General features: G+C 26.2%; 2 protein-coding genes and 1 long non-coding RNA gene across 3 annotated transcripts; 1 reads left to right on the top strand and 2 right to left on the bottom strand.

Annotated features, from left to right (window-relative positions):
• Window positions 1-15,907: 15,907 nt before the first annotated feature.
• On the top strand, window positions 15,908-36,446 carry LOC135926675 (ribonuclease P protein subunit p30-like). Its single transcript, XM_065462604.1, has 6 exons — window positions 15,908-16,024; window positions 23,772-23,905; window positions 24,106-24,308; window positions 35,342-35,487; window positions 35,702-35,926; window positions 36,199-36,446. Exons 1-6 carry the CDS (start codon window positions 15,946-15,948, stop codon window positions 36,444-36,446), a joined length of 1,035 nt encoding a protein of 344 aa, XP_065318676.1. The 5' UTR covers window positions 15,908-15,945.
• Window positions 36,447-39,622: 3,176 nt separating this feature from the next.
• LOC135926298 (uncharacterized) lies at window positions 39,623-47,117 on the bottom strand. The gene is made up of 3 exons (XR_010571833.1): window positions 47,064-47,117; window positions 46,936-47,005; window positions 39,623-39,676 (listed from the first exon to the last, which is right to left on the bottom strand). It is a non-coding gene; the product is annotated as an uncharacterized LOC135926298 (long non-coding RNA).
• A 15,665-nt stretch (window positions 47,118-62,782) lies between these two features.
• Window positions 62,783-70,119, bottom strand: LOC135926674 (integrator complex subunit 5-like protein). The gene is made up of 2 exons (XM_065462603.1): window positions 70,007-70,119; window positions 62,783-64,807 (listed from the first exon to the last, which is right to left on the bottom strand). Exon 2 carries the CDS (start codon window positions 64,772-64,774, stop codon window positions 62,783-62,785), a length of 1,992 nt encoding a protein of 663 aa, XP_065318675.1. The 5' UTR covers window positions 64,775-64,807; window positions 70,007-70,119.
• Window positions 70,120-72,089: the final 1,970 nt, after the last annotated feature.

The raw sequence follows: 72,089 nt of genomic DNA, 5'->3' as shown, positions 1-72,089 counted from the left end.
TTATCTCAAGTAGATGGTTTAAGACCTGGTATGACAACCATACCTTGAACCCTCGGCAAATCACTCATATGGGACAACACGTGTGTTTCATCATTCCCTTCAAACATAAATTTCAATTTAATAACACAGGCTGAAATTAAAAAGATAAACAAATACAAAAATTTTAAAAACTTTTTATTCACTCCAGTTGTGACATCTACTAACGGGCATTTTTCGCCTTCAACATTTTTGTTTTTAAAAAATCTTGCTAATAAAATACGACTTTTCACAAATGAACTAAGAGAATTCCTTTTTATTCGACAAAAAATTCAAATAGAAATTTTTAGACACAATTGTGGTTCCTTTTTGGGGACTCAATTATAGAATTTTATTTTTAATTATATAATTATAATTTATAAATTATAATATTTTTAATTAGGTGTTATGTGAAATAAATAAATAAAAATTAATAAAGGTAAAAAAAAAAATGAATGTTATATTTTAAAGAGTGTATGTTATGTATATCCAGGGCCTTAATGAGTTTTGTGGTTGGTTATTAATAAACCTCATTATAACCCAGCAATCCGAAACCCGGATTAAATCGGGTGGGCCTGCGTCTTCGGTCACAACTAGTGTTGTTAAACGGCTCGTTTTGAGCCGATTTTTAAAAACGGCTAACTTAATATTTCATCCAAAATAATATTACGCAAGCTTTAAGATTTTGTTTGTAGGAGGAACAAAGGTTTTGACAACTATTAGTGAAATCTCGAGATTTAGGCAATATTTTTCTAGCTAAAATATTGAGTTAGCAGTTTTTAAAAATCGGCTCAAAACGAGCCGTTTAACAACACTAGTCACAACTCGCAGCGATATATAACCTCTCTTTTTTTGCCATCAGCATAAAGAAAAACAAATACATGCTAAAAATATTTTTATTTTTAAATATATAATTAACTAACTGATATTTTTTTTCCCCAGTTTTTAATTCCTATAAAAAAATTTCCACTTAGCTAAATAAAAGGCTATCGTAATGAAGCTTTATACTTTATACAAGCTATTACGATGGCTATTCTAATTAGACTGTTATTCATGGTTCTATATAGCGATGCAAATATATAATGCGATCTAATTGAGCGTTTTGGGGAAAAAGACAAACCAATTTGCGTTTTTATTAGCAATTATAAATTGTTATGCAATTTGCACGATACCATCTGAAATGCATTGTTTGCGTTTCAATTATGTCGCACTATTAAACAGATAAATATTCATGAAATAGTTTTTATTTTAAATTATTTTTTTTATATAAGAATTATTTTTCGCAGTTAAGGATTATAAGGAATCTAACATCTATAAAAATAATACAATTTACTGAATATCCTATCTTGCACTAAATATTTTTGTTAGATCTAGTTGCCTTTTTTGTTATAGCATTCATTGTTTTTGGCGATATATAGGATAGCGTTGGATGGAAGAATCCAAATAAAGAAATAAAGGAGATTGGTAAATTATTATTAAATATATTGATTAGGCTAGGTCTAATCTCCCTTTCTTATTCAATAAATATGATATTTTATTTATCATAAAATGGCAATGCCTTCTCATTGGCACTAGATGTTTTAGATATAAATGTCTCAGCACAAGAAGAATCTGCAATCGCTTCAGTGGTGCTGATTGCAGCTGCTCTTATTCCAAAAAAAACATATTGTTTTAATTGAAAGAGGATTCTGAAAGATGATGTTTATTTAATTCTAAATCACTTAAAAGATGATAAAAATGTGCCGTATAAAAATATAAAAAATAATATAGTAACTTAAAAGTTAAAATAGATTTTTAGATTTGTAATATTAATTTTATAGAAAGAAATTAAAATGAACCAAAGTGTGGTCAAAATAATATAAAAAAATCCATGGATAAAATAGAAGAATATTTATTAAATTCTGATATAATAGACAGTAGAAAGCAAATTCATAATTTACTAGAAAATTTATATGAGATTATGGAAGCTATGGAACTAAAAGACAATAGAAAAAATTATCATTATAATAATAAATTTCAAAATAACAATAACTTCAATAAAAATGGGTTACATAATTTATTACCAAATATTCAAAATAAATCATGCAGCAATAATATTGAGAAAAATAATTAGGTTAATTTAGAGAAAATACCAGGCTTATTGTTATTCATGAGTATTTATAATTCTTATCAATACTGGAAAGACATTAAAATGCTATGGACATATATTGTATTAAAGTAATTATAAGTTTGATAATTACAACTAAAAATTTTAAAGTAATTTCAATACAATTTATTTATGAAAAGAAATTGAGTCTTATAGTGTGCACAAATTGAACGTTGCAACGTTGCGTTTCAAAACGCAAACAATGCATTTTAAATTCATTCGTTCAAATTGAGCACATTTCCGTTTTCCATTTAAAATATTTTTTTTAAAACACAAACTGGTTTGCGTTTTCCAACTTTTTTTAAATCTAGTTGAAGTGAATGAATACACCAACTAAAATGTAAGAATATTATTCAGAGATCCAAACCAAACATGAACCGAACCGTTAAACCGCTAAAAACCGGTATTTTTTATCGAACCTGAACCGAACCTAAACCACTAAAAAAATTCTAGCCAAACCTGAACCGAACCGATAAAATGCCTCTGAACCGGTTTGAGACTCATGATTTTATGCTTATAAAATAATATGTAAGTTATTATTTAATTATTTTAAAGATTATCATGAATCACGTTTGATTGATAAGTGTGGGTAATAATTTTTGTAAACTTTAGTAAATTGTCATTTAACAACATTTTCCTCTAAGCTTATAAATTATAAGGCTTAGAGAAAAATTAAATCCAAAATATTATTATAAATCACATATCAAATCTGATATCATATTGGCAGTGCATGCTACCAGAGTTAGTGTGGACTATGGAAAGATGTTTTTCAACAATTAAATTTATAAGCTATCTCCTTATAGATGTAATTTGAGTGGGACGAATTTTGAAAATATATTAATTGTGCGGCTAAATAAAAAAAATTTAAGTAAAAAAAGTAAAATATTGTTCATATTAAAATTAATCACTGTTATTTATTTTTATATTTATAAATTAAATTTTATTTTATAATGTGCAATTAAAATAAAAGGTAGGTTTTATACATGTATTTTTTTAAATTAATGATAAAATAAAAAAATATTTTCGTAGTATTTTGATTTTTTACGAAGCGAACCTGAACCCAAACCGCATCGATATTCATTTCGGTTTGGATCCCTGATATTATTAAATCATCATATATTAATTATTTTAGACATTGGAATGATGAAATTACAAAAATTAGACATTTTTAATAGCATTATATAAATTATTTGTATATATTATATACAAATCATATGATAGAATATATATGATAGAATATAAAGAAATAGTAGTAATTAAAGAAATATGTGATATTAGAAATGATAAAAAAATTATTAGGTTTATTCAATAATAAAGTAATATATATTAATGATTATATTTCATCCATCTATTAATAGTTATTTCAAATCTTTCAATTTAATTATATTAAAATAAATTAAAATATAAAAATATATCTATAATATTCATTCCACAAGTTGGCGTATTATTATTTAAAAAAATTTAAAATCATTTTTTTGTTTATATATTTTTACAATATTTTAAAATAAACTTTAATCCCTTTATTAGCCATAGAATGATATATTTTAAAGAAGTTATAAAACTTTTAAATATATCAGGATCAAATTATAATAAAAATCGTAATTAAATAATGTTAAAGTATTTTGTAAAAATTCAAAATTTACTTTACGGGATGAATTATTTTATATTAAATATTACTTTATTTTATTTAATCGGTTATTTGGAATTATAAAAATGTATAATAATATTTATTTCATGTATTAATAGATTAAATAAATATAATTGTTAATTTATATTACTTTATTATTGAATATATCTAGTAATTTAATTTTATAACGTGTTCATATCATAAGAAAATGAATCTCAACTCAATTAATAGAGTATATAAAAAAATATTTTTACCTAAGCATTTGAAGGGCCAATGCATTTGCTATTTAATCAAACCCCATATATTCTCAGCTTTTCTTTTTTCTTTATCTCAGCCGGTGTTAGTGACAGGAGATATCACTTAGATGCAACTGCAGGTTTAACTGATTCTTACAAAAATTAATTATATTATTTTATTTTTATAATTTTGGTATAACATATCAATTTATAGGTCTTTTCTTATTGCATTTGTAATCGATTTACGTTTGCAACATTCATAACTAAGACCGGGGATTTAATGTTGTTAAAAAGTCGAGTTTTTACAACTCTGAATATGGTTCAACGAGTAGACTCTGAAGCAGACTCTTAGAACCAACTAATACGGCTCATTGAGTCTCTCAATTATATTTGAGTCTTGCAACTCAAAATTTGAATAGAATCTTGGCTAAGTCGACTCTGTTTAGCCGATTAACAATACTACTATTCTGTGTAAATTAAGAAATTGTATATTTTTTTATTAATTAATGAATTCAACTTCAAAAAATTTCCTTGAGACTCCTCTGGAAAATTTATAGATGGTTTAAATTCTTTTTTAACCCGATCTTTTCTGCATACTTTCTATAGATGACCTTGATTCAGCAATTATTAATTTGTGTTTAAATTTGAAAATTTCTTATTTTTTAAATAATATTTGATAATGATTTATTCTTCTCATAATTATCTCTCGAGCTTATTTTATTCACTTCTTATTCTTTGGAATTTTGTAGATATTAATATTTCTTTTTTATCAATTTGGTAAGCAGTTTTCCAGGTTAAATCTGCCATGTTAAATCTGCCACGTTAAATCTGCCATGTTAATAAATTTCATTAAAAATTTTCCATTATTTATTCACGATATTAGTTATTATAATTATCCTTAAATTCACACGTATTTGCTTTCATTTTTAGTTTAGTATAATCTGCAATTGATACTCCTTTCTTAAAATGATAATTTATAGAAATATAAATGTTCAAAAATAATATTTAGTTTCTTTGAATAATATTAACAGTTTTATTAATTTATCATATTAAGTTTCTGATGAAATTTTTATTATACATCTTTATTTCAATATTCTATAGTATGAAAACTTTTTTTAATCTATTAATATTATATTTATTGTATGTATGAACTCCATCGGTGAGAAATAAATATTTATATCTATCTTATTCTCATATTTCTCCTAGGTAATATAATTGGACTCATAGGCGTAGCCAGGATTTTCCTAAAGGGGGGGGGGGGGGGTGGAATTAAAAAATTTCTCGGGACTTCACACCCAGACCTCATTTTTGGTGGGCCTTCGCCCCGATTTTGCCAGGCCTTCGGCCGGATTTTTTTAGTTTATATATATACTCACAAAATATTTTTGCAAGATAGAATGTTAATTTTACCAAAAAAAAAATATTATCTTTATTTAAAATATAAGAAATATTGGTTAATAGATTATATCAAAATATAAGCCTAGAACATCATATAGGAAATATATTTTTATTAGTTTATACAGTCAAAACCGTTCAATTGCGAAAGCTTGGGACCAAAATATTTAAAAATTTCGCAATTATCCGATTTTTCTCAATTATACGATTAAAAATCAATAATTTATTTATTATAAATCAGTTTGTGTTTTTTATGCAAACATTTATCATCTATATATATTTTAAGCATATAAACCATCAAACTTTATAAATACATTTTTTAATTAATGCACCAATTATATATTTTAATTTGAATAAGTTATAAAACGAATAAAAAAAATGAATGTTTAAAATTTATCTAATGTTAACATATGTTTTTGTTGCCCGTACTTATTAATAACATTTTATCACATTTCATTTTTTTAAATATATAAATCATCTGATAGAATATAAAGAAATAATATTAATTATAAAAATATGTGATAATAGAGATGATAAAAAAATTACTAGATTTATTCAATAATAAGGTAAATTATATATTAATAATTATATTTCATCCATCTATTAATAGATATTTTAAATCTTTTAATATAATTATATTTAAATAAATTAAAATATAAATATATAACTATAATATTCATTCCGCAAGTTGGCGTATTATTATTTAAAAGAATTTAAAATTATTTTTTTGTTTAATTTTTATGTTTATATCATAAGAAAATCAATCTCAACTAAAATAATAGAGTATATAAAAAAACATTTTTACCTAAGAATTTGCATTTTACCTAAGAATTTGAAGGACCAATGCATTTGCTATTTAATCAAACCCCATATATTCTCAGCTTCTTTTTTTTTATCTCGATCGGTGTTAGTGACAGGAGACAACACTTTGATGCAACTGTAGGTTTAACTGATTCTTACAAAAATAAATTATTTTATTTTTATAATTTATTGGTAATATAATTATATCATTAGCAATTTATAGGTATTTTCTTAATGCATTCGTAGATATATGTCTGCAACATTCAAAATGGAGACCGGGTATTTAGTATTGTTAAAAATTCGAGTTTTTACAACTCTGTATACGACTCAACGAGTAGACTGAAGCTGAATCTTAGAGTCAACTAATACAGCTCATTGAACCGCTCAATTATAATTGAGTCGTACAACTCAAAATTTGAATAGAATCTTGACTAAGTCCACTCTGTTGATTAAATTCTGTGTCAATTAAGAAATTTATATATTTTTTTATTTATTAATGAAACTTCAAAATTTATCGGATAAATTCTTTTTTAACCCGATCTTTTCTGCATACTTTCTATAGATGACCTTGATCCAGCAAATATAACAATTAGTGTTTAAATTTGGAAATTTCTGTTTTATAAAATAAAATTTGATAATTTTTTCCTCTCATAATTATCTCTCGAGCTTATTTTATTAACTTCTATTTCTTTGGATAATTTTGTAGATATTAATATTTCTTTTGTAGCGATTTGGTAAGCTGTTTTCCAGGTTAAATCTGCCATGTTAAATCTGCCATGTTAATTTCATTAAAGATTTTTCACCATATGAGTTATTATAAATATCTTTATATTTACACTAGTTTAATATAATCTGCAATTGATATACCTTTCTTAAAATGGTAATTTATAGAAATAAAAATGTTCGAAAATATAATTAATTTCTTAGAATAATATTAGCCGTTTTATTAATTTATCATATAAAGTTTCTGATGAAATTTTTATTAAACATACTTTAAACAATCAGGAATATATCTTTATTTCAATATTCTATAGTATGAAAGCTTTTTTATCTATTATTATATTAATAGTATGTATGAACTCCATCGGTGAGAGATAAATATTTATATCGATCTTATTCTTATATTTCTCCTAGGTAAAATAATTGGACTCATAGGCGTAGCCAAGATTTTCCTAAAGGGGGGGGGGAATTAAAAATTTCTGGGGACTTCACCCCCAGACCCCAATTTTGGCGGGCCTTCGCCCCGATTTTGCCAGGCCTTCGGCCGGATTTTTTTAGTTTATATATACTCACAAAATATTTTTGCAAGATAGAATGTTAAATTTACCAAAAAAAAATATATTATCTTTATTTAAAATATAAGAAATATTGGTTAATAGATTATATCAAAATATAAGCCTCGAACATATTAATGTTGTTAAAGGGCTCGTTTTGAGCCGATTTTAAAAAACGGCTAACTCAATATTAAATCTAAAATTATATATACACAAGCCTGAATATTTAGTTTGTAAAAGGAACAAAGGTTTGGACATTTATTAGCGAAATCTCGAGGGCTTAGGCAATATTTTTCAGCCTAAAATATTAAGTTAGCCGTTTTTAAAAATCGGCTCAAAACGAGCCGTTTAACAACACTAGAACATATAGGAAATATATTTTTATTAGTTTATATATACAGTCAAAACCGTTTAATTGCGAAAGCTTGGGACCAAAATATTTAAAAATTTCGCAATTATTCGATTTTTCGCAATTATACGATTAAAAATCAATAATTTATTTATTAAAAATCAGTTTGTGTTTTTTATGCAAATATTTATCATCTATATATATTTTAAGCATATAAACCATCAAACTTTGTAATAAATACATTTTTTAATTAATGTACCAACTATATATTTAAATTTGAATAAGTTATAAAACGAATAAAAAAAATATATTTTTAAAATTTATCTAATATGTTAACATATGTTTTTGTTGCCCGCGTAATATTTATTAATAACACTTTATCACATTTCATTTTCACATGATAACTCGCTATATTTATAAATATATTCAAATGTTTCCATTTTTTGAGAATAAATCGAATAATAGGTAGAACAACAATAGTATAATAGTTAGACAAGGTAATAATTTTTCTTGATAACCCATGTTTATAAATGTGAAACACTTCTACAAGCAATTCAAATTCATAAAAAATTGTTCAATTATAACTACAAATTTATATCAATTAATTGTATATATATGTGCCAATAAAATAAAGACAGGTTTGTAATAAATTTTGGATTTTATCATATTAAAAAATAGCCAATCTGCCCTAATTTTTTTTAAGCTCAACAATAGCCATTTAATTATATTTATTTTAGTAAAAAAAGAAGCAAAACATTTTTTGCTGGATTTCTTAATTTGCAATTTTTATTTAAAAAGTTTTAAATATATAACCTATAATGATATTTACAATTTTTATCATAGAGCAATCCAGAAAAATAATAATCTTTAAGCTAATTATTTTACAAATTTATAAACTGACGAGATGGTGCTTATTTTAATTTACATAACTTAATTTTAAATGGTAAGTAATTAAAAAATAAATATTAAAAAGCAGGTTAAGCTTGAAAATTTAAGTTTATTAAAAGTGTCATATTTTAATTCACATATTTTATTTGAAATTCTCTGCCTATTCAAAAAGGGTATATCCATAAATGGCTTGTTTTTTAGATTAAATTATAAGATCTATAGATTTACTTCACCATTTCAGAACTTTAATTACCTTCTATATTATCTAATCTTTTTAAAATGAACTTATGTTTAATATTATAAATGTAAATGTATAAACAGGCCATGCTGGAATGAAAATTTATCAATGCTTTGTTAATATAATATTTTATTTAAACTTATTTTATTATACATACATGCATCACAATTATAATATAATGTATTTAATAAAAATATTTTGTGATAAGAGTTTGGCTAGACTCTGGTGTAAATAATTCGTTTTCTACTATATTTTCTAGCTTTCTTAGTGAATTTTGATCCCTTATGTAAAGGAACATGTGTTGTGCTATTAAACAAAAACGTATTTTTATAATTAACTTTATTATATATCTTTTCCATTTTACACTTCGTTTATATACATATTTTATAAATCCAAATTAGAATACAATATTAAAAAAACGAAAAACAAAAATAAGATTAAAATATAAAAAAGTAAGGTTATAAAGTATAACAAATAAAATTAAATTATAGAAAATAAAAATTAGAATGCAACGACGCAACACCTTAGTTGATGATGAGCATATTCAAGAAAAGTATAGTAACCATTAAGAGCCTGATTTTTTGTAATTAAATGATTTGATATCTCTAGATTCCCTTCGTCATTATCAGAGCTTTCATAACCTTCTATAAAAAAATAAGATTAATTAAATCTTTTAAAGTAATTAAACCTTCCAATTCTAATCTTATCTGATTACAAATATCCTGATCATCCAATATTCCATGGCAGCTAGCATCATCATCGTGCAACGCATACTCTACAAATATGGGATCAAATTTATCTTCCTCGTTTTCAGTTAATGCTATATCATCCTCTGATTCCCAACCAAATGCCATAGACTTATCAAAAAATTTAGCTTGACCGTGGTACTTGTCACCTCACCCCGCGAATTTTATAAGATAGAGTCTATCATATAGTGTAAATATTTTATAAAAAGAGGTGGTATCATTTCCTTTCATTAATGTTATCATCTTTCTCATGATACTCTTTCTATAATGATAATTAAAAGATCTAATTGCACCCATGTCCAAAAATTGAATTAGGGATGTTGTATTTGCTGGTAAAAAAATTAATTTTATATTATAAAATGTTAATTTTGTTTTAGAATATCTTCAAAAATTGAGGTTGTCATCCAGCTGCTTTTATTGTAGTAGTATTTCACTGGTAATTTTTTATTCTAGGGTTTTTAAATTTCCCTACAACATATAACTTTATCAGATCCATCCCCATTTATGATAAATAGAACTGAGACCTTTTCCTTGTCTGACTTGAAGCCCAGTGGTTGAGTTCCACTAAATTCCATTGTACCCTTTGGCAATGCTCGGTAGTATAGTCCTGTCTCATCACGATTGTAAATATTACATCTCTGATAATCTTTAATCAGAGATGGGAGTGTCATTTGCATTAATAATATCTGAACTCCCTTTTTCATTGCAAACATTATGAAAATTTATATTCTGTCTTCCTAAATCTCTGCAACCAGCTGCTAGTAGGAATCCCTATAATTTATAATCATATTATATATAATAATAATTTATAATTACCTTCATTGAATTTTTGGCTAAAAAACATAGCTTTTTCTAACATCACTGGCCCATTTAGACTTCAATTTTTACTTCGCATTTGAGTAAACCAAACTAATAAAACTGCTTCTGTCTTTGGGTAACAACTCATTCAAACTCTGCAGGCGGTCTATTCTTTAGAAATTGATATAGTTGCTTTATTAGCTTCCAATCTATAAATTGTCGAAATATGACATTTATAACTTAAGGCTAATTGTGCTTTTGAGGTAGTGTTTAATTTTTCAATGATTTCTCCCTTTTGCTTGAGGGTTAATGTTTGCAGTGGCGTCGCTAGGGGGCGCGCAGGGGCTCGAGCCCCCTGATAGCCCTTTGAAGCAAAAAAAATTTTTTAATGGCTGCTTAAGATCCCTTTAAAAATAAATTTTTTTTAATTGCCCCCCCCCCCCACCCTTTACGATTTCTTTTATAATTCCATTAATAAATATATAGATTTAATTTTATTATTTAGAAATTAATAAGGCTATTTAAATTTTTATTAAATGAATACTATTTTAATTATTAGATTAGATTAATACATAAAAATTATATTTTCACTATGTCAGCTTGCAATCAAATTCCGTATTATAAATATAATATCAATAACTCACTAAATATTAATTTAGCTTTAACAGTTGAGGTTTAATTGATTTATTATTTAAATTATTATATAACCCTAATTAAATAAATATAATAATATATTATTTGAAAATTTACAAATTTAATATTGTAATTAGCCGAGTTCAAAATGACTAATCAACTGTATATTTATTTTTAAATTTAATTATCATACCTATTCCTAAAAATATTTTCAAGGTCCAAATATAAGTATAAGAGATTTCTTTATAAAAAGTAAATAAATAGATATATAGTTTATAATCTTCTATTATATAAAGTTGGTTATAAAATATTAGATAAAATGCCACTTTTATAGACGTATTTTACAGTTATATAATATATTACAGTTAATATTATAATAAATTTTACTAATAAATGGTTTTGGTAATAAATATGGTAATAATTTGCACCCAAGTATTTAACGGCATCTATTTAGTTATAAATAATTTAAAAAATTAAACAGATTATTATTCATCCTGCAATAGATGTAATAAATTTGATATCTTTTCTTCTCTTTTTTACGTGTTTTAGGAAAGCTATATTTTTCTTTTTCGAAAAACAGTTTCGAGTTAAATTTTTAATACAAGTATATTTTTGATAATATTACAAACTACTATTATTTTAAGATATAATATATCAAGGTGGTGCGACAATATATTAAATCATAATTGTTTCATCATATCATTCTGGTCCTTATTTTATAGTTAGAAAATGTTTCATTTCTAATATGGCATTGCCGTGTAAATAACTCCAGGCTTCAATATATTTTCATAATTATTTCTTCAAAATATTTTAGTGTTTTTATTTTATCAATTTCATCATAATAAATTCTGATATAAGTTTACACCGTAACTGTCATGGCTCAGTATCTATTATTTGTGTTTCTATGTAATTTAAGATTATTATAACAACGGCTGAGAGCATATGATTGCATATTTTAGATAAACAATAATGGTCAACTGTGTGTTTATATATCATTTAAAATGGAAGATAATCTTTTAGAAATTTAATATCTCACGATAATTTTATCGATTACTTATCTAGCTTCCATCATGCCATCTAAAAGGAAGCTCTAATCTTAATAGTTTTATGATTTGGATTGGTCGTTTATACTCTCTTCTTCAAGAATTGTTGATTTATTTTAGGCCTATAAATTTTTCCTTATTTGTCCATTCTATAAATGTGGAAAATGGTAATAGTTATATTAGTTTGATAACCTTTTGTAAGAATTATATTATTGCATTATATGGTTTTTAAAAACTATCAATTGAGGCATATGTATGAATTAATTAATCTTTTTCTTGTAATTCTTTAGACGCAAAATTTTTTTATATCAGCAATCGAAAATATTGTAATAAATAGATTTTGTATTAAAAATTTTTATTTTTAGAAATGTCTTGTATTGTTTTAATTATTTATGTGTCAGTTTATTTTGTATGCATAAATAATAAATGACAAAATATGAAATTCAGAATAATTGTTCAGATTTAACAAATTTTAAAAGAGTATAATATATTTATATAAAACCCGGCCGAAAGCCGGGCAAAAGCGGGCCGAAGGCCCGCAAATCGAGGGTATGGAAGGCGAAGCTCCCCATATATATTTTTTAGTTGAGCCACCTGAGATTGTAAAGGCTAGCGACGCCCCTGAATGTTTGGAATGATATTTTACTCTAAAATTTATTTGAACATAATTATAATATATAACAAAATCACCATTTTTGTATTAAAAAAGGGTGAAGGTGCAATAATTTATTCCGATAAATTTATTCCGATTAAATTAATTATTGTCATATAAATGGGACCTGAAAAATTTCGCAATTAACCGATATTTAGCAATTAACCGATTTGCAATTATAAATGAAATTTAACATTATGCCATAGTAACTTTTATCAAAATCACGGGGGTTTTTCGCATTTAAAATGTTTGCACTTAAGCGATATGTAATTAAACGGTTTTGACTGTATCAGAGACCTGCAGAGGTATCATTCGCACGGCCCGGCTCGGATTTTTTTTCAAAAAATTTTTTAAGGCCCAGCCCGGCTTAGGTTTAAAAATTTTAGACCCGGCCCGGATATTTTTTGCCCGGCCAGGATTTTTTAAAAAAAATTATTTTAGGCCCGGCTTGTAATTTTTAAAAATTATATTCTACCTGGTATGTACAAATATTCACCTATTCGGTATTTTATCATATTTTTCTGCGAGTATTATCATTTAATAAGCAAGCATATTAGCTAATGTTGTTAAACGGAAAAACGGATAACTCAATATTTCAGCCAGAAAAATATTGAGTAAGCCTCAAAATTTCGATACTAGACCTTTGCTCCTTTTAGGAACAAAATTTTCAGGCTTGCGTAATATTTTTCTAGATAAAATACTGTGTTAGCCGTTTTTAAAAATCGGCTCAAAACGAGCCGTTTAACAACACTACATATTAAATACTTTATTTTTTTTATATTCTAAACAGATATTTAGTATATTACAAATTGATACTATAAAAAATTTATGTAAATAATATTTTGAGAATATACTATATTAATTGTATTTATAAAAAAAAAAGCTGATATTCTAATTAATAAAAAATATAATATATATTATATAATAATATATTTATTACCTATTCTTCTTCGCGTATTTATTCAATGGCAGGTAAACTATAATTATTTAATGTAATAGATACTATGAGTGTTAGCTATTGTTGACTTTCACCCAACATTATATTAATCATAACTATATATAATCATTATAATCATATCTAATTGACGAATATAGTAATGTTGTAAAAATTTTTTAAAAAAATTTTACGGCCCGGGTATTTAAAAAAAAATATTTTACAGGCCCGGCCCGGGTATATTTTAAAAATTTAAAATACGGCCCGGCCCGTTTAATGCCGGGATGCAGGTCTCTGGTTTATATAAAATAATAAATTACACACATATATTTATACATTAATACAAAAACTGGTAAAAATTTATTCCAAACAAGTATAAGAAATTTCTTTATAAAAAGTAAGTTGTATAAAATTGGTTTGGTTACAAAATATTATGTAGAATGCCACTTTTACAGACATGTATGAGTTATTTAATATATTACATTTAATATTTTAATAAATTTTACTAATAACTACTTTTGATAATAAATATAAGTAACAATTTGCATTCAAATCTTTAACGCCATCTATTTATTTAAAAATATTATTAAAAGTTAAACATCTTATTATTCATTCCACAATAGATGTACCTTATTAGATATTAACAATACTGAAATATAGAACTATTTTTTTCATTTACATTCTTTAAAAGATATTTTCTGATGTCCTCTGTAAAATATATAATTCCCTATAGGTAAAGATTATTTGATTGTCATGATATACTGTAAATCCACGACACACAATATTCGACTGTTTGTATTGTTGCGTTAACTTTTACTTAACTTATAATTTAATTTTATCATTAATTTTATATATATTTTATTTTATTGAGAAAATAAGTCACTTTATGAAAAATTATATTTTAATAATTTTATGAATCTAATAATAGTAATTATTACACATTTCATTTTTGCTTTAAGACTTATCTTTAGCTTTGGCTTATATTTCTTTTCCTAAAAAACATTTTTGGTTTCACTTATTTTATATATAATTTGCTTTTTTCCAAAAATGTATTCATTAAAATCAATAGTTTAAGGTATATGTATACATTTTTGGGATACAGGGGGTGGAGAGAGGAGTACGACTATGGAGGATATTTTTATTAACTTAAAATGATATTCACAAAAAGTGATAAATTTCTGAAGGGGGAAGAAAAATTTCACCTAGCCCCCCCCCCCTCTGACTAAGCCTATTGGACTGCTTTATAATGTAGATGGAATTAATTTCAAAATCTTATAATAAAAGAAAAATTATATTAGATAATATTTCAAGAAACGGAATGAAAACATCCCATACTTTAACTATATTTGAGATTTTTTTAAATATATAAAAAATGATTGCTGTAAATTTTGGCAATACCAATAAGCAAAGCACAGAGAGAAATTTTATTTTTTATTTTATTACGGAAAACATATAATTTAATAATACTAGATTTGATATCCATCCCAAACTAAGAAGATTAAATTATTATTTATGAATGAATTTTTTGTTTCACTTTTAATCATTATATAATATATAATTCCATGATATTATTAGCTTATATATAAATAATGTTTTTTATTTTGTAACAAGACCCCCCCCCCCCCCCCATTTCTATTTACTCGTATATTTTTGGTAGTTCTTTTCACCTCTATTCTATATTATACAAAATAAAATATTTAATTGCATTATTTTCATTATTTCATGGCATTAACGTATGTGCACGATGATAACATTTCCTTGCTGATACAGATTATTGATCTATATATAAATTTTATTGAAGCATGATTTATTGATATAAATAAAAAATTATATTTCAATAAAAATTATATTCAAAGAATATACATGATTTTCTGAATTTTCTAGGTATTATAATAAATTTTGTCATATATGGTCAATATCAATAAATATGAAATAAAGGGTAGAGGCTCCTAAAATAATATTTGTTTTCATTTCATGCCCAGAGACAAATTTTTAGCTTTTGAGAGATATTATTAATTTAACCTAGTTAAGAGAGTTCAATTTGAGTTTAAATAACTTAGAAATTATAAAAATTTATTATATTTAATAGTTTAATAATATTTTGAAATAATATAATTGTACCCAAATATAACCAAAAAGTTATTATTTTTAAATTAAACTAATTATATCGATGTCTTCATTTTGTGATCTAAATATTATTACCAAGCGAAATGAAAACTTATATGAAAAGGTCAAAGCTTCTCTCGAACGTAAGTTTTATATATTCAATTCATTAAATTCGTATTTAATATTCTTATGAAATGGGATTTTGCGAATATAATTTTATATAAAATTAAATAATTTTTATGTTATTGGTAAATTTCTATTTGATAATATGAATGTGATATTTTGCTTACAATTAAAGTTTTATTTAGAAAGATTATATTTATAAAATTAGATCTGGCTCTATTCATTTTTAAGAATGTGATTTTATTAAATATATGTAATTTATTAATCACTAAATTTTCAAGTTTTAGCTTTGATTTTGTAAAACCAAACCAAATGAAAAATGATAAACAGGCAGAATTCATTCCAACAAGCTAATAATAAATATAGATTCAATAATTTTTATAAATTTGTTGGCAATGGTATTTTGAAGACAGATTCACATATAAAATTACACCATGTTTTAAGTTGGATTCTATATGTATTATTTTCACCATTCAACATAATATCCCGATGCATACAAATAACATTAGCAATTTTATACCTGGTATTTTTAAAACTTTTTTCATCATCTGGTCTCACTGAATTTGATAAGCTCAATAAATATGACAAGACATTTTCAATTCATATATTCCCTAAGATCTTAAAAGTTATTCAAGATTATTGTGATTCATTTTTTAGAAGATTTAATTGTGATTTTCAGCAAATAATTATCAATGAAAAAATTTTAAATAAAAATGACAAACCAATAGATGAATTGTCCAAATTACAAATGGGAGAGATAAGTGAGCAACAACAAGTAGAAGATGAGATTAATGATAAAACTACTTTAGGATATCTTAGCCCACTTTCATATCAGTTATTAAATAATGTTAAAAGGAAAGTGCTAATCCTTGATTTGGATGAAACTCTTATTCATTCTTACCACGAGAATAACATTTTTTGGAGAACTAATCAGTTTTTTAATAACCCAAACAAAGGCTATGATAATAATACATATAGCATAACAAATTTTTATAATTACTATTGTAATTTTAAAAACATATCAAGTTTAATGTGTATAGAAAATAAAAGCTCCATCATATCAAATAAATCCACTTTTATACATCGTCTCAATAGTCTACTTAATATTTTTTATCCACAAAAGTTAAAATATAACAAATCAAATCAAAATCAAATTTTAGGTGGGGAAGGTTTAAACAATAAATATTTATGTAAAACTCCTTCTTACAACAATTTAAATTATAATGAATACAATAAAAAAGAATTGATTGATAGTAATTATCTTTTAGGCAAAAGGAACTACAATTCTTACAATAAAAATACATTTTCAAACCCTAATTTATCTAGTGGATATATAGCCACTATGGTATATTTTGTAATAATGTTTTTCACATTTTTCTTTGTTGAGATTCCTCGATTCATAGTGGAATCATTAACACCAACAAATTCCTCTACCACAAACAAAGTCAACACAAATAATTTGCCCCCATCAAAAGAGCCTGACTTTATCCTTAAACTGTGCATAGACAGACACCCTGTAAGATTCTTTGTGTATAAACGTCCCCATGTAGACAATTTCTTAAGGGTCATTAGTCAATGGTATGATCTTGTTGTTTATACAGCTAGCATGCAGGTCTATGGCTCAGGAGTTGCCGATAAGCTGGATCAACCACTATATCTAACTCGAGACTTTTTTGATGAGGAAAATGATGATGTTAAATTGGATCACAATGTCACAATGAATGGAAAAAAGGCTACAAATCAATCAACTGATCACAAAAACTATGATGATTTTAAAGATAATAAGCAGTATTCTTATCCCAACTCTAAAATGACCACTTCTCTTTCACAATCTTGCTCCTTTTCGCAAACATCGCAAGTATTGGGCCAAACTCAGGACAATGTTAAGGAAAAGAGTGGTCCTGCTACAATTTTGGGTCGTCGCTATTTTCGTCAGCACTGCAAGCTAGAACCCGGGGGAACGTTTAGCAAGGACATATCCCTAGTAGAACCTGATCTTTCTAGAGTGCTGCTGTTGGACAACTCCCCTGCAGCATATCGCTCTCGTCACCCACAGAATGGGCTACATATCGCTTCATGGTTCAGCGACCCAACAGATCGTGCCCTCCTTGATCTCCTACCATTTCTTGATGCACTCCGATTTGTCACTGATGTCAGGTCAGTGCTCGCTCGCAACATCCATTCCGTTGCCTTCAACGCTAATGCGGCTAACAACCAACAACCATACATCGATAAAGAACAAAATAATACTGACCACTCAAAACTTACCTCGGAACTTCAATACGCGCCTAATTTGAGCAAAAATAATTTCGCTAACTCGGATGGTGATGGCCTCTATCACAACAATATTATTGGGAACGATAAAACGAATACTAAAATAAATGATAATCGTGAAGAGGGTTGTTCAGTTAAGGCACCTCATACCTATGGCGGGACGGCGCCAAATAGTGGAGTTTTGGGTAAAGATATGCTCGATTTTAAGCCAAATCATGAACCCAACTACCACAATATCAAGATTGCTGATAATAATAAAAACGCCGTTTACTCGAGTAAAAATAATCAAAATACTGTCCCGTATAACAATCGTAATAACTGCAACTCTATACCTAATTATCCCGACAACGAAAGCTTTTACACGTCGTCTAGGCACCCTTTCGTTACTCGAGATTCTAATAGTGCTTCACGCGGAGCGAGTTTCAATCGAATATAAGAACTCGTCAACGAAATCACCTTTTCTCGCATTATCAAGTCATCAAAATTATACATTTAGTTCATGTTTTGGGAATCGTTTTTTTTAAAATGCAAAATTGAAATTATTTTCAAAAAAATCATTATATTATACATATATATATCATTATTTTCTTAATGCTTTTTGATAATTGTAAAGTTTTATCATTCCCTTTTCGTTTTAACTTTACGCTTCTCGGATCATTTCGAAATTGAAATTCGACTCTATCCTCTTTAATCATTTATTCATAATATGGCCGTCAGTTTGCATTATTTCACGTAAAATTTAATTATATTCATTTTTTTTTATTACTCTTCATTATGGTTAAAATCTCATATTATAATAATAGCTATTCCATTTATTTTTTCAAGAAAAAAAATCATTCAAACTACAAAATGAACTATAAAATTATTGTATATTTTATTTTTTTGCTAATTTAATATTTTAAAGTAATTGCGAGATTGTATACTGTCCGCCAAATATCACGCTTCATATTTATCGATAGATAAATTATCAACAAAATTTTATATAGCAAACGTTCCCATCATTGAGTGTTAACTTTTTAGGACCCTAATTTTTATTATATAATGATAATAGGATTTGTTACTTATTTTGATAATTAAAAAAAAATATATATATTATTATTTAAAAAAAATTGATATTAAAATTCAATAAGATATTAGTGTCCAAATCTTTATAATAAATAAAATAATTTTATATATGGTATATTTTTTATTTATATTTTTCATAATTAAAAATCAACGAAAAAAAAGTTAATTAAAAATAAACCACGCCAAAAAATTAATTTTCTCGTTTACTTTACTTATTAATTATTATAATAATAATAATATACATGAAACATGATTATGTATGTTAATGATATATTTTTATTAAACTTTTACAAAGATATATTAGTTATTATTTTTTTATTATATCTTCAAATTTTCGAAAATGAATTGAAATGATTGAAATTAATTTTTTTTAAAGAAAATATTTCCCATTTTTATTTTTGTGATAAAACCCATATTATTACTAAATAAATAATATTTAATTTTATGTTATACTTTTTTTTTCTTCTAGGTATCGTCAAACTCCCCCCCCCCCCTATCAAAATGTGAAATAAAAATGTCCGAATTTGAATTTTTTTTAAGCGTTACCCAAACAAAACTAAATTTAATGGTTTAATAAAAAAAAATAAAATATGTAATTTACCATATAAAATATCTCTTACCGTTCGATTCATTTATAGATTTATTATGATATTAATTTATATATTTTTTTAAAAAAATATTATTTATTCCCTAATAAATTCATAATAATTATACTATTTTTTTTTCTAAGAAAAAAGAGTATATTTTGTAAAAATAATAAAATTTATGAAAGATATTTCAAATCATGTTTTTTTTTTAAAAAAAAATCCCCACCCTCCATTTTTTTTATAGAAAATTTCTGGGAATATTTAATCCGGACACGGAGATACACCGATATCCCCTTTATAGATTAACCAGTGACATATAATAATACCTAGACTGTCGATGCATTAATAATGCATTTGAAAAATGTAAATCAGCTGGATTCGCCATTTTGGTAACCCATATAGTAATTATTCTCATGTTAAAAACTACTATTAAATTGATAACTTGCTTTCTTATTATCTCGATGATCAGGCAATTTCTATAATAAAGTTTGCGTCAGACACAGGAATGTATTAGCCTCTCATTTAAAATTTTTTAATAATGATATGGGTAACCAAAATGGCGTCCCCGGCTGTTTTCATTGATGTACAGTTTTAATGAATGCATCGTCAGTTTAGGTATTATTATTATATATCATTGAGCTCAACCTAACTTACATTCACAGTAAGCGCGAATTAGCAGCGAAGTATACAAAATATGATATAAATATAATAATTTTACACTCATTTTCGCAATACCTCGCCCCGAATTAGCGCTAACTGAATGCAGGGTCACAACTACCTCGAATTTATAACATGCCTAGAAATTGTAGAAAAAAATATTTGAGTGAATGATCTAAACAAAATATATTAAAAATTAATTGAATTATCAGCTTAAAAATCCCGTAGTTCATTTACGATCACGTAAACAATAATTAAGCGTAACCAGGGTAAAACTTTTGATATAGTGTTTTAATAAATAAATAAAATTTAGCTCTCATCGAACCCATTGATTAAGAAAAGTTTTCGGTCTACCCCGGATTGCCCAGCACAAATTTGAAATAGGATTTAGTAAATATATGGAAATTTCTACCCAGTTTAAGTATATTTTTTTCCCTCGAATGATGGGGTTAATTTATATCTGGAGGAGTAATGACATATAATACTACATAAATTGACGATATATTCATATTTAAGATCAATTTGATTAAATTCTCGATTTAAATCACTCTCATTTTAAAAACATGTGCGATTTTAATCAATATTTTTTAATACTATTTCATTTACCAAATTTGATCAAAATACTTTTAAATATAAGGAAAGAAAAAGTTTTTCGATTATCCCGAAATTTAATTTAAAAAAATAAATGTATAAAAATAATTATTAATTCTAATCTTTATTGTAGTGAAAAATCACTTAATTATTCTTAAACTAAACTTTTTTTTCTTTTAATTTTTTATTATATTGTTAATTTACAATAAGAAAAAGCTGAGGGTGTATAATTAAACAATGAAAACTAGTAATAACAGATTAACAATCACAAGTATTATCTATAGTAAACCCTCCATATTGGTATATGAATTTAATCCTTTAAAATAAAATCTATTTTATCTTGCAATTCCTAAGTTAATTTGGAATGAATTCCAAATGATAAAAATACTCTTTTCTAATAAGATGATCTAAATAATTGTTATCCATAATTTAAAGGGTCCTGTGCTCATTCAATTTACTTAAATTATTATTTAATCTTGAAAACATAATTTTATTGAATGGGTCAGATCTAGCTTGGAATTTTAGCATAATAGTTAAGAGATTGGGTGTTAAGGTATAAAATTATCCACGTTCCATTGCCCCTTTTTTTCTTATCTAAATTTGAAACATTTAATATTTAGAAGATGATAAGAAATGTGACAGTGAAAGTATAAAAAAAATGATTATCTTGCCTATATTATTTGTGAAATAATTTGTTATAGACGATTCATCATTAAAAAAAATTCGCTCATTTCATTGGTTAAAAAAAAATACTAACTTCTAATAGAAAGAAAGGGTTTCTTGATTTTGGGACACACCAAACAATTTCTACAAAAACTCATGAAGATTTTCTTAAAAATGACTAATTAATGAATGAACAAGTCATATCCCTTAAGCATCTATATTGAGCGAATGCATCAGGACACGTAAGTTATAAAATAGCAATAACTAAAATTAAAAATAATAAGCACAATCATGTTTATTAGTCAAAAAAATTGTTCGATTTAGGCTTAGCATTTGCTAAAAAAAGACGGCTAAGGCACCTCCTCGAAAATATAATGAACACAAAATTTTCATACTCATCCTGGCTTCAGGCCACACTCTCAGGTGGCATCCGGTATCCGATTTTCGCTACAATTTTCTCTTTCATCCCTCGCTAGGACCTATATATATTTAAAAACTAAAAATTTTAAAATTTTGTAGCTTTACAAAATTATGAAACATGACATCTTCCATTTTCTTTTTCCTAAAAATTTCACACTTTATCAATTAAATTTTTATTAATTTATCTAACATCACAAAAATAAATAAAATTTCGTAAATTCTAAAAAATGATTTAGACCATTTACATTAAGAATAACTTTATTTCTCTCTATCGTTATAGTTACGAATTAGGTCGCAGCTTATAAAGATACTTCTTATTCAGGTTCTTAAATTTTTTTAAAAATGATACATCCGATTCTTGGATTTATTCCATTTCCGGGGATTTCGCTATCAAGCTCTGATTTTACCAAACGCAATATCATTTTAACATAAAGCGGGCAATCAAGTTAGATTTCTGTCCCCCGAGATCTTCGCTTACCAGCACTTATTATTTCAAACTTAATAATGAATTGATAAGAGTGTTGTCATTGCAACAACATTGGATCTGCCTTAGATCTTTCCGTAATTTAGTTCCTAATGCGTATCAGATCAATTCAGCAAACTTTTATCGCGAAAAAGTGTTTTGAGATAAAAGTTTGGCTGAATTAACATGGAACCGTCTTAATGAGTTAGGATCTCGATTGATCTACCGCTATTACTAGTAAGGATTGATGTCGATAATGGTATTTTGAAGAAAAATATTTTATTCGACCGTCCAAAATTTTCAAAAACAAAAAAAACGGATTTAATGCCAATTTTTTAAAAAAATTTCATAATTATTAATATATGCGCAAAAAAAAATGTACGCGGATATTAATTTTGCAAAAAAAATAACGGAACTATTATTTGATCATTTTCTTTTTTCAAATTTTAAATTTGCCCATCTATTATCGTGTAAATTTTATGATATTACTTTTAAACATGTGAAGATACTATGGCGACATCGGTTTTTGTCTCGGGACACCTCTCCTTACAAATCACAGATAGGATATCGTATTAAGGGCATTTAAAAAAACACTAGCGGCAACGCATTATGACAATATTATAATTTTATAGTAGTGAGCGATTGTATTTACTCTCTTAGGTTTGTTGATGCTGACAGTTTTGAATTAAATATTTATCACCAATATAGCATTTCTTATAAATGGACATAAATCTAAAATCACCCTAAAATAATTTAAAAAATGTTTCATTTTTTAAGAAATACATTATTTTAATAACAAAAAAAATAAATGATTATAACTCTAATCTTAGTTTTAAAAAAAAAATTTTTTTTACTGCAAATGGGAATTTATTTGGTATCTTAGGATAAGAATTAAAAATAATGAAACCTAATTTCTTAATAATCCTTAAAATTGGAAGATGATTTATATAAAAGCAATTTATGATTAAGTTGATTTTTTGTTTTTAAAATACTTTATGTTTTCTATAAATTACACAAATATCTTATAATATAATATTCGCTTAAAAGTGGGCTACCGGAAAATAGCATTGAATCAAATAGTCGACTTTACCGAGGATCAGAGTAGTGCTGCTGCTAAGGACAATAGCGGAACTAACACAAAAAAACGCAAGAAAGCTCGTGTTTCTATCTCTAAAGAAGACGTATAAATATTAATTTATGTAATATAAATTGTGTAAGAAGGGAAATTTTTTTAAAATGAAGGTAAGGTAATTAATGACTGTGAGGCATTTGGTTGGACTAAAGAATTCTTGTTTAATTTAACAAAAATATTGAATAAATTTTTTCTAAATTTACAAGTAAATGAAGATTTTAATTCACTTTAAAAAAATGAAAAACACAGTTGATACCAGATCCCCTGGAGGTTAGCTTAGAATCGGTACAGAGATGTATTAAAGATTCGGAAGTATTATCCCGAAATTGCAAAAGTGTTCAGATTTTGCAGAGAATTACATTCGTTCTCAATGATATCGACCAAATAAGGCTCGTTAAAAGTTCTAAGGCACAAAAATTTGACTTGATAGCCGTGGCACCTGCCGATCAAAGGTATTAAATATTATTCGTTTAGAGTTGATGATAATGCACGTCTTCATTAAAATGCATTTTGAAGGTTGGTTGAATACAAATCCATTTTGGTTTCCCATATAATTTTTTTTTACTGATTCTAAAAAAAGTTTCACCAAATTCCAGTGTAAATTTAAATAGTATAAATATGGAAACCTAAATGACATGCCGTCAGTTGATTGATTGATATACATTTAAATGAATAAATTATCAGTCTAGTTATTATATATCATTTGGGACAACATTATTGTAATTTACTAAACGACCCAGTTTTATTAAGCCATTTTTTAATTATCCCCCCATATTGGGCTAACTTCTTATTTTTGTTGGTTTTAAGAGAAAAATACAGGTCCCATCGAACAGGGGCGGACTGGCGACGCTACGGCCTCGTGGGAATTTTTTATAGCGGCCTCGCCCCCATACCTTCATTTCGCGGGCCTTCGGCCCGCTTTTGCCCGATCTTAGACCGGGTTTCCTTAAAAGGCTTCTTTGATTTACATGATTTTTATTACTTCTTATTTTTTGAAAATAAGTTCAAACGTTTTACATTTTTAGTAAAAAAAAAGAATAATATTATAGATAATCATATATTTTATTTTTAAAAATCATATTCATTACCTATATAAAATAATATTCATTTAAAATATATATTTTATATTAGATTTACAACGATATTGCACTATAAAATTCAAATCATACATCACATGTTAAATATAAAAAAATGCATACTCAATATATTAAATCAATTAATTATAAATAATAAAATTAGTTATACAATATTACAGAGAATAAAATTGCTGCACTTTTATAAAATCAGGCACCGATCATACTGTATATAATATTAATAAGATTCTAATAAAAGAATTAAGAAAATATATAATTTTTACGTTAACAAATCTCTCATTAACTTTGAGCCTTTGCGCAAATATACAGGAATATCTTCTAGCTCAATCTATGCTAATATTTCTCGTTCAATTGACATCATTAAAAGCGCTTCTAATTTTTCTTGGTCTCAATATTAGCTCTCAGCTTATTTTTATAATTTTTAATTTACTAAATGTTTCTCGCAATTAACCAGCATAAATGATAAAGTTAAAATGTATTCATATGCCAAAAATAAATTAGTGTCACTTGAATGCATATTGTATCTTTTAAGAATTTCATACACGCATATTAAACATTTATTACATTTATTATCATATTGTAATATTCCATCTTCTTCATTTGACTCCTCACTTGTACATGCGATATCAATGTCCGTTTCATTTAATTCTGCTACCAAATCTTTGAATACACTGGCAAGTGAACATAATTCATTGAAATTTAACACTCAATATATATGCCAATTGTGCCAGTTTTTTCAAGACCTTTTCATAAATACCTTTACTATTTATTTCATCAAAATGTCTTGGATGCAAATATTGCACATTCAAAATAAGCTCTCAATTAACAGAAAGTAGTTCCGATAAGCTGTTTAAAGTTATTAGAGGATGAAATAGTTCGATATAAAGGTCAATCGATTCTTGAAGACGTTCATCTTGGCATTTGTCGCTATATATTCTCTTCGCTCGTCCTATTCGATCTTTTTACAGAGCATTTTGTCTCTCTGGGAGCTATAAATATGAAAATGTTTCATTTAAATTAGCAGTCATTTTATTGCTTTATTTTGAATCGATGTAATAATCAATGATATAGAAGGTTTAGCATCTTCTTTCATTTTCCATGCTGACAAAGTACCTGATTTTTTAGTTTGAAGATATGACTGTGGCCCCATTATTTTAAAAATTTCCAAATATATTATAGCTGTACTTAGAGTCTTAAATTTATATAAATTTACAAGTTTTTGTCTTAAATTTTCATAAATTTTCAAGTTTTTGTCTCAAATTATTTATTATCTATTATAAATTGCAGTGACTTTATCGTTATTGGGAGCAAGCTCTCTTTAACATATATCCATCTAAGGGCCTTTTCACGTGCCTACCGCCTTTTCACGTGCCCATCACCTATCTCACCTATTTTTGCAGCCTTCTCAACTTATTCTGGCCAGATGAATTATTCTGTTTCACCCAAGCATCCATCCTTTTATCTGATTCACCGACCTGGATTTTATTTGATTTCAATGAATTAAGAACTAGAAATGTTGGCTATATTATTTCTACAATAAATCAATGTATAAAAATATAATATAATAAATTAATCAAAACTTAGCTTTCACTCTACTCAAATAGAAGCATTTATAAAAAATAAAGAAAATAACGTGGTAATGATGTGTAGCGTCAAGCGACGAGTAAACCACATGACAATTCTCAAGGAATGTGATATTGAAATCATAGAGATATCATTAAAAATAAATAAATGATAAGAGAAAATAATGTAACATAATAATAATTTTTTTCTAATCGGCATCTATTTTGATATTTTCCTCTGATCGGCCTTAAAAATCGACATTTTCTCGCGGCCTCGTGGGCAAAATGCCCACCGGGTCTTATGGCCAGTCCGCCCCTGCCATCGAACCAGGGTCTTGCGGGATCTTAATCAAGGTATCTATCTACCTAATATAAGAACAATGAGGTCTGACGCACATCATCATTACTTTCTATTTAGCATTTATACTTCACCATTATATACCCCCCCCTCACCCCGTTATCTTTTGAATTCTTTCTTAGAAATATATATTTTTAAATTTTTTTTATTTATTTATATACTCTTTTATGCCTTATTAAATCAGTCAATTTATGAATAATAAGATAAATTAAGTTTTAGATTAAATTTAAATGATTAGTTCATTATTGAATTTGTGTTAATTTTAATCATAATATAAGGTCAAATTTTATAAAAAGTAGTATATTATAATTTAAAAAAAAAATAAATATAATCATAAAAACATTTAAATTGGATTACACTTTACTGTAATAAACCTCGATTTATTAAATTTGGGTTTAAATATCAGGGAAAACGTTATAACCGGGTTTTACTATAATTTGAATGAATCACAGAAATGTCCTGGACAAAAAAAACCAATGTACCCCGGACATAAAGACAATTGGGGCAAAAATACCCCAATTTTAAGAAATTTGTTTAAATGCTTAAAATGTTTGCCCATTTTTAGGCGTTTAATTCTTGGTATCTTTGTTCGGTGTCTTTTTGTCAGTCGTATGTGCCCGTGATTCAACGTGAATTAAAATGTTTTTGAACCTCAATTTCCAAAATTTTATGATTATTTTATAAAATCGCTAGCGATATATAAGTGCTGGGCAGGATTGGGCATTATCACGAATATTAGATTTAACATTACTAAATATAAATATACTGTTTTTTTTTGTATTTAGTATTTAATTTTAATAATTTATAGATAGTATTTCGAGTATTTATCTAATATATATAATCTCCATAATCATAACACGATCGTTTTCGTATCTCCCTAATGTATTTTAAATTTAAGGAGACTATATAGTGTAATGTTAATTTTTTGCTCTCTACGAGAATCGAACTCGAGCTCCCGTTTCAAAGGCATATTCTTTACCGCATGCACCAACTTGAATATAAATAAATTTAAAAATTATATAGATGTTGAAGAGTAATTATTTAGTTTGTGTGTATGGTATTAAATATACTTTATTATTTTATATAAATATTAAAATTTAAGAGTAAAAGAGGTAAAATTGTTGCAATGTATACTGTGTGTGAGCATGTATTAGCAATATCAAAATTTAAAAATGTGATGGAAATCATATTTAATAAAAATTAAAAATAGAGGTGCTTTAAGATTTTTGAATTTTAAATATGGGTTATAGATTGGTCTGAAATTTTTTTTGCAGACATAGCCAGGCCTGATCAAAAAACCATGGGTTGAAGGGTAATTATTTAGTTTATAGTTTGTTTGTATGGTATTAAATATACTTTATTAATTAATAAATTTTATATAAATATTAAAATTTAAGAGTAAAAAAGGTAAAATTGTTGCAATGTATACTGTGAGCATGTATTAGAAATATCAAAATTTAAAAATGTGACAGATTTAATTCTTATAAACCCCTTACATCAGACCTATTTTTCTGGATCAAAATAAATTATTTGGGTTTTCCTGGGCTTGTGAAATATTTTTCACCATTAATATGGACTGAGAAACATTTTCATAATTATTATAGTCTAAGATTCCTGTAAATTTTTTAATTTTAAATATGGGCTAGAAATTGGCCTGAAAATTTCTTTTGAAAACATGGCAAGGCCTGATGAAAAACCAAGGCCCATGCAACTTTCATATTCTGATTGTATTTTTAAATGCATTGTGACTTTTTATATATTTTATTTCAGTCCTCAACTATCAAAATTATTATGGTCTTTTGCGGGTTTGAGAAAACCAAGTGCGAGGACCTGGCTTGGGAATTTTTTAATATTAGGCATAGGTGTAATATTTAACACAAATATATTTATATGGCCCTCAGGTAAAATCTAATTTAAATATATTTTTATTCAAAAAAATAGTATTCACTTTTAGTCTTAATGGGTTGGCCTTGGTTGGGGTGAGCTGGGTTAAAATAGACTAAAAAGATATGGTTTTTAGAGATTTACCTATCTCTAGGCTTGGAAAAAAAATATTAAATTACTATCGGTTGGCCAGGTTTGAGAATTTTTTTTATAAAATAATTATGGGTTGGGCTGGGCTGAAAATATTTTTATAAATTATATTGGGCTGGGCTTGGGGGAAATTTTTCAAAATTATTATGAGCTTGGACGCTTGAGAATTTTTTTATTATTAATTATAGGTCAGACATTAGCCCAAAACTAATTTTTTTGCAGGCCTGGGCTTGACCTGATCAAAAAACCAATCTGAATTTTGATTGTATTTTTAAATTCATTATGATTATTTAAATATTTTATTTCAGTTCTTAACTACCAAAATTATTATGATCTTTTATTGGGCTTGGAAGAATTTTTCATAATATTGCTTTGGACTTTGCCTGGGAATTTTTTTTAATATTAAATATTAGGTATAAGTAATCAGTAATATTTAACAAATAATATTGGTATTATCAAGTAAATGCTTTAAATTTATTTTTACTCAAACCATAGCACTTAGTTTTAATGGATTAAACCTGGCCTGAAGGGATGAGGGGGTAAGAAGAATAAAAATTGGATATTATTTTCAAATAACAGGTAACATGCATAAAAATAGGAATAAAATTTTCATTCCCCGTCATTTTTGACGGGCTATCTACTAGTTTATTTATAAATACTGAAAAATAAAACGTATTTTGCATTTATTATAAATGGCATTATACACGTAAAAGTCACAGTTTATTGACTATTTTATAATTTAGATTTTGTGATTCGGTATGAAGAAGAAGAAAAAAAATCAATAACATATCTGCTTCATCTTATTTTATTAAAATGGGCGAAGTTCGTAATGATGGTGAAAACTGAAGGAACTAATAATTTTTTTTTGAAGAAGGTATACTAGTTACACAGATCATTTTTTTTAAGGAATTATGATGTTTATAAGATATTATTTTTTACCGGAATATATGTAAGAGCATCCGCTTAACCAATTTCAAAAATATTGGCGCCATTTTATAAATAACATATATTAATGCGCGCGATTATTTACAGTGTTCACCTCAGAATAAGTATTCGCCTTAACGTTACACCGGGCCTAGATCTAAAATAGCTTGGGCCTAAAAAATATTTGATTTTATGTGTCTCTAAAGACACATGCCGGAAATAAAAATTCTTTCAAAAATTAGAATCTTTTTTTTTAAATTAGAAAAATGTGCATTATAAATGATTTAAATATTAGATTCTGAATTTCAGTATGCCTTATAGCATTTGTAGTTTGAGTAAAGAAAAAATACATAAACCCTTCATAGCATACGTGGGACTATGCAGATCCTAGTCATTTAAAAAGGTAAGCGGAAAATTATTCCCTGGAAATAAAAAATTTCCAATAATAATTCTTAGAAAATAATCATCCTGAATTGATTTTCTCAAATTTTTTTTAAAATTTGGATTTTTATTCCATATATCTTAAAAAAACGAGGATTGTTTTTGGGGAAACTATTTTCCTGGATTCATTTAAAAACGTTATTATATACTCAAAATTCTTTTCTATATTTTTGTCTGGATCTTTTAGTCTATTAATATTTTTAAGTAAAGTATTATATATTATAAATATGTGCAAAATTATTTAAATATTATATACAAAAAATTTTTTTCCCCCTTCCCCCCTATATATTGTTGCGACTGCTACACTGAGATAAATTAAAAAGATACTGAGGTAAAAACTAACACACTGAGATAAATTTGTAAATTTCAATATACTTAAAATAAAATAACACGGTCAGCATACAACATTTTATTTATTAATAAAATCTGCGAAATATATTATAATTTTAGATTCAAAATATTTTCGAAATACTTTTTTTTTATAAATTAAAAACAAATATTAATTATTTTTTTAATATTCAAAAACATTATATATATATTATTTAATATTTTCGACAGCATTTTAAATAAAAATCAATAATCCCAATAAATAAACATAAAAAATATATAAGGTTACAACATGCCCCCTTTTTCAAGGAACAAAAACCCGGGGCAAAAACAATACAATTTTTGAGTCATTATTTAAAAAAAAATATAATTACCAAATAATACAATATAATATCTTACAATGTTTCGTCATTAATCGCTAATTCTTCCATTTCATTCTGCATAATTTCCTCAGTTGACGCCACATTACCCGTTGGAATACCCGCTTGTCCCTTATTACCATTTTGAATATTATTACTTCCCAACCTCACCACTTCAGGTTTCCTTTGTATCATTCTATTAATCCTCAGCGAATCCACTTGCTGCACAATTTCTCCAGACATCATCATAACCGTCCCTCTAGATAGTATACGTCCAGCCGTCATAACCCTGTGGTCCATTTGATTGCCACCTATTTTCATTGATTTCATTGAGCCTCCATTGGGTTGATTGAATTCGGGCGCTAGGACAATCAATGGATTTGTGTCCTATCCCACCTCAATTAAAACATTTGACATTAGAACTGGGTTTTCTCAGTGATGTAGCTAATTCATTTGGTCTCACTAATACTTCACTCAACGTTTGAAATCTAATCGACATCATCGGTATACAATCCTCAGTCTGCTGACGTTCCCATTGATCATGCCATTGATTGGCCAGGCGATGGTTCATATTCAATACGCTTACTTGTATCATGTTATTGGTCGCTTTGATGTAGAAGGTTTCCATGTGCAAATGTATTATAAATATTTTTTTTTTACTACAAATAATATTCAATCTTTATTTAATTTTAATCTAATTAATTTTTATTTAAAACTTTAAAAAAATATATCTACTGTTATTTAATTCATATAACATTTAATTAACACTTTCCAGTTGCTTTCTCAAAAACAATTTTATATTCCTAAAATTTCCAATGGGTTTGATTACTTTCTCCTACTATTTTTTCCCTTCTCTTTCTAAAACAATTTAAAATTAATTACTTTTACTCAATACATTTCTTAACCTCTTTTATTTTCCAATATCCTATTTTTTAATTTGAAAAAAAAACGAATTCTTCTACAATTTGCCCCCAATCATAATTAATTATTTTTCCTTGAACACTAAATTCTGTCTTTACAATTAAAAAAAAAACTTTATCCATTTTCCTAAAATTTACGATTATTCTTTGTTTAATAAATTCCATAATTTATCGCTTTTACTCAAAGTATATTTCTTAACCTCTTTTCTTATTTCGCAATTTATATTATAATTTCTTCCAAAACGAATTTTCTACAATTTTCCCCAAATTCCTATAATAAATCTTTTCACTTTTCCTTGAAATTCAATTTTAACCCCATTTTTATAAACTTCTACGCACTTTTTGTTTAAAAAAAACGTTCTTAATTCTTATTTTTAAATCTTTCCTACTTCTCTCTTCTTTTTCCTTTTAAAACTAATTAATTACTCCCTCCTTTTCAATTATTCCTTATACATGTAATTTTTGATTTATTAGAGCCAAGACAGGCTTTACTCATCTTCATCTGAAGAAAATGTACAAATGACATAATATTCTTTATAAAATAAATTATAATATTAATTAACAATATAATTTATATAAATTGATTGAATATTGATTAAATTAGCAATCTTGACTGAAAATAAAAATTAAAAAATAAATAAAAGTAATTTTTATAATAAAAATGTTTGCGTTACCGTTACTCGTTACCTAGAAGAAGATAATGAATGGCGACGTTCCTTTTCTTCAGAAAAGGTAAAGTCGTACACTTTTTTATAAACCTTAATTTATTAATTTAAATATATAAACATTACAATATCATTTTTATTTACATATTTTTTTGAAAAATTATATGGGTGACATTTTTAAATAATTTGTCACTTTATTTTTGAATCTTTTGGCAGAAGTTGTCACAAAATTTTAATAAAATATGAACGCTGCAAATAAATTTTATTCTAAGTTATAATAGCGTATCTAAATTGAAGTTCTAGGGAACCTCAGCCTAGACATTATATTTTTCACTTGTGAAGTAGGGTAAAGGGTAATTCTTCCATTTATCTTAATTTGAAATCTGATTTTCATATCAGTAAAAATAATAAAATCTTAACAAGGTAATAGCCAAATTACGTTGTTGAAGATTATGTTCTTTTATATAGGAAATGTAGAATGAAGATCATACAAAAGATTTATTTTATGGAAATAAATGGCATAGATAGGGAAAATAAATTGATTTGACAATATAAATTTTTTTTTTGTTAACAATGAACTTGACATCCCAATTTACAAACTCATAATATTAAATTTTTTTATATAAATATTATGTATGATTATCGATAAATCAGATAATAATAATAAGATTTTTTTTAAAAAAAAAAATCACGATCTTATCATTATATTTTAAACTATAAAGTTCAATTAGTTTTTTTTTAAAAATATTATACACGTTAGAATAGTTATTAAAAAAAATCAGTTCTTATACCACTTTTCATGAGTCAATTATATAATTCTATTATATTTTATGTTCAACCCAAGTGAGCTATAACTATAACATACACAAATAAACCGTTTTTGATAGGTTAAGTTATGGAAGTCTTACAGAATTGGGCTAGAACCCGGGGTTAAAAAAAAAGTAGGACTCATGTCGCTTCAGAATTTTTTTGGCAACTTTTATAGGGTTAGACCAGTTTTGACCTCGACATTTTGATCGACTAAATTTCCGTATTGGGATTGGGATATAGGCGAAATCTCAATTTTAAAATCTCTTTACTGACAGCAATTTTTAAATTATGAAAAAGGTCTGATGTAACCGGAAATGTATTCAGGCATATATAGAGCAATGACATAGCTGATGAGTCATTCATTTACATGTATATCGTTACAAATCAGTTAATGACACGCCATTTTGGTTTCCTGCGTAAACAATTAAGTTAAAATTTTTACGAAACTCTTTTTTTTTCTAAAAAAAATATCAATTTTATTTGTAATAAAAAATATGGGAAATCAAAATGGCTTCTCGTCAGCTGATTTATATTTATATGGCGCTTCAAAATATATTTTAATTGTGAATCATTAGTCCGGATACGCATTATATAAACCATTGGACATTGGTACAAATACCGTAAACTTTTGATAATCATTTTTATGCGTTTTTTCTTATAAACTTAAAATGCTGACATTTATAGTGTTGGTTATACTCTATAAACGCTGTAAAACCATTTCCGGTCATATCAGATAATAAACGTTTAAAGAAGAAGAAAAAAATTACCTCTCCATACACGATTTATATTTGGGCGAATTCTAAAATCCCCCATAGATTCCATAAATATACGAACACAAATAAATATGTCGTATAGGGATTATGGAATACATAGAGGAATCGGTGTCTTTCGATATTATATCATTTACTGCTAGCGATTTATAAATTTGAAAAATCTAGTTGGGTTAAACGGCTCGATTTTGCCCAATTTTAAATTAAGATAGTCAAAACAATATTACGCCAGCCTCAAGATTTCATTAATAGATATCCGAACCTTTCACCATGTACGAGAATGTCCAGGGCTGGCGTATGCTATTTCTTTGGCCAAGATATTAGATTAACCGTTTTCTAAAAATGGAGCCTTTTTAACAACACTAGAAAAAAATTTATTATTTGGCTGGAATTGTATTATAACATGTGTTTAGAATACCTTACCGTATTTTTTCAAACAATTATCGCCACGAACTTCCGTGCAATTATTTATTTTTTTTAAAATTCTTTCGAAATAAAAACTATATAAAAATGGATAAAAATTAAAAGTATATCAAAAGTTCACGCGAAAAATGTAGGAAATTCACGTTGTGGGCACTTTATACATGTCGGAATAATTTCTAGTCAAATAAGATTTTTCAGATTTAAAAATCGCCTTTTCGGTACGAATCTCGATAAATTCCACCCATATCTCCCACATACGACACAATATATACTAGAGGTCTGCAATGGGCACGTTTTTATCCCGAACACCCTCCCGCCGATTATTTAAATTTTATTTAAGCCTCCCGCCTGCCTAGATATTATTTTATTGGTTAGTTTGGCTCTTTATTTTATTTTAATATATTTTTATACTTAAACTAGATGCATCATTATGAAGTAGAAAAAAAAATTTTTTTTTTAAATAAATATAAGTTAAGCGTATTTCGTTCAAAAAATTCCCGCCCGCCCGTTGTTTTGAAAAATGTATTTCCCGTTCACCCGCTCAATGTTTTAACTTTTTTTTAAAACTCAAAGCCAATGATTCTCACGTTGGACATCCAATACACACATCTAAAATATAAAGGCAAATTTCTTGCATTTAATTTTTTTCGACAAATATTATTAAGTTACAAGTTGCTTATTTTGAGCATCGAATTAGACAATACGCAGCAACGTCTTAAAAAAAATGGTCAAATCTATCATCAAAATATTATGATAATGTAAATTTTTTTAAAAAATATTTATATATATAACTCGAAGAATATTTATGACCTGCTGTGAATCTGTGCCGGAGATCGATATAATTTCCATCGACACATCCCAAAAATCGTCGATCCGGTTTAAAAGATCTAATATCCGATCTGCTGTGAACAAAGGAATCAATTTCGAATTCAATTATTCTCCTGGTTTATTAATTATTATTTGAAAAACAAAACAAAATTATTTTTGATTTATTTCTTTTTTTTCTGCCTGTCCTGTTTTTATTCTTTCCTTCATTTCTTTTCTTTTGTTCTATTCATTTCATTTCTTCTGTTCTTTCCTTTTAAACTTTACTTCGCTCACCCAAAAAATGGGCACAATTTATTAATCATTTAAAAGAATATTATATTGCAAAAAAAGCTATTCATAGTTCGTGTTATCGTCAAAATTTGATTAGCCAATTGTCGATGCTGCTTTGCATCGAACCGAGGATAAAGAATGTGATGCTAAATAGCGGAGCCCAGAAGTGTTTGGATATGAGGGGACCTTACGATGTCGCGAATTTAGGCATACTATTCGGATTTAAGGAAAATAATTGTTCCGCTCTTTGCGGTTCGGTCTGCGAAAATACTATTCGTCACGCAGGTATTGTATACACGTGATAATATTTTTTTAATTACCCACTAATCACTAAGAATCAAGAAAGATAAAAAAAAAGAAAGGAAAGAAGGAACGGAAAGAAAGAACGGAAAGTAAGTAATTTTAATAAAATGAAATGCATATTAGAATAAATCATAGACTTAAGAGATTAAAACTACGTCAAAATTTAATAATGTTGTTATATTTAAGACGGGAAAATTATCAAGAGATAAGAATTATATATGCCTTATTTTTTAAAAAAATTAATAATTAAATAGAACATAGAAAATTTAACAAGTACGGCGTCAAAATATACGATCAACCTGTAATAATCAAGGGTGAAGTTCCCGACAACATCAATCAACATGAAAAAACGTTTCAAAACGACGTCAAGGAATTCAACGAAAATTTAATATTAAAAGAATTGATAATGGAAGAAAATCATCTGGAACAAAATTGCTCTCTATATATTTTAAATTCTAATACAGATTCTGTTCCAGATGTTACACCCTCACATAATAATTGAATAAAAAATGCAATAACATTTTGCACCCATTGACTTTGGCCCTAAAATATTATATATTAACTGCAGATTTTAACTTCGAGGCTACAAATCTGAATTGAGTCTGAGAGGCAAATCTCTTTAAGGAAGTTTAGATTTGGCTAAGAGTTAAATGCTAGTTTAGTCTTAAGGTTAAGGGTAATCAGATATGAGATAGGGTTTAGTTTTATGTTAAAGAAATAGTTTTTTTTCTTTCGATATTTAAGGAATTTATAGGATTTAGGTATGAGAATCCTGACAAATACTCAATTTATTTCTGTATAGAATTTTTTATTTTTAAAGAGGACTCACTATGAATTTATTTTTTAAAGATTATTTTTTCTTTACATGAAGAAAGTGAAAGGTCTAGAGTTCTTTCAGGGTAATCTAGCCTCTTCTCTACTTCCGCTTTACAGGACTTTAAAATATAATCACATAAATTGGTTTATTTAAAAAAAATTTCTCAGAATGAATGATGACAAATGTTTTCCCATAATATATAATTTAATATAATCACATAAATTGGTTTATTTAAAAAAAAAATTTCAGAATTAATTATGACAATGTTTTCCCATAATATCTGCATAAAATAAATTTAAAAAGAAATAAATTGATTAGTCCATTTTTTCCCCCAATTTATTCCTTATTTTGTAGATTTCTTTCAATAAATATATAAAAAAAATTTGAGCATTAATATTAATTAAATCAATTTTTCAATTGTCATATGAGTTTAGCTGTTAATATATCACGTTTTCAATAAAAAACAAAAATAAATAATAATATTTAAAAGAAAAATCATAATTTTGCCCTAAAGAACTATTACTTTACGGACAACTTTTATTATTGCTTCTTTCTTACATTATTATAATATACATTAACTTAATAGTTTTGTTTTAGTAACACTAACTTAAAATGATTAACATAGTAAAGTGATGTTTTTTATTTTAGATGATAAATAAAGGACGATGAATTGGAACAAAAGGGGCATATAAAATGTAATTTATATATTTACTAAATAAAAATATGATTATAATAAACATATTTATTTCGAGACGCACTATATATATTAATAACCAAAGTATGAATTCAATAAAAGATATTTATATACAACTAGCCTTTAAATTTAAGACAGTTTCGTCATTATATTAATCCTTGTTTATTTTTGAAATTTATATAAAAAATATAGAATATGAAAATTATTTATAAATTTAAGGTTAGTTCAAAAATTCACGGCAAATATGTCTGATAGTCACGTGGTAGATACTTTATACATATTGGAATATTATTTTGCCATTATCGGGGTCTTTCAAAATTAGTAATCCTGCGGTATAAATTATCTATGTTTTTAAAGATTTGTTATGAGATATCATCTGCTGAGTATTATAATGTTCTATATACAGTTTTTAAAAAAAATATGTCGGGGAAAGCATTTAAAGTGTTCCTATTAAACGGATAACCTTTTTGTTAGCAATTTATCTGGACTATTAGAAAAATAATTTAACACAATTTTATGGATTTGAGAGGGATATATTATCAATATTTTCTGCAAATTTCATCAGATTCTACCAACAGAGTCGAGTTATGCACACTCAAAGTTGGACAGACAAAATTTAAACTTTCCAACATGTAAATTCATTTTTATTAAACTTTACAATTCGGGTAATATTGATGTTGTGCCGATCCACTGAATTACTTCTCTCCAAATATTATGAAACTTCCTTAATATAAATTCTTAAATCCCAAAAAGTATTAAATATTAAAATTTAAAAATATTGAAATTCAAGAGTAAAATTTTTATTAAAATTTTTTTTTTTTTTAAACAAGAACAAAAAATGTATAATTTTTACAAAATTTCTTTTTTCAAAATATATAAAAAAACTGACTCATGCTGAGTTTTACAATCAAAAACAAATCACTGCGCTAAGTTAACAAACCAGATTATTGCGCTTAATAAAAATACATAAAATGAATTTACAAAAAAAAACAAATATATACCAATACAATAATTTAAAAAAACGACAATTATGACAGGTAAAAACATGAAAACATTAACATTCGTCAAGATTAATTTGAGTCTTATGTTGTACCAGCAATCGGGTGCAACTTGTTTGCTTCATATTGAAACTGCAACGTACACCATAACATTTTGCAGATTTACTGGTGGAGTTACTGTAAACCGTTTTTTATCTTCACATGTAATAAAATAACCTGTGATGGTATTTTCGCAGAAGTTGTTTGGTACGTACCATACGGACGATCTTATTCGCACTGGTTAAGTACTGAACTGGGATACTTGACAAATTGTTCTATGGGTGTCGGATCCTCTTGGATCAATGCAAGTGTTTCAACAGAATCAACATTTTCCATAGTACGAGCTTTGCATGGTCTATCACCATACCATTTTCTGCTGATCCGGTAGCATCAATTTTTGCGATCAATCAATTCAAGAACTATGAAATTCCTTCAAAAATCTTTTGACTTCGTAATGTTTTTATAGTCTTGAAATATTAATTAAACTCAAGTCATCTTTACAGTAAACCATTGTTATTTTATTATCGTCTGCTTATAATATAAAATTTAACAAAAATTAATTTTTACATTTTGGAATTTTGTTTTTATAACTTTGAATATGCATAACTTTTAGACTCTGTTAATAAAATTTAATGAAATTTTCAGAAAACGTTGATAATTTAACACTTTCTCAATCAATAAAATTTTATTGAATTTTTTTTTAATTGACAGATTTATTGCTAAAACAATAAGGGATGGGAACACCTTGTAATTTTTAAAATGCTTTATTGTTGTTATGGAGGAATACAGTGCTGAAGAACTGATTTATCCAAAATAATGCATTTCGCAATAAAGTGGATATAAAACACTGCCAACGATACCTATTAATATGATTAAGGAATATCAGAACATGGTGCTTCATTAAACATCAATCATTAAATTCAAATAGTAATGTGAGTATATTTTATACTAATTCTAATTCGTGATAAAATTTTCATGTTTATTTTTTCATTTTAAGTTACAATTACCCTTTTGCTAATTTTGAAAATTTTTAAAAAGTAAACTTCCCCGCTATTTTCCCACCGAAGTTGCGCCTATAATTCAAGACCTTCTTATTTATCATAAAATATCATGAATAACTATAGTATTACTTAGGATATTATTTTGTTGATTGGTGCCAGATCAGTGCTTGTCAATGTTACAAACTAATTATAAATAGAAAATTTTTTTGATAATATAAAATAAGTGCCCTAATTTAATTATTATTCACTTTACTCTAAAAAATACGATCTTTAGTATAATACATGTGCGCCGACAGCATTATCGGCGGCGGCGTTTTTTTTAAAATAATCGACATTTTTCTAACTCTAATTTTTTAAATTAAAATTATAAATTCATTGGAAATACTTATAAAATATTATTATGTTTATAACTATAATTTAATGATTTTATTAAGTTAAAATTATCATATGTAATATTTAGATTTATAGGTCATAATAATGATCTTTTAGAGTTCAGAGTGAGCCCAGCTATGGAAAATACACGCTCGCTGGGTGTGCTCATAGCTGGAACGCACAAAACCTTTCTAGCTAATATTGAAAGTTTAAAAAGATCCAATGCTCTTATCTTCCAAAAATCTAAGAAATCTTTTATCTCTAAATTATAAGGCGAAAATAATGAATAATACTCTTTTCCTAAACTAGTTTAGTTGTTTCAGATTATTATTATGAATAGATAAATGTTTCATAACCAATGTAAGATAATGAAATTTTGAAGCAACTTCCGTCGTTTCACATTCGGTTAATTCGTCCGTGTAAGGCCATTGACATAAAAATTGCACCGGAGTAATTATATTTTTTTTAAATATTCATTAGATTGAAAATGAGGAACAGTTTTTTTGAAGGTTCTAAAAAAATTTAAAAGTTCATCCCAATCGGAGTTAAATAATTTGAGATCCGGTTTCTCCATTCTATTTAATAGAATATTTATAGGATTTTTGTTATTGCCAGTCACACTTTCCAGCATTATTAAAATACTATGCTAACATGTAGGCATATTTAATTTTAAGGTTTTTTCTCATATGATTTTTGATATTCACTATCATCAAACCCCAAATGATCTTCATAAAAAAAATTATTATCATCCAAATCTAAAATATCCGATGTAAATGATATCGATTCAAAACATTTTCTATTTTCGATATCGTTTATATTTTCAAAATCCGTTGTGTTGAAAGGCAAATATCTCCCACTTTTTTAATGAGATTTTCTATAACTTTTTTTTATTCCATCGACTGTCACTAGATTATGTAATCCATGCCCCAAACATAAATGATGGTCATATTCTCCTAGACGAACACTTTTCTTTACATTGGATCCTGCATCCATAACTATTTGAATTTTCTTGGACTCTAAATAAATATATTTTCAACTTTTTCTATCTCTGAAAGAATAGTTTCAGCGGCATGTTTTTGGGTGACAGGATGTGTCGCCAATGTATAAAATACAATATTAAAATTATTATCTATTTCGTGAAATGTATAGGTAATATAATTTCGCCGTCTATATTTGTCGGTCGACATATCAAAAGTTATAGTACAAAATTAATTTAGGACCTATATTAATTTGTTGACATATGTATGCTTTCATTGATAATTACATCTAATCCACTCCGCTAAGTGTTGTTCTATCTGGTAAATCTTTTGTATTTGAAATAATGCCATATTTCTACATAATAAAAAGTTAATAATAAATATTATGCCATAAAAAATTCTAAATGTGGGAGAGTTTTATTAAAATATTTTATTATAAAATAATTAATTATTTTAACAGTTAAAATTAAAATAATAAAATATATAATAATATCAATACCTATTCTGTTTTACTATCCTAAACTTATCTAGCACGTTGGTCACAGACCTGCCCAATGAGCCAACGTGTATTATATGGATTGTTACAAATCAAATTTATAGCAAATATTATTTATTAGTTTTAAAAATAAAATCACATTTTAATAATTCAAAAAATATTTAATATTATTTTTCTTCAAGTTACAAATCAAATTTATAGCAAATATTATTTATTAGTTTTAATAAAATCACATTTTAATAATTCAAAAAATATTTAATGTTATTTTTCTTCTAGTTACAATTTATAAATAATATATAAAATAAATATTATTTTTAATAATAAAAATTATGTATCACGCCTCCACGCCGCCAAATTTACATCGGCGGCAGTGTGTTAAGCACCGACACTTTTTGGCGGCGTCAGCGTGGTCAAAAATCACCAGCGGTTGCGCATTTGACAAGCGGCGCACATGTCTAAGTATACGTCATAACTTTGCAGTTACATAAGGACGACATATTTATAATCAAAAATGTTTTAAATCGTGATTTAAACCAACAATCCGATCATGTTGATAATCAATATTTATAACAAATATTGACTTTTAATTTTATAATATATTTTATTTGACTTTTTATATATGTAAATAAAAAATTAAAATATAATAGAAATAATAATTTATTACTAATTATCTTACACAAATATGTAGTGCTAATAAGTATACCTATTAATTAATTATTCAATTTGTTTTTTTCAACAGAAAAAGGAGTGAGTAAACTATGATATCATGCTTTAAGAGTGTTAGCCTTTTGGAAATGCCATTCTGAAACCTATACCAGACTATCTAGGAAGTTCTAAGTAAGTATATTTTGTGTTTTGATCTGTTTGGTAGATAGTTTAGAAATAAAAGTTATTGTAAAAATTTCCATCATGCCTAAATGAATATATAGAAGCAGTAAATATCTAGTTTGTGCTATTAATTAGTGTTATTTTGCCAACAACTTGGCCTAAACTGAATTATCAGTGTCTCAATCATTTGGAAGTAATAATTCCTAAACTTACCAATGAGTAGTGCATGATTATTATGTTTTAGTGCTTCATCCGTTTGAAATTAAACGAAAGTTATAGAAGCACTTAGTTGCCAATTTAATGCCTGATTTATATAACTGTGTTTTATGACCTACGAAATTGACAAAAAATCTGTAAACATTAATTCGGAAACTTAATTCAATAAGTCAATGCTTAATTGGTGTAAATTTTAGTTTACATTTGTTAGACAGTATTAATATTTAAGCAAAATAAGAGAATTAATTGGCATCACGACTGAATGAACTTTTATAGATTAAAAATAGCACGGTTCAAAAGAAAAACTTTTATTATTTGGTCTGAAATATTTTAAATTGATATATAACTAATTATTTAATCGCCGGGGTGAAATGGATTAGATGTATGCTTGGAAACAGAAGGACGAAGAAGAACGCATCAATCCTGGTATGGAGCAAAACTTTCAAGTTTTTCTTCGATGACTGATGTGTAAAGACATATGGTAAGATGAATTTCGGAGCTTAGGGATGACACCCCAGTCACCGACAGACCTGGACAGCCGGGTGCTAATGTCTAATAAACAAAATGAAGGAAACAAATGGAAATATGAATATGAAAGATAGGGCGTTCCCTCCAAGCGACCCGCAGGGTGTAGAAATCATCCTGTGAAAAGTAAACAAGATCTAACCTCAGTAGTAGAAGTCAACAGGATCTCTGATAGACTAATGTAGATAAAACTCTGCATTGGTCAATCAATACTACACATCCTTTCAGTATATGCTCCTCAAATGGGGTTGCAAGGAAGAAGAGAAAGATGACTTTAGTGCTATCCTTGATGAAGCTGTAATGGAAATCCCTAAGGATGACCTAGTCATAATTGGTAAATTTGCGCAAGCCTTCGACCTTGCCTTAACCAACACCTACTATAGGAAAAAAGACAGTCATTTAATAACATACGAAAGTATTACAAGGAAAACACAGATAGATTACATGCTAATCTCTCGCAGGTCATCACAGGAGAAGATATCGCCTCACAACACAAGCTACAAGTCATGGATTTACACATCTCAAATAAATCCACTCAAAACAAGATAAAAATGGAACCATGCATCAAATGGGGCAAATTAAAAACAATGACAGATGCCTTTGCAATCAATGCAAACATTGAAACAATAAATTCCTCATAAATCAGTGAAAAAATGTGGACAGACCTTTCATCAAGATTAATAAACACTGCCAAATCGACACTAGGCTTGACAAGAGGAGGCAACAAATCATACAAATAACTATGATGTTGGAATGAAGAGGTACAAACCACTATAAAGGAGAAAAAAGCCTTATATAAAATATGGTTCAAATCCAAAAACTCAGATGGCAAGACAAATTACAAAAATCCAAGAGAATAGCTACAAAGGCGGTGGCTAGGGCCAAATCTATGGCATACGATGACATGTATGAAGAACTACATACCGAAGGGCAAAATAAAATATACAGATTAGCCAAACAGCGCGAAAAGAACTCTAGGGATATAAACGGAGCTCCGAAAGTAATCAAAAAAACACAGATGGGAGATAATAAAGGAAAAAGAAATAATTAATAGATGGAAAGAATATTTTCAGGAGCTTCTCAACTTTAATCCCGAACACTCCCCATGTCAAAACCTTGTACAACCATAACAGAACAAGAAATAAGCACATGCCTCAAGCATATGAAAAACAACAAAGCTAGGGGTCCAGACGATATTTCAATAGAATGCCTTAAAAGGAGATGATGGAATACATCTCCTCACAAATCTGTACAATAAAATACTTGAAAATGAAGAGGTTCCCCAAAAATGGAGGCAGAGATATCTAATTCCTATCTTCAAAAATAAAGGGAATCCACACAATTATCAAAATTACAGGGGCATAAAACTAATGTCACACTCAGTGGCGTAGCTAGGAATTTTTCTTAGAGGGGGTCCATACATATAAAAGCCTGGGGGCGTCGCCCCCCAGACCCCTATTGACGGGCCTTCAGCCCTTTTTCCCGGCCCTCGGCCGGGTTAATCATACAAATTATAACCATATCTTCTATAATATATACATTTTTTAAATGTATCAATAATATGTTATTATAATTTAGTAGATTATTCTCAATGACTTTATAATAATACTATCCAGAATAATTTCAATAGTAATATAATATCCTTTCACAAACATCAAAACTAGAAAAATATAAATATTAATAGCATTTATTTAATATAAAGTCACTTTTAAGTCTTTTGAACGTATAATCTAAAAAAAGATTTAGCTCTGGGAGGGGTCCAAACCCAAAAACCACCCCCGTAGCTACGCCACTGGTCACACTGTCTAAAACTATACGAAAAAATAATAGAAAAAGGATTAAGAGACATAATCGAAATAGGAGAGACTCAATTTGGCTTTATGCCTGGAAGATCAACAACTGATGCTATCCACGCAATTAGGCAAATGAGTGAAAAATACAGGGAAAAGAACAAAAAGCTACACATGGTCTTTCTCGATCTAAAAAAGGCCTTCGATAGAATCCCAAGAAAACTTATCTGATGAGCGCTACGCCACAAAAAAGTTCCCGAAAAATATATAAGAATAATACAGGATATGTATATGGGCCATACAACAATGGTCCGTAACACAACAGGTACCTCAGCAGGTTTCACAATAGCCGAAGGAGTTCATCAAGGGTCGGTTCTCAGCCTACTTCTCTTCATTACAGTAATAGATGTATTAGCACAGTCTATACCTCAAAAAGTCCCGTGGAATATGATATTTGCAGATGATATTGTGATACTTGCCGAATCCAAGGATAAAATGAAATAAAGATTAGTGAGTTGGATAAATATTCTAGAAAAGCACGGACTAAAAGTAAATAGAGAAAAGACGGAGTGTATGGTGATAGGAGCAGATGAAACAGAGAGTATTGATATAAATGAATGGCAGATATCGGCAATTAAACGCTGCAAATATTTGGGCTCCGTTATACAAACAAACGGCACAATAGAAAAAGAGATAAAGAGTAAAATTAATCAAGGGTGGTTAAAGTGGAAATCATTATCTGAAGTGCTATTTGACAAAAGAATCTCACACAAATTAAAGGGAAAAATTTACAGTTCCATAGTACAACCAACTATTCTACATAGTTCGGAAACATGGCCAACCAAAGAATCAGACGAGAGAAGTCTACAAACTATGGAGACGAGAATGCTGAGAATGATTGCTGGGTAACAAGAAAGGATAAAGTGCGCAGTACAAGAATACTAAGTAGTTTAAAGGTAGTGCCCATTAAGACTAAGTTAATGGTTAACAGACTTAGGTTGTATGGCCACACAATGAGAAGGCCTATGAAGTACATAGGAAATAAGGTTGAGAGTTTGAAAGTGATGGGCAAACGTAAAAGAGGAAGGCCAAAACTTCAATGGGGAGCCAATATAAAGAAGCATAAATTAGATAAAAGAGATTGTATGAATAACATAAAGTGGAGAAAGATGTTGAAGGAGCTTACCACCAGAAAAGGTGAAGGCTAAATAGAAAATAAAATTAAAATATAATTAATTTTTTAAGTGGTAAAATATATTATATCCTTTTCATTTTAATATCGGTGTTGTTAAACACATATCGCTAACTGAAAATAAAATATTAGTGCCCGGACTTTATGAAACGAAGAACAACTCTAAAGATGCTGATCATGAATATATATTGTTTTGCTATGCTTACGCTTATATAAACATCTTTTTCATGAATGCCATTATCTCCTGTTAAAGTTAGAATTCAAGTCGCTACATCTGAAAACATTATTTTTTTTAGAATGAATCAAATCTTTCATTTGGAAATTTTTATAAAATTGGTGAGGTAATTGTGGGAATTTATCATGTTTATTTATCTGCTGGCCACATATCGTCAATATCGCTAAAATAAAGCAAATATATTGCCATAACCTTGATTTACCCGCAAACTTACGGATGGTATTCTGTGGTTCTTTTATGTCAATTAAAATACTTTTTTAAAGAGAGGCCCAAACAGTGTCAGAGATTTATTTAAAAATTTTAACGCATAAAGCCTAAATTTAATCAAAAAATTTAAATTATATATTTCCGAAATTTTTTGATTAATATTTTAGGTTTTTTAAAACAAAGCAAAAATGGCCTTGATTTAAAATAGCAAATATTTTCTATTAGGGCTCATTTAAATTAAATGTGATTCGCTTAATTTATAGCTGCATAATAAAAGCGAGTGAATAATAAGTATATGTTTTATAATGGCTGAGCGATGAGATGAAACGAGTATGGCTATGATCAAATTTTAAAATCATATGTTTCGTTGCGATTAACTCGAGCGGATCATGCTCATTATAAAAGAGGCCTTCTTCACTTTTTTACGTATATACCTTAGAAATTTTTTAATCTTATATATTTTTTTTAAAAAAAATCTATCATTATTTAATTGAGATATAAATAATCGAATATTATCATTTGTTTTAATTCGCGATCATAATAATTTTTTTGAAAAAAATACATGCTTTATGTCAAACTCTACAGTAAGATAAAAAAAAATTACTTGGGATTTAGAATTTTATGCAAGATATCAGTTACAATCTTTAGAAAATTGAGCTTGGGAATAGTCGACTCTATAGTTTAAAAAAAAATTGTTTAAGGATTATTGCCTTTTGATAATAATTTATATACCCGGCCTCAGTAATTATACTCATTTAACGTAATATTATAAACAATTAGTCTCCGTGGGATCTCACTATAGCTAGAATTTACATATTTTATATTATAGTTATCGATCTGCCAGGTCAAATCGTTAAACTAGTAGGCTTACATGTAAATTATTTTAAAAAATTAAATGCCATATCTCATTCGGTTTGGTTTTAAAATTTGAAAAGTTATTTATTTTTTTTTTGTCGATTTAAGAGTAAAAATGAAAATATGGAAAGAATAAAAAATGAATGGTCCATCATAAGATTTCTCAAATGAATCTAATTTAAATTTATAGTAAACTTGTGATTTGATTTTTAAACTCTCTGGATTTTAAAAATTATACTACGGTTCTCTCTGGGATGAATAGGATAGTCCATTCAGGCTCAAAACGACTCAGGTCAATTCAGGGTTAATTAAAAATGTCGGAAAATAGTCATACATTTAAAAAAAATAATTAGTAATTAATATGATAAAATATAAGATTTTTTAGAAAATTTGATATCAGTTATCACTAATATTTGTTACATGTCAGTGCCCGTCAGAAAAACGGGTGGGAAAAAGTAATTTTCTGGGAAATAAACTGTTCAAAATTCATATGAACCTGGTCAAAGTTTTGAAGATGTTTTTAAAGCTGATAATAAAGCACAGTTAATTCGTTTTATTTCTAAAATAATTATAATTAGCGGGCTGAGAAAGTTGTACATAATATATTTTACGGGCCGGGTAAAAATAATTATGGACAGGGGCGGGTCAATTAACCCATTATTTACATGGACCGGTTTGGGCTAGGGACATCTAATATTTATAGCGAATATAACATTAATCAAATAATTGATTTAGAAATAAAAATATTTAAAATTATTTTAAAAAACGAAGACAAAATATTATTGGATATAGTTTTGCCATAGTCTCAAGTTTTATCTCTTTTAATAAATAATATAAAAACAGTTAAATTTGATATTGGCTTAAAAATTAACTAATTAATACATTGAGGGTAGATTAAATAAAGTAAAATTTTTTGTTAAAATGATAGGCAAGCTTTTTGTATAAAAAAATTAATTTTTTATCTCTAATTACTTATCTTATGTTATCTTTAAATATAATGATTGTTTTAGTGAGATTATCTAATTCAATTATAAACATCATTTTAAAAAAAATATTTATAATAAACGATTTGTACTTTGTTTCATATTTGGCTGCTTACTAACGATGGTAGGTTCTATTAGCAGATATTAAATAAAAAAATATTAGATATGAAATTAAATTCCTTTTTTAGTAATAAGTAATAGCAGCTTCTACACGCCTTCCAGCTTATTAGTTACTGAAGATTCTACCTTAGTGAAAACTTTCACCTCCTAGCCCGCCTGAAAAATATTTACTTCTACCCCCCCCCCCCCCCCTTCGTCTAAATATGTTTCAATAACTTAAATATAATACCACTTAAGTATTAATGTCTCAAATAACTAGAATGGATAAAAATATTACATATAATTTATATAGGAGTTCCAAGTTTAAAAGTCAATTGTGATATTTAGCTATTGATAGGAAATATTATCATAGAAATATTAGTACCACAAAAATAAAACGACAATGATACATGGAAGATTATTACAAGTCAACTGCAAATTTTATTTCTCACGATATTCAATATTATAATTTTAAAAAAAATATAATAACATTATTTTTACGAACAAAACAAATTAAAAACAAAAAGTACTTATGTTATAATCAAATCACGTAATAAATGAATTGGCATATTGACTGGGGAAGCAAGCAATACTGCCTAAATGCTCTTCAGAAAATTACATGATTTTTTTTTAAAATAAATTTGTTTGTAAATTATATAAAAATAATTTATTAATAATTTTCAATTCATATATATTAAATAAAAATATACATTCAAAAAAATATATATCTAAAATTTAAAAAATAATGAAGAAATATCATATAAAGCGAGAATAAATAAGGAGTAAAAAGAGTCTAGAGCACTTTGGAAAGAAAACTGCCGATGATATGTAATTCGCTTTAAGGATGACTATAACCAACTTTTCAGAATGAAAAAAAACCTTCAAGAGGTTCATCTATGAGTTTACTGATTTAGGAGCATAAAATTTTGAAGGATTCTAGGACGAGTTTACTAAAGGTGTTAGGTATGGTCGATATGATACGAAAATATGGCCATTAGAAATTTATAAATAATTCAAAATTTTTAATTGTTCTATCAATCATGCACATATATGTTTTCACGAGTAACTAATTATAATAAACTATTAATATATACTATATATAAATTATCACAAATACAAGAATGTAATTGGCCTATCTTCCATTGAAGAGTGATCCCATCAGAAAAGACAAAAAAATCTATATATATTAATATTTTCTTTTCGCTATCTTTACCTTTTTATATTTCTTTCTCTATTTTTTATATTTTCTTTTTTTTCGGGTTTTCTTTAGAATTTTACAATACATGTAACTGATGATAATTTATTTGACAATCCCGGAAGGATGATAATCTACTAGCAATAGTATCAACTGAATCTGAATCCAACAAAAAACTATGCACCCAAGCCATATAAGATCCAACTAGAGATATATTGAGTAAGTTGGATATTGAAGATACAACAATTAAGGCAAATTTATCAGATTATAAATCGAGATTCAACTAGATAAGAATTCAATTACTTAAGATCTAGTTAGTAGAAGATTAGATCAAATACAAAGAATGAGAGAAAGAAAGAAAAAAGTTAGCTAGTAGTTTTTTCAGTCAATTAGCAAAGTAATTGAGTAAAATGATTAGACGTTGCAATCGATACATATCTCACTAAATTCCTGCCTAATAGAATTTTAAAAATTCCTAAAAAAACACCAGAGGTATTGGTGACATTAAATAAAATATTAGTAATGCCCGCATATTAATTATTATTTTTTCTGGAGTTTAACTGAATTTGCGAAGTCGTTTATGTTGTATCATGGTAAAAAATAAATTATATCAGAATTTAAAGTACAAAAAAGAGAAATATATTTCAGGAACATTATTTAAAACCATTATATTTGTTTGTGGTTAATAGGTATAATAAAAGCGATTACTTCGATATCGCTTTTCAACATAAAACAATTGTTAAGCTTCAAATGTTTAGCTTAAAATTAACTTAGAACTCATAGGTATTGCTATATATCAGCTTGCAAATTGTGAAAATCTTCCAGTTTGTATTGTGTTATGCAAATTCTTATGAGTGCAATGATTTTTTTTTATTATTTGGGAATTGATTTGAGAGGATACTTTTTCTTTGATAATATTTTCTTTGAATACTATTTGTTTGGTATTGAAAAGAAGAAAAATATCCGAAATAAAAATATTTAACGAAGCAATTACAATAATATAAATATTATTTTTTTAAATAATAGATAACAAAGTATTCATTTAAAAATAATTAGAAATAATAAACTATATTCGTAAACCATATGACAAATTTCAATAAAAAAATTGCCACCCTACTCTCCTAAAAATTTAATACCAATTATGTCTTACCCCCTCCCTTCGTGGTAAAAGCCGCTGATAAGTCGGTAAACATACTAGAGTATTTACTATTCAAAATTTTATTTCTTGAAAGTAATTACTAAAAACTGGACACTAATTTAATAATTATCATAAAATTATTTGATGAACTTATTCCTATTTAAATTGCTAAATAGTTTTAAAATATTTTACCCCAATATGTAAAACATGAGGGTTGTGCTGCTCCTGGTAATACTTTTAAATATAATTAAAGGAATAGTATATTTAATGGATAAAAATATTTAAAAATATGTGAAAATGTTTCTTTTATAAAAATGTTCCAAAAATTGAAGAATTTATAATAAAAATTTTTTTTTTGGAACGTGTTTTATCTTCAACTGGTAAAGCTTAAACTTGATCAAGGTTTATAAATATATATGTAAAACTAAGAGAAAAAATTATTATGCATTTTCAGATTTAAGGTTCAGATAAAATTGCCTGCCTGATAATTGTTCAAATTCTGTTCATAAAAATTATCATATATGTTCAACATTAAAAAAACCTCTTCAAACCTTTTTTCATACATACTTATTATAATTATGAAAAAAGAATGCTCATAATTTTATATCAAATTTTATCACTATTGTCTAAAAAAAAAGAGTATTGATAAGTATACATTTTCAAGATTCTTCCGTCAAATTATATCTATCAGGAGAAAGAATAAATTATATGATTTACACCATTGGTGCCCTAATGGGTACGAACTTCGTCAATGGACAAAAAATTAGTTGTTGATACCTATCAATCAAAATATATTATAATAATCTTTCAAAGAGTCAGGAATTTTAAATTTAAATTCGGTTCACTCACATACCTTTTTAGAGATAATATTCTGTTGGTAAAATTCTTAACGGTTCAGGTTTAGTTTACTTTATAAAAACCTGATAATATTAGTCTAATCGTTCAGTTCATGATCGATTTGGATTAGTGTTTAGAACAGTTGAGAAATATGGTTTGCATGTAATGCGGTCTGATATAAAAAAATTATCCCTTTCAAGCTAGGACCGACCGGTATTTTAAATAAACTTTTAAATTGAGGCCCGCAAGATATTTTTGGTTCAACATAATGCCATTTTTCGGGCCATTCCGAGCCAGGGTTACGGGCAGAATGAGTTTCCGGCTGGGTCTGCAAGTCCCTGATATTCAAGTTAAAAAAAATTATTTTACGCTCAAATATTATTAAGAATAATGTTGCAACCAAAAAATAATTATTATTACCTATGCATTTCTCAACTACAATAGAAATTGGTTGAAATTTTAAAATAAAATGTTTTATCTTTTCATAATTGTTATTTTTTTTTAAATATAGATACGGAATAATGATATAATATTAAATATTATACTAGGAAATAATTTTTAAAAAATAATTTGATATACCTATAAATTTTGAAATCGTGGAGCAAAATATATTATTGTTATTTGGGTAGTATATTTATTTATTATATATTTATCTTCTATAAAATAATTAAATTTTAAAAAGTTTGAATTTAGCTATTACCTAGACCCCTGAAAAAAAATTCTTATGCTAGCATCTGGTCTCACTCACCCTTGATCTTAATTTATGAAGGAAAATAAAAAATAAAATGCCCCACGATTTCCTTGTAGTCAGCAGTAGTCAATGCCAATGATTGTAGTAGACACCGTTGAAAGGCATTTCTTCTAAAATTAGGATACTCGAAAAATATTTCTAATAAGATAAAAATTTATCCAATTTATGGAATGGTAAGTCATTCAAGCAAATTTTTAAATATAAATTACCGAAGCGGCCTGATGCTGTTTCAAACAAATAATTGTTGATTATTTTTAATGAATATATAAAAATTAATTGATAGAGAAATATTACTCTTAAGATTTAAATCCCCCCCCCCCCTATTTCTTTTTTGCCTAGAAGAATTTTTCAAATTAAATTCTTTGTCCCTGCTTACGTCTTAATTTCGACATCTTAAATAAATTTGGCAATACTTTATAAGATGATTTCAAAGGGAAATTAAAATTGTGAAGGAAGGATTGAATACAGTTTTGGATTTTTATAAATATATCATATCATTTTAAATCACGCTATAGAAGATATAAGGCTTATCTCAATCAATATGCAGAAAAAGGATTTAAAAATAAATTTAGACCAAAAAATTTTATATTTTATAGCACTTTAATCAAAAATATTTTATCTAGTTATCTTTGCCTTGTCGAGAGAAGCCTCTTAAGTCTTAAATCAATAAAAACTTATTTAAGGTCGACTCTGCATAGGAAATGCTTAATAATTTACCGATTATTTCAATAGGGAATGCACGAGATCTCAAACAAATCATATGTTTGATAAAATGTTAGTTTTTATTTTAAAATTATTTAAAAATTTTGCTGTGTCTAAACTTCAGTTTTAATCAATTAAAATTTGAAAAAGTTTTTTTAAACACTCATTTCCCTCTAGTTCATCAAATATAGTTATTTATTATATACTAAAAACTGTTTATTAATTTTAACCATATTTTGCATTGCAACTACATTTAGATTTAACCACAAAAAATATTTTTCGTTATAATTACAATTGTGTTTAAATATTCAATATATATATCTTTTTCGAAATGTACATATTTTCAGAAAATATAAAAACTTTCGAAAACCTATCTTTGAAGCTTTGAAAAATTATAAAGAATTTTCAAGAGCCTCGGGGTGTCATTTAATTCGGCATCTTGGAAAAAATTTTGAGATTCACTCTACCTTGCAAAAAAAACGTTGGGTCAGCCCTGGAAGACTAATTATATTTTGTTAAACTGGGTTCGGTATTTAATATTTCACATTGATAAGATAAGAACTAGAAGATAATAAATTCTGATTTAATTGAAATAACAAATTCTATAATCTTAAAATTATATTTTACTATGTACCAACGCTTGCGTCTTTACGCCTTCTACCCTAAACAGTAGCATTCTTAGAATAAGCGTCTAGAGAAGATCTTAATTCATGGAAGCTTACAATTGGAAAAGTTTATTAGATGTATGATGGGTGAGCCAACCGTTTTCGAATTGCATAGAAAGGTAGAGTGAGCTATTTATGAGGCATTATATGAACATTTTAATGCTAAAAGGAACTAAACATTAACAAGGTGGCTTAGATAAAAAAAATTTCGAATCTTTTTAGTTTAAAATTTTAATATTTCAACTTGTGCGATGGTTTTTTCCGTAACTGACCTTTTTTTTAGGCGTAGCAAAGTATTTCTTAATCAGAGGATTTAAAATTTCATACAGAATAAAGGAGAGCGTTGTTAGGATAATTTATAAACAAGTATATACATATACATATCATATCTAGACATGGATTGTTTGAAAATTTTAAAATTAAAAATCTCTATTTTAAACATTTTTAATAGTAAAGATATAGGGAATTTTATTTAAAAAAATATTAAATAAAGGTATAAATATTATTCAATGATATAAGAACGTTTAATTTTATCGTTATATTCTACTAGGTTTAATGTTTAGTAAAATCTTTTCTTATTTGTAGCTTAATTTATAAGATACCTCCAATAGAAAGTCCAAGAATAAATAGAATAATAAAGCAACGAGTATGTAGCATATTCCGCTTTAATAATATAAATGCAATTTCTTAAATAAAATATTTGTTTCTAAAATGCATTTTATGCCAGGTTTTTTTAAAATTTGGTGAATAATATTTATTTTTATGTTTTGATCATAGTAATCAAATTGTACTTGTACATGTTTTTGTTATTATATATTTTTTTTAATAACCTTTAACCTATGTGCTAAGAAAATAAATAATACTTGAACCTTAGTACTTTTCAAATGTTTATAACTTAAAGTATTCGTAATCTAAGCAGAATATAATATTTAAAAAAAAAGAAATGATATAATTTAAAATGTAATTAATATTTCCGGAATATTTATTTTTTAATATTAATTATAAAATGTTTGCTTATAAAATATTACTTTAATAATTCCTATAACTTATACATTTAAGAACTTTATAGTACCATAGCTAAATCAATAAATCCTTAATAGTAAATGGGTTATGAAAATATATAGGAAGATTCACCACAAGTTAAAATGTTTTTCAGTGTCGAATCCAGTGTAAGGAAAACGACTAATCTAATAATTTAGCCCAAATATATTGCACAAGCCCGGAGATTTTAAAATTGGCCCAAAATAGAGTCATTTAACAACACTATTCTAGTGAAGAGTTTTGTGAGTGTTGGAATAAAAAACAATTGAAGTATAATGATTATAGTTTTTAAATTGAATTTATACATGTTTTCGTTTTTATACTTTTATATTTGACCTTTAAACTTAAATATCCAGCTAATAAAAATTTGAACCATTTGAAATATTTACAATATTTCGTACATGTTGAATTTAATAAAAAAGTTAAAATATAATTAATAACACAGGCAAAAAAGAATTTTTTATATTCATTAGATATAATTTTGTTTAAAAAATTTATTTTTTATAATTTCAAAAATTTATACATTTAATATCCATATAATCTCCAATCCTTAATATTAGATAGATTATGGGAAAAATATTGTGTCAGTGACAGATCCAGTGTAATGAAAAAGACTAACCCAATAATTTCGCTCAAAAATATTACATAAACCTAGAGATTTTACTCATAGTGGCAGAAAGGTTTAGACGTCTATTAACGAAATTCGAGATTTCCTTAATATTATCTTGGCTCAAATCTTAATTTAAAGTTGGCAAATCGAGCCGTTTGACAACGCTAAATCCATGGAATAATTTTGTTTTAAGAAAAAATAATTGAATTTATATAAAAATGTTCTTAAAATCCTTCCATTTTGAAAAATTTGTTACTCTACTTCCCTTGGGAAATTACATATTAACATGCATTTTAACCTTCCGGATTATAATGATTCATACATCAAAGTAAATGTCAAAAAGTATATCAATTTTTTTTTACAAGAACAAAAATTAGAGATCCAATATTTCTCAGACATTCCTGAGGGAGAGGGCAAAACAAATTTTGACAATACGTAAATCTTAAGGGCCCCAAATTATAAGAGAGGTGCTTACGAGTTTTCGGAGGACGTTGGGGGGGGGGCAAGATTTTTACATGAGGTCTTTGATAGCGACTATTAAAAATTATATTGGTTTGTTGAAATTTTTTTCGACTTTAAATTAAACTATTGGGTGGCATATTTAATAGGTGTGGGTTAAATTGTATTTTAGTTTTATAAGTTATTTGATATAAAACTACATTCTTTTATATTATATAATTAAAATTTACAAGCTTAAATATATTTTGCGGCTATATTAATACATATTACATAAAAAGTCATAATTTTATCATATAGATTATCATAATCATTACTTATAGTTGAAATATGAATATTCTAAAACCCTCAAATTTCATTGCTACTACTAATCTAGATTCCCTACATGGTAAAGAATAGGAGCACCAGCTTAGAGCTGATGGACACCCGCATAGAACTAAGGAATATTAACGGCTGCTTTAATGTTATTTCCGCCCTCGCAAAGGACTAAGGACTGATAGATACTGCATGAAAACAATTATTAATAAGGATGAATAGCGTCTACATGAAAACAATTGTATTATACATGATTTTACCTTCAAATATTTTTTTGATCTTATATCAAACATTAAAATTAATTGTAATGATATATTTAGAAGAAAATTTTTTCTCCCCTTTTATTAATTTTTACATTAAAATCTAACAATTATTAACAAAATCGAATTATGATAGTCTAAGGTCAAAATAATATATATTAAGTAATTTAATAACAAATTACATTTATTAAGATTAATATGTCTTTATGTAATAATGTAATATATCAATTTAATCCATTATTGGGAATTATCATTACAAATTACATTTTTAATATCAATTAGCCCCATATAGTGTTAATATATTTTAAACATTTATAGGAAATTATAATTAAATACTAGGATTATGAATAATATCTACTCCATCCCCTTCTTTTTTTTGAATGGTATATAAATTATTGTTATAGCATTATGTTGTTGAAATATATATAATATACAAATTCTGGTTATTTATTATAAATTCAAATTAATTTTGTATTTTTGCTATTTCGACCTAGAAATTCAAATATCAAAAAAAATTTTATTTTATTTCTAAAATTATATCTCTTTTGTAAGAAATATTACTGGTATTTATATATAAAAATCTTTTTATTATTTGAATACAAATAAAGATTTACAATATAAGAAAAAGTCATTATTATTTAACAATTTTGCCGCTATATTTTTTCATATATAGTCTTAATTTTATCATATAATTTGCCATAATCATTTACAATGTAATATTAATCCGAATTTATCATCTGATTCTGAACATTATCGTGGCCCAAAATAATAAATAATCTACATATAATATTCATTAAAAAACTAATTCTATCTTTACCAAATCTAAAAAGTGTCCAAAAAGTATCCGTTTCAAATTCTAATTTAAAAAGACACTTCGTATTTTATATAATGTAACTATAAGTAACCTGTTAATAATTTTTTAAGATAATTTTATTTCATAATTAAATTATTAATATTATAATGGATACATAAAGTAAAAATCATTAAATATTATTTAAAGAGATATAAAATATTTAGTATGATATCTTTTAAAATTTATATATTATTTTAGTGTGATTATTTGAGATTTGGTATTATTTTTAAGTTTTCATCAAGGGGTTTATTTTTAATAATTGAAAACAATTTAAAGTATTATATAAAAAAATTAATTTTATAAAATTTTATATGATATATAAAGTATTATAAAAAAAATTAATTTTATAAAATTTTATATGATATATAAAAGTTTTTATATAAAAAAATTAATAATATTTTGGAAATAAAAATATTTATTTACTTTTTTTGCTAATAAATATTAATATAGGCCTCTCCCTTTCCACTTGATATAGAAAGTTGAAATATAATATAATTAGGGATTGCACTGAAATATTTTAAATAAATTTATTCATAAAGTTTTGAACGAACATGAATGCGCTCCTTTTTTTTTGAAGGTAAAGATTGAACGTGATTGCGATTGATTTTTTAGATATGTTCACAGCACTTCAAAAACAAGATATATTAAAATTTGACTAGTAAATGACCTAAACTATCAATATAATTATCCAGTAAAGAATATGTTATATTTTTTTCCGCACTCATATAAACATGATATTAATTAAAATAAGGAATAAAATATAATAAACTAGGTAAGAATTAATTTAATAACTATGGAATTTGGCTGATTATAATAAATCTTGAACGTATTGATGAGTAATATCGAAAGTCTAACTTTTTTGAATTATTTTATTTTAAATAATGTTATTAGAATATCACTTTGCATATCAAAGTTACATTTGACGATTTAAACCATCTATTATTTGATTAGATGAAACATTATTATTATTAATATCACTTCATTATTAAACATATCCAGTAATTTAATTATTTATTTTATAAGATAAAATCAGAATTTTTAAACTTATATATATTTATTATTTCAAAACATTTATTATATTTAATTTCATCTTGGCGTGAACTAGCTTATAACTTAAATTTTATTTTTAACATAGAAAATTGTTACTTTTTATATAACATCAAAGATAATTTTTTGATATTTTGTTAATTCGATATTCTTTCTATTATATATATATTTATTCCCTTTTTATTTTATTAAATAAATATAATTGAAATTCATAAATATTACTCTCTTTTTATTGTATTAAATAAATATAATTGAAATTCTTTAACTTCTACGTGTATTATTAACTTAGGATATATATATAATTATATATGCATTAGTTTACCTAGGCATTTGCAGTTTAGTTAAAACAAATTATAAAATAATATATACTGGTTTTATTTTTGTGTTTTGTGATCAATTTGCCTTAAAAGATAAAAAATATCGCATGCAAAGCATTGATCTCTACTCATGTATATAATTGCAATAAATTTTGTCATGTTGTATTCTTTCAGTTTTTACCAGATTGCGAATCATAAAATAAGCGTAGATGAATGGAGATCTTTAAAATAGTGCCGAATATATTTTTGTCCTGCAAAAATCTTGGCATATCACTGGCTAGATGTTACAGAGTATATAGTAGATGGAGGTGACCGAATGATCACCTTATAATATTTTAAAATGGGTCTTTTTGCGTTTTAAGTTTTAAAACGATACTTTTTTAAAATATAATGATAAATAAATCATAAATAACGTTTAGTTATTTATGAAATATACCGATAAACTGAAACTAACACCCTCATAATAGTTTATCTTGAGCACGTAGGATAATTGGTATGCTTAATCATTCAAAAATCATTGTAAAGTGAAAAAATCCTTTATACTATTTAGCTTGTTGACATTCGCTCTCACATGTAAATGACTAATTAAGATAGATTATGGGTTCAATACTTTAATTATAATATGTTAGGAACTTGCTTGTTGCTATTAAGTTAAAGAGATGTAATATTCCATTATTAAATTTAAAATTACCCTAATCTTCATCTGCAGCAAATAAAATATTAAACAACATAACATTAATGAATTTAGCTGTAACTGTAAATTTTTTTTTATAAACTTAATATCCATACAAAAAACCTTTTCAGATAATGGATGAGGGATTCTAAATATTTCTCTTTATTATACCAAAATAATTTATATTATATTATATATATTTTTTTCTTCTGAACTATAATCGATATCTATATAGTTAATTAAAATATCAGAGTTGTTAAAAGATACTTTTAAAATGTATCTAGATACCGATATAATTTTAAAATGTATCTAGATATAGATACAATTTTTATTATATAAGCTTTGCATAAATATAAATTAGGAATTTATTGTGATAATGTATGAAATGAGCTAAAAACTTTATTGACTAGATTATCGAAATCTAAAATAATGATTTTTAGATTTTAATATAATATATGAAAATATATGATTCAATGATTATAAATAATTATTCAATTTCAGTAATAAAATATTTTCAAAATTTTGGCCATTAAGGCATCCTCGTTTATATTTAAAGACATTTTTAGCTGCACTAAAAAGTCTTTCTACCAGGGTGTTTGAAGGATTGTGGTATTATATTTTATGAATAACAATTTTATATCTCGGTATTCTTTAAAAATACTAAAATCTCGACATTCATTTTCGAAAAAATTATTTGGGTATCAAAATTGAAATCATTATTAACAATCATATCTACTGCTGTGGAGTACTGAAAAAATCGGATATTAAATTATTTGTTTTTTCACAGGTTATTTGTTTGCAATCAGTTGAAGACCTTTATAATTCATCAACTAATCTTTGTAATAATTGTTTTTTCATAAACAGTCTTTGATTTTTTCTCTTAAAATTTAAAATTAAAATTATAAACACTTATTTAGTATCTTAACCCTTTAATGTTTTACAATGTTGCAAGTTGAGACAATGCTAACTAATATTTTCGTATTTTTTTTATAGATATGGCAAACTATCAGAGATTTTCTTTATTTTGAAATATTATTTAAAATATGCTCTATAAATTGTCATAAAAAATAATGTCTGAACTTGTTGATGCTTCATTGATTATTACTTCTTCCTCTTCCTCTTCATCACTATTAATTAATATTAATCTAAAATAAATTTTTTAAATTAATATAGTAAAATAAACCAATTCCATTAAAAATAAAAATGGCAGATTCCTTGAGTTACATTGTAATATCAAAATTTGCCTGGTTTATTGATAAACTCGCACATAATATTTAATTAATATTTATATATATATTTTTTTATATTTAAGTTTTAATATTTTATATATTATAAAATTAAATTATATAATCATATGAAATAAAATAAATTTTGCATTCAAGTACTTTAACAACTCTGAAAAATATAAATTTAAAATGATCAAATAATAAAATAAAAGTTTAACAAAATAAAATATAAATTGTACAAAATTTCCTAATAGTTACGAGGTTATCTAAGCACTGAATATAGAAGAATATTTTAACTTACAAATAAAATAGTGTGTATATTAATTATGTTTAATGACAATATGTACAAAATTGTTTTATAAATGTGGTTAAAAAACATATGTTGCATTATTAAACTAATCAATGCTTCTAATATGATGACAAAATTTTACACCTATAATGTGTAAACTGAACAGTGATATATATACTACTAGATTGATGATTCATTTGTTAAATACAATTAAAAGTGTCCGTACATAGAAGCAAGCTGTAGCCCCATTTAGTGGTATGAACATCGAGTAAATGACATTAATTTACATTCATATAATAATAAATAAATAAAATTAATTATCGTACAAGCCACAAAATGGCGCTTCAGCTGACTTCTATATATAGGCACTTATAACTTATGAAACGCTTATATAATAATATTCATACATTATTGAAACAAAATGGAACGTAAGTTACTTTATTTATAGTGGAAAATCAAACGCCCTATCTCATCTTTAAGTTTTTGGATAGGATAGGTCCCAAAACATCCGTACTCATCCTAACATTTACTTCCATTAATTACTATAATAGAAAATATAATTTTTAAAAATGAAAGTATACTTTATTTTTATTATTCATATTGAAAGAAGAAAAGGAACATATTAATAAATCACAATATTATATTTAAGTTAGGCAACGTACATATTTGAATTAATTTGAATCATTTTAGTGGACTTATAAAAGGCATATGGTCGTCTATTAATTATTTTTTACGATTTCTATAACCTTATTCTTAGTAATTTTCTCTTCTCTTCCATTAATAAGCTGCTCTGTGCAGATATTAAGAAAAAAAAATATGAATTAATAACACTTATTTTTAATCACTGTTAGGCAACAATAATTTATTTTAAGAAATTCATTAAATGTATTTCATTTATTTTTCGATTTTTTTCAATAGACCCTATACTTAACAGGGTGCGTCTCAATAACCCCAATCTAGAGTGGGACGAGTTAGAAGGATGCTAAGCTTAGGATTGTTTCCTGTCCAGAACAAATTATCTATTAAAAATTTGAGCCCTTATCCCTTCTAATAATAAACATATCTTCTTCTCAGGACTGAGTCATTAAAATGCCAAAAGTATTTCACAGATGGGATAATCACTTTGTTGTAGCTACAATCTACGAATCTTTTTAAAATTATGTGTAAAAGAAATATACATCTTTTCATTTTATAAACTTAAACAAAATATGGCTATAACAATAATTCTGTCCAAAAAATTATTGTCCTAAACATTCCTTTAACTTTCTATTGTGTATTTTATTTATAATTCTTTATACTTAGTTTTATATTATAGTATTGTTATGTCATATATTGCTTTCTTTTTTAAATAAAATTTTTTTAATTATTTTGTTTATGGTATTTAAGTTTAAAATCGGTGTCTCTATAAATAATTCGAAAAATTTTGTATGCGAATTTCAAACGATTATATATTAAAAATGGGGGATATTTTCAGTTACGAAATTTAATAATATCGTATAACCAATTGAGTTCTCCTCATAAATTTAATTTTTAATATACACAATTTTATGTACATGAAAATTTTTAGAAAATAATTCTTGAAATATTCTAATTTTAATTATGTATATAAAGAAAAATTTCTTTCGTAAGTGTAAATAGTGAATATTAATGCTACTTATTAATAATGTAAAGGAGAATAATTAAATCGGTATCTAGAGTTATTCTACTTATTCATTTTTAGATATTTTAAAAATTTTGCTAATTTTGCGCAGATTTAAAAAAATAATTCCTTTATTGTCCAAGACGAAGTTCAGGGTTATCATTAGACAACTTCGCAAGTTACGTTGCATCCTTTCGCCATATCTATATTCTCGTTTTTAAATTAAGATCGCTAGTAGTTTTCTACTCAAAATTTATATTATCTTAAAATTAACTACATAAATAATTTAATAATTTATGAGTTAAATGTAAAAATGTTCATATTTAAAGGAGGTATACTATTATATTTATTATGTTAATACTTATTTAATATAACATAAATGAATGAATGTCGATACTGTGGAGGGAGTTAAAAAAAATTATAATATTATCTATTGTATATATATATAATATTAAAAATATGCAGTATCACTGAGTATAGTATTTAAATTCAATAATTATTTAATTATCTTCTTCAATAAAACAACAGCCGCTATCTTCTAGAGTCATGATGGATCTTTTACGTATGTCTTGACCACGCAAAATAGCGTTTCGTGTTATTCTTCGCTGAAGCAGAGTTTTTCTGTCAATCAAAATATTTGCATCTACGGTGTTGTTATCTAATTTTTTTAATACATGTTGGTAAGGGATATCTTTATTAGTAGAAGAGTAATTATTATTGATAGCAATAGAATCTAATTCGTTATAAGATTCTGAATTTTCAATTGCATTATTATCATCTTTACAATTATCGGTGGGGTTTAGATTACAATTTTGTCGTTTATTATTGAATTTCATATTCGTATTATTTGTAGTATATAAAGAATCGTAGAGAAAGTATTTATCAAGCTGACTAGTTCTATTACTGATTTTATACAAATATCTTTCATATTTAAACAATGCTACTTGTAAACTGTTTTCTAACTTCATTATATTAGATGCATCTCCGTAAAGTCTTTTTATAATACCATAACATCGCCTCAAGGGAAGTCCACTTTCTCTCATCAAATACTGAATGACAACCACAGTAGAGGCACCTCCTGCCTTGCCAGCTTCGCAAAAAAGTAAGATTCTTTTACCCGTTTGTCTGTAATGATCTAAAAATTTATTGATTTCTTCGAAAAAGGATACGTGGTCAACCATAGGAACTTTTCCCTTTGTTTGAGTTTTGCCAATCAATTGACTTCCCTCTAAACTTTCATGATTATTATTTCTAATGTTTAATTTTTTATTATTGGTTGTTCCTCTATCTAAAATATTTACATTATCATTAATGTTATTATCCATGTTATAGTTATTTGAATTGAATGGTTTTGTAGAATTGGGTGGTATGGCTAATTCCGTCAATAAATTGACCTTTAATTTAGCTCTAACATGAGACGTTTCTCTTGCGCAGGTACAAGTTTTAAAAATTGTGGAGCCCCAGCCTATTTTTTTATTCAGATATATACCAGCTTCTTTCTCGCTCATTCCACTTACATCGACTAAGCCTTCTATATTTAATTTGCAGAGCACTTGTTCGCAGTAGGCTGCTTCTAAGTCTCCCACGTACAAAAAATTGGAAACACGAATCAAATGTCCGTTCAGGAAGTACGGATTCAAAAATGAGTTCTTACTTTCGATCGTTTGTGATGTTTGATGATTATCGGATGCAGCTAGCGAACTTTTTAGGAGGTATAAACTAGGCACACTTGTAATTTGACTACCATCGACATTTTTAGGATCGAGTACGTGGTTCTGAAAGGAGTCGCTTTTGGCATGTCTATATTCGTAGTTAAAGGAATCGAAATTACTTGACCCATCACTATTTTCCCTTATTGTTTTGCTAGAGAGCCCTTTGAACCAACCCTCGTTTTCCTTGTCCTTTATCTTTTCATTTTCTGCAAATTTTTGCGTTTCGCTGATAGAATCGGGTAAATTGTTTATAATGGTATCATTATCATATAAATTATTAAGTGATGAATTTTTAGTATTTGTATCGAGGAATGGAGGAGAATATTGCTCCCGAGTTTTACCTTCCTCGATTATAGTCTTGGCTGATTTTACTCCGATATATGGGCCATTGATTATATCTAATCTAGATTCTTTAAATATTATACCCTTATATTGATTATTATTATCATTATTATTATTATTATATATAGAAGCAGATTTCCAACCATCGCTTTTTCCCCCATGATTATCGCGAGGTGATTTGGTACAGGGCTTTAAATTCTCAGATATACCATTACGAGTTCTGGCTAAAATAATTTCGTCTTTGATAGGAAATCTCAAATCTGTATAAGATCTGTTGGTTTTGGTTAAGTATCGGCATTTTATTCTTTTGGCAAAATTGTCTAATTGTTTAAATAAGTTAGGTTTTGAGGTAAATAAAGCGAAAGATGAAGTCGCGTTAAGGTTATTTTGGTAGAGTGAAGACTTTGTGGTGTTGTTGTTAGAGGGAAATTTGTTCATAGTAAAGTAATAACTATCCTGTAGAGTTTATCTCTAGAAAAATAATATTTTATTTAAAAAATATATATAAAAGTCTTTGCCAGTAATAATTTTATAGAAAATCTAATTGCTAATATAAATGGAATTTAGCGAAATTCAACTTCAATAAATACAAATTGGTATAATAATCTAAAATCGGTGTATACCCCTTAAATCAATATTACATATTAAAAAAAAATATTAATCCTAATAACCAATTATTATTTGTACAATTAAATTTAATCAGTTTGACAAAAAATAACTTATTAGGGACAAAGTTAGTTCCAAATAGACACGATTAATATATTATATTAGCCAAAAAATAAAATTACTCCAATTTAGTTCAAAGTAAAGAAGTAAAATTTTTTTTTATTTATTTTGAGGAAACTTATATTATATAAAATAGAGAAATCTTTACTAAATTTTCTCATTTTAAAAATAAAATGAATGTATATGTCCTTCCTATTGCAGGTTTAAAATCTGCGTCATCGCATAAATTTACTGAAGTACAAATGATATAATATAGCAAAATACCAGGTCAAATTTTAACTAAAAATAACTAAATAATAAAAAAACTAAATAAAAAAAACAATTGGGGAGGGGGACAAAATTTCGTACAATTATGAGTTTAAATTTTAAATATAAAATGTGTAAATATATTTATGAGCTTGAATGATGGATGGTATAAAGAGGGTTGGAAAAAGTTTCTAAATATAGGTTATATATATATACTTTAAATAATATTCAGGGAAAAAAAAAATCTGAAAGGTTTTAATGTTAAATATTTGAAAAATTATTATAATTAAAATAGCTATTTTGTCATTTATACCCAAAATAAATATGAAAATCTTTTTTTTTTGAACTTTGATGCCAGATGTAGTGGTTCAGCGAAAGAGTAGTTATTATAAAAAGGTATATATATAGTAAAAAAATTTATATATATAGTTAGGATAAATCAGATTTGAAAGTCCGGCAAGAGACCTATTGATAGTGTTGTTATAACAGCTATTTCGTCAATTTTAATTAAGATATTAGTTCAAAATAATATTACGATTTTGTTAATAGATGTCTAAACATTTCTGCCACCTTACGAGCAAAATCTCCAGAGTTGCGTAATATATTTTGGTTAATATATTGAGTTAGCCATTTTTTTAAAAAAAAATCTAGCCATTTAACAGCATAACTATTTGACGTAATCTTTATGGCAAATTTGTAATAATTAACTCCTCGCTATTAATGACTATATTGTTTAACTCTGTATCTCCATAATACATCGTGTTTAACATCGATTTTTTCTTTAATGCAGCATATACAATGTGACATTTTACATTTAAAAAAAAATATAATATTGGACATAAATAATAAAGTTAAATAAAGTTAAATAAATCGGGTGGTCGGAAATAGTTATAGCCTTCGCTTTAGTTGAACTAAATTTTATGTCTCCTCGGAGATCAAACATTTTAATGTAATCTTTCTTCTTTCTCTTTTTTTTTAAATACCAAATTACAATAAATTTAAGTGTTATTAAACGACATGATTTAGCTAATTTTAAATTAAAGTTTTCGCCAAAATAATATTACGCGAGCCACAAGAATTTATGATCAAACCTTTCTGTCGTCATGATCTATGAACAAAATCTCCAATTTTTTGCAAAATATATTTGTTGGCTAAAATATTGAGTGAGCAATTTTTAAAAATCGAACCGTTTGACAACTCTGTAGCCTCTAATGCAACACCCCCCCCCTCCTCTTATTAACCGAAAAATCCTAGATATGTTCTGATGTTCTGGTCTGGTTAGACAAACTCATTCTCAAAATTTCAAAAAATCATTAAGTGATTTGAACGTTTTATATATGATTATAAATAGAAAAAAGGATGTTATGTAGGAAGATGTAGTAAATTAGAAATTATATTTATAATTGAATGATTTTACATTAATATTTAAATATTGATATAATGAAAATATATATGTAGAATGTAATATAATAAGAATTATTATATCCAATTATATATGTTTTACAATGATTTTATATGTATGTAATGTATGAAATAATATCGGGTGAAGAGTTAGCTACCTAACACTCATATAGAAGATCAGCATTATCCATTTTTTTCCGGGAATAAATAAGGTTATATCAAAGAGGGAATACGACGAGAAAAGGATATAAAAACTAGAGTTCGGGAAAGATTTTTGAAAGATTTTTTTTTGGCCACGCATGTAATAGTTTTTTTTGTTATAAATTTGCCCTCCGGACGGTCCTGGCCCTGTCATAAATATTTTGCCGAATTTGCCCTGATCGGGCACCGGCATGAGCATCTACTTGAGAGATGAGGATAGGAGCGATTTGCCTCTAGATTTTTGAAGGGGTATAGGGGACGAGTAGGTGGTAGGCATCTAAATAGGTGTTCCAAAAAATGAATTTATTGAATGGATATTTATGATTTTAATGGCGGATTTACATTTTATAATAATTCATTATTCAAAGAATAACATTTGCAAGGTTTGAATTTATGGCCGCGTGGCAAATTTTTGTGAATACGGTGGTAACCCAACTAGCTGATTATTTACCAACAAACCTTTTATTTGTTATTCCTAGCGGCCTAAATCACGAGGACTGAAAGAGTTTTAATTAAAATTTTATTAATATTTTTAATTAGGTGTTATGTGAAATAAATAAATATAATGTTGAGAGGTCATAAATGGTGGCTCATTATAAGATTTTTTAAAATTATTATTAATGTCATGGGGATTTTAAAGCATAATGGGCAGGCAAATATCCTACGAAATTTGTGTCATTTTTAAACACTGCTCCAAAATAAATAAGTAATCAAAAGGGACCACTAAATTGTTGTATATCGCGATTCAACATATTTATTAGGAAACCGATCATTTATAAATATATTTACCTCTTTCCAAATGGAATTGTGACATTTCAAGAAATCATACGCCAGATTTTTTTAAGAAAATATAAATAGGAACGAAAGCGAGATTTAAATAAATTATCCCCAAAATTCCAGAATATATATTTTTTATAAACGATTCCGAAAAGTTCCAAGTTCTTTGAAAGAAAGAAGAAGAAAAACAATATTCCTTCCCGAAACGTTCTTAAAATTATGTTTTTTTTTAAAAAAAAAATCATGGGAGACCTGTGTAATTATATGAGAATGAAATTATTTTTAAATTTTATATTATCTGAAATAATGTCGTTAAACAGCTCGTTTTGCACCGATTTTTAAAAACGGCTGACTTAATATTATATCCAGAAAAATATTGAGCAGGCCTGAAGATTTTGTTCATAGAAGGAACAAAATTCTAGACATATAATCGAAAAATCTCAATGCTTAGGCAATATTTTTCTGGCTATAATATTGAGTCAGCTGGTTTTTTAAAATCGGCTCAAAACGACCCGTTTTAACAACACTAGATTTGAGTCGATATTTTAAAAAACGGCTAACTCAATATTTTAGCCCAGAAAAAATATTGTTTAAGCCTCGAGAATTTGTTAATTTATGTTCAAACCTTTGTGCCATCTATGAGCGAAATCTTAAGGCTTACATAATATTATTCTGAATAAAATATTTGAGTTAGTAGTTTTTTTTTTAAAAAAATTGGCTCAAAACGAGCTGTTTAACTATCGCCACTAATCTGAAATGTATCAAATAAAAATGCTTCTTTTAGGGATAGCTGAAACATTTTAATAAACTTTCTCTCAATCTGTCAACTGAGAATTGATTTTTTTTAAAAAAAAAAACAAACACTCTTTAAAAGTTCGTAATTCACGTGATGGAATTTCTTTTAAAAAATGTATATATATTTAATGCATATTGTATTTGTTATATATCCATTAGTTTCTTAACGGATAAATATTTTGGGAGGCTAAGGAATCAGGAATTATAAAAAAAAATTTTAAATTGTATACAGAATGATTTTCAAATCAATTCAATTAAAAAATATGAAGGATAATAACATTCAGGAAGTACTAACATAAAATTGGGAAAAAAAAACATTAATTTAATATTTAATACCTATAGATTTTATTTCATACAAATTTTTTAAAACGTAAATTATATATAAACCATGTTTATTTTTTAAAACGAAGTTTAAATTTTTCAAATAAAAATTTAAGCAAAAATCTTTGAAGATTTTTTTTTTAAGGAAAAGGGGATTTTTTTTATTAAATTTTACCTTAAAAATGCCAAAAATTTTTTTATAGATATGTATTTTGTAATTTTCAAGTTGAAATAAAAAATTTCTTTAAAAAAAAAATCTGTTTAAAATAACTATATAAGCAAGATAACACCTAAAATAGGGGTAGAAATCAATTGTCCTTTTTTTGTCAAAAAAGTGAAAGACCGATTTTAAAATGATTGGAGTGGGGAGGGGGGGCTTGATATTATTACTTTATTTGATTTATTTATATACCTTTTTTTTATGCGGGAAATATCAATATTACCAATATTTATTTCTCATCCAAAGTTTTTTAAGAAATAATAAATCATAAGATTTATGCTCTAAGATAAGACTCTTAATAATTTAATTTAGTTTAATTTTAAATTATTATTCAATTATTTCAAGCTGTCCAAAAAAAACAAGCACTGAAGGAAAGACGGGTAAAAATTTAGTAGGGATAATAGTATTACTTTTACCTGGCTTAAAAAAAATGGTTAAACCTAGATAAAGATTAAATTTGAAGAAAGCAATAAACTCCGCATCTCAAATTCCTAGGAAATTTTTTTTTGCGACAAACGACTTTAAATTGGGTGGAGATATCTGATTTTTAAGATCACCGATTTTATGATAACATCAAGGACATTTTATATTTTTCAGGTTCAGGGGGTGAAAGGAAGGAAAAGTTTGAAAAATGAAGATGAAACCCCCAAAAAATGTAAAATTTTTAGGAAGCAACCGTGGTTTTCATAGATTGATGAGCAGGAATATTCCTTATATTATTACTTTCAATTTGAGCCTTGATTATGTGGATAGCACTATTTACCAGGGATCCATAAAGGGAGATTGACTCCCTATCAAGTAATCTTAAAACAATTTAAAAATATCCGATGGGGATACATTTAAAAAAAAATTATTTCTTTAAAACAAGACCTATAACTTTGAATTCCATTAATCAAGAAATTGATGGCTTCCCAACAATTATTATTACTTCGAACTAAGAAAATAATTGATGCCAATAAAAAAAATAATATACAAACTTTTACCTTTTGTGTTTTTTTTTAAAAAAAATGGTATTTTCTAATTAAGAATACGGCATTATTCCAAATGGATAAGTCCACATGATAACACGTGCAAAACACACTAGTCGCATCATTTTCCGGCTAAAGCATTTTCTTGTATATATTTTTAAAGAATATTTCAAGTTATTTTTATTTAATTTTTTTTTCAAGGACAACAATTCCTATCATTTAAATATTATTTTTCGCTAAATATTTTCTAAGCTATCTTTTTTTTTCCAATTCTATATATATAATATTATAATATAAAAATATTTTATATAAATAATTAATTTAGATATTTTTTTTAAAATGAATTATAAATAATTATAATTATAATTATGTATAAAAAATAAATAAAGATCCTATCCTATTTACCTTGAATATTTTATCTAAAAAATAATATATTTTCTTTATATCTCGAATAGGTCGTATAATAATGTAGTTGTTTTATTTTTTTTGAGTCTTCATTATCCGAAATTTAATTTTAAAATTTTTTTTATATTTAAAAAAAAATCAATAAATTTAATGTAATAAAAAGATATAGTTTTTTTTTTAAAAAAAAAGTAATTTTTACTAAATGCCTAACCAAATAATTCTAAATTAAATACTGATACAAATGTTCTTAAAAGGAAATAATTTTTTTTTTAAAAATAATAATTTTCACCGGTATATATATATTATATATTATATAAATGTCTAACCATAATTCTAAAAATACTGATACAAATGTTCTAAGAAGGAAAAAATTTTTTAAAAGAAATGAAAAAGTTGTTATTAAAGCGATTAATTTTAATCTAAATTTCCTTATTAGAAGAAGGGAACCATATAAAATTAAATACAATAGATAGAAGAATCAATTATTTAAGGTTATATTACAGAATAAATAGTCCGAAAATAAAAAATTTGTTATTTTTCCGATATATTCTTTTATATGTTATTAGGTTAAAAAAAAAATATTTAAAAAAAAATAAAATAAAATTTCAAGGTGGGAAATAGTGAGTCGCGAAAAATTTAATTTTTAGGTGACAAAAACAAAAACACAAAGATAAAATATCGATTTTATTTATATATATATTTTTTTGGCTTATATTTTTATAAAAAGTATTTTTCATATTAAAAAATTTCAAAATTTTTACTTTAAATGGGTGATGATTTCATATATAAAAAATTATCGAAATTAATTTTCCTTTTCTCGTTCAGGTTATTTCCCAAAATAAAAATACAATAATATTTATAATTGGTATTTTTTATTTTTTTTATTTTTAAAAATATATTTTAGAAATTTATCTTTCCTTTCACTTTTAGATGGGAAATATTGACCTTCAATAATTTATTTAATTTTTTCGAATATATTTTTTAAAAATACCCCTGTAAAAATTATATTATTCCTTAACTAGTGTTGTTAAATCCGGCTAACTCAATATTTTTAGCCAGAAAAATATTGTCTAAGCCTCGAGATTTTGTTAATAGATGTTCAAGCCTATGTGCCACCTATGGGCAAAATCTTAAGGCTTGCAATAATAATTCCTAATAAAATATTAGCCGTTTTAGAATATCGGCTCAAAATAGCCGTTTAATAACATTCTTTCTAACTTGATATAATATTCTATTTTAAAAAGAACTTCAAAATTAAATTTTGCGAAAATTAAAGGGATATTTTTGAGGATAAAATAAAGCTCGATAGATGGGCAAACTCGTAGTTTGAGGAAATAAGGATTGCAGGTGATTTGAAAATCCTTTCTTCTGTCGAAAATTATCTAATAAAGGAGTTAGTAGGGGGTGGGATTATATCAAACCCAAATTTTGAATGTGAAGCATTCTATCGCAATTTAGCAAAAAAAAGGGCTTAAACAAATATATTTTCTGTGTTTACCCAGCAGCTTTCATAATTAACGGCAAATTCGTTGCGAATTGAAAAAAATTTAGCTGTATTTTTGTATTCCCCGCCGCTCCTTAGCGTTAAGTGCCTGTGAGAGGTTATCCTAGAGTTAGTTAGAATTGGCGGAGTATACAAAATATGCGCTATTTTTGTGTATTTTTATATACTTCGCCGCAAATTGTTGCAATT

The sequence above is a fragment of the Gordionus sp. m RMFG-2023 genome, chromosome 3, assembly GCF_954871325.1.
Source record: "Gordionus sp. m RMFG-2023 chromosome 3, tfGorSpeb1-WG-v2, whole genome shotgun sequence".
NCBI lineage: Eukaryota > Metazoa > Nematomorpha > Gordioida > Chordodea > Parachordodidae > Gordionus > Gordionus sp. m RMFG-2023.
This window is presented reverse-complemented; position numbering and strand designations above follow the sequence as displayed.

Excerpts from the sequence above, each read along its gene's own strand:
- LOC135926675 (XM_065462604.1), top strand. The coding sequence starts at position 15,946 with ATGTCTTCATTTTGTGATCTAAATATTATTACCAAGCGAAATGAAAAC. Across the intron at positions 16,025-23,771 it reads GGTCAAAGCTTCTCTCGAAC|TGGGCTACCGGAAAATAGCA; the intron begins GTAAGTTTTATA and ends TTCGCTTAAAAG. Across the intron at positions 35,488-35,701 it reads CGAATTCAATTATTCTCCTG|CTATTCATAGTTCGTGTTAT; the intron begins GTTTATTAATTA and ends TTGCAAAAAAAG.
- LOC135926674 (XM_065462603.1), bottom strand. The coding sequence starts at position 64,774 with ATGAACAAATTTCCCTCTAACAACAACACCACAAAGTCTTCACTCTAC.